This window comes from Gobio gobio, assembly GCF_949357685.1.
Source record: "Gobio gobio genome assembly, chromosome: 21".
NCBI classification, from domain to species: domain Eukaryota; kingdom Metazoa; phylum Chordata; class Actinopteri; order Cypriniformes; family Gobionidae; genus Gobio; species Gobio gobio.
This window is the reverse complement of record NC_137117.1, coordinates 15342023-15402970: the sequence shown is the minus strand read 5'-3', so window position 1 is coordinate 15402970 and position 60948 is coordinate 15342023. Positions and strand designations below refer to the sequence as shown.

The following is a 60948-nucleotide window of genomic DNA, read 5'->3' as shown; positions in this document are numbered from 1 at the left end:
GAGCAAATACACTGATCAGGCATAACATTATGATTATGTGTTGGTCCCCCTTTTGCTGCCAAAACAGCCCTGACCCGTCGAGGCATGGGCTCCACTAGACCCCTGAAGGTGTGCTGTGGTATCTGGTGCCAAGATTTTAGTAGTAGATCCTTTAAGTCCTGTAAGTTGTGAGGTGGAGCCTCCATGGGTCGGACTTGTTTGTTCAGCACATCCCACAGATGCTAGATTGGATTGAGATCTGGGGAATTTGGAGGCCAAGTCTACACCTCAAACTCGCTGTTGTGCTCCTCAAAACCATTCCTGAACCATTTTTGCTTTGAGGCAGGGGACATTATCTGCTGAAAGAGCCACAGCCACCAGGGAATACCGTTTCCATGAAAGGTGTACATGGTCTGCAACAATGCTTAGGTAGGGGGTACGTGTCAAAGTAACATCCACATGGATGGCAGGACCCAAGGTTTCCCAGCAGAACATTGCCCAAAGCATCACACTGCCTCCGCCGGCTTGCCTTTCTTCCCATAGTGCATCCTGTGCCATGTGTTCCCCAGGTAAGTGACACACACACACCCGGCCATCCACGTGATGTAAAAGAAAACGTGATTCATCAGACCAGGCCACCTTCTACCATTGCTCTGTGGTCCAGTTCTGATGCTCACGTGCCCAATGTTGGTGCTTTTGGTGGTGGACAGGGGTCAGCATGGGCATCCTGACTGGTCTGCGGCTATGCAGCCCCGTACACAACAAACTGCGTTGCACTGTGTATTCTGACACCTTTCTATCAGAACCAGAATTAACTTCTTGAGCTATTTGAGCTACAGTAGCTCGTCTGTTTGATCGGACCACACGGGCCAGCCTTTGCTCCCCACATGCATCAATGAGCCTTGGCCGCTCATGACCCTGTCGCTGGTTCACCACTGTTCCTTCCTTGGAGCACTTTTGATAGATCCTGACCACTGCAGACCGGGAACACCCCACAATAGCTGCAGTTTTGGAGATGCTTTCACCCAGTCGTCTAGCCATCACAATTTGGTCCTTGTCAAACTCGCTCAAATCCTTACACTTGCCCATTTTTCCTGCTTCTAACACATCAACTTTGAGGACAAAATGTTCACTTGCTGCCTAATATATTCCACCCACTAACAGGAGCTGTGATGAAGAGATAATCAGTGTTATTCACTTCACTTAAGTCATAATGTTATGCCTATTGTAAAATATGGTTTCAATCTTATCTAGCCTTTTTAGGGAAACATCACCTATCGCCCCCTCCTCTGCATGTGAGAAGCTGTACTGGACAGATCCACCATCATGCCAGGCCTGATCAACAAGAGCAAACGGAGCGCTCTGCCTCTCAGCATCTCTGACATCACTTCCTGTGTCAGGGGTTACACCCTGGCAATGACAGCCTCCTTGACCTATGAAAACATTGAAGACCACCCTGTTGAGGGTGAGTATGGTGTCTAACGGGTGCATTACTTCTGATATTTCTGAAATTATATCCATAGCTGCTCTTTCTAAGGCATTACTATTACATGCAACAAAATATATATTTTTACTACACGCTAATTTTAAGATTATAATCAAATTTTTATTACACAGTTTTAACATGGATAATGTGATTCATATTTGTCATATATACGTAACTGAAACTAATAGTAGCAATAAACTGAATGTGTTTTAAATGCACAATAACCAGGTTTATATATTTATCATCAATAAATCTCATTAATGAACTAATTGAATATTTTTATAGCTATTCATATTTGATACATATTCAATGTGAATACTTTTTAACTGAATAAACTTTTCACAACGAACAGATTTATACCGACTTGAATAAATGCATTTGGAAAATATCATTATTTAAATAAAATCAAATAGGTGCAAATAGTTAATAGCCGTGCAGAATACTTTTTCTGACTATGGGGGACCACAAGTATCACGGAGAGGCTAAAAGGTGAAGCTAAACGATTAAGAAAATCAAATAGCTACATAAAAAGGAAAAACAGAATGTTAATGCAAATGGAATTGCCCTTTTAATTGCCTGACTAAAACCTATATTTGTACTTCAATTTGTGAACCCAATTACTTATTTCCCTTTTTAAATTTATTAATGCCTATTTTATTGTACAATAAGTTATTAATTAATTAAATGCTTTACTGCTATGTCCGTGACACTTGTGGTCCTCCATATCTGGAAAATATATGTTAAACTTGTTTAAAACGTGTGTTTCTTAGACTTGTTAAAATTCTGTGATCCAAATGGATGGACATTTTATATGCAGTTTAATTACATAAATCTTAAATTCAAATATTTTTTTGAGTGTAGTGTTGCTCATACTAAAGGGATTTGAACCTATAAACTCTAGTATTACATTTTGCCATGTAACTCTTCACACAATGTCCCAGTTGATCCACCACTGATGACTAGATTAAATATAGATATAATCTCAAAAGATGCTACATCATCAGGCCCTGTACATACACTTCAAAAAAATTATGAAATTACAAATTCACACAACAGTTTTGCTGCTCACTTTAGTTATGACAACTTCAAGTGAAATTACGTTCAACCAACAAGCTACATTGAGATAGAGGAACTTAATTTTTTTTAGTAATCAACTTAAAAATTAGTTTATACTACAAATTATTAAATTGCTCCAACTACTTGAGTTGTAGCCCTAGAAATAATCTTATCTATTTCAGTTCAAATCCACAGCTATAGCACATATAACTTATTTGGCATGTATATTTAATGAACAAGTAAGATATTACTTGTTACTGGCATTATCTCAGGCATTGCTTATAGAGTCAATGTAGTGTTTACCTTCATGTTGTCTACTCTTCAGCACAATGGTAACCACAAAAATGTGGATGATTTCATTAAGTTACTACAACTTTATTTAAAAAAAGAAAAATCAATTAATGCAGAAATTTGAGTTTAAATTACACACACTATTAAGTTGATGTAATCATCAACATTATTATGTCAACAGAATTCAACAAAATAATGTTTGCAACCTAAAAGGTTTAATTAAAACAATATATTAGAATTTTTGCAACCATGCATTTATTCAAAGGGATAGTCCTCCCAACAATGAATATGCATCATAGTTATCATTTACTCACCCTCAAGTTGTTCCAAACCTTTATACATTTCTTTGTTCTGCTGAATTTTTGGGTGAACTATCCCTTTAAGTTGTTGTAACAGGTCGCCTGAATTACCTTTAGAGTGTATTTTTAGTAGATTTGTCATAAAATATAGGGGTTTTTTTTGTCCAAAAGCACTTGACTTTATCCACTTGTGATGCAAATCACCAATATAAGAATCAATAATTAATTTGTTATTCTTATCCTCAAAAGCACAAATTGGGACAAAATGCATTAAACTCTTATAACCATAGTAACACTTTTTCAAAATGCCCTGAAGGGAAGAGAAACACTTGTCTTTCCCTCCCAACCTCATCAGCTATTTGTGTGTGAAGTCTAGAAATGTCACCTGCACATAGCTGCTCTGCGGTCTCCAGTGTCTTATTGACTCCAACAGATTGGATTTTGCATTAGTCAATGCTGAAAGCACTAAAACGAAGGATTTAATTTCTGTCAAGTGCAAAATTAGCTTTGTGGAAAGATCGCCTTTGGCTATTGTGTAATAAACATTGCATTCTCCTGAATCACTTTTTCTAATCCTTTTCCTATGATTCATGCAGGAGTCTTTATATATCCACTGGATGAGTGCAGCGTGGTGGTCGGGTTCGAAGCGATGATTGGCAGCCAGATAATAACCGTGCAGGTCAAAGACAAAACGAAAATCGATGACTGTTACTTTGATTGCTGCAATGCCAATGGATCCCCGCACAGTGGAGGTGGTAAGATTGCATGCTCATTTATAACGCTCAAAGATCTAATCCCCAATTCAGAGCTCAAACGGAAGGCCTGTCACGGTGTCTGTTCAATCCAGTTAACACGCAAAATCCTATTAAGCTCCTGGATTGACGTTGACTGTACATTTCAGAGGCTTTACTGATGAATCATCTTGCTGCAGGACATATCGTTTTGGATGAGGATCAGGAGAGGTCAGTGCTGGTGGTCAGTCTGGGGGTCATTCCCCCTCTGGAGACCATTAATATACTGGTCAGCACGTCCTCCGAGCTCAGCACGCTCCCTAACGGTGGAATTCGGGTAACCTCACCGCCCGTCTGCTCTCCAAGAGTCCAACGTTCTGTCAAAGAGGAGCAGGCGTTTTCGCCCAGCACTGCTAGGAGGTATTTTATGGATTGTAATATTGACCTTGTTTGCCATGTTAATAGCCCTGATGCTAACATGGCGTTAAAAACGTAATAAACAAACAAACAATCTAAACCCCAAACCCTAGTGGAAGTATTAAACTTTGCAAATCTTTTTTTAAACTTTGTTCTTGCATTTATTTGCATACAGATTTTTTTCTCTATTTAGCTGCATTTAATTTATACAGAATCAAAACAACAACCCTAAAATGACCTAAAAAGGAAAATTCTAAAAAAAATAATAATCATGTACTCACCCTCATGTTGTTCCTATATCTATATGACTTTGTGTAGAATACAAAATAAAATATTTTCTATTTAAATATTTTGAAGAACTTTGGGAACCAAACTAGAGTTTAGATTCTCTGCCCGAGTCCGAGCCGAACCCAACCCGACCCGGGTTTTTTTTTAATCATCACTTTATTAGCCTAATTGGGTGGGCAGAAATCTGTGCCATGTATATATATATAAAATATATATATATATAACAAAGTTGTACAAGTCAGGATTAGTCTAAAAATACGTGTTAAACTCACAGCACATGCAGTGATGAAGCGCAAGTCATGAGCTGCTTGCGTGAACAGTGCGCTTTGCTCAACTATTTTTTTTTTCGTTTCGAATTGTTTCGTTTAAAAGTAGACATTTCAAGCTTTCTATACACATATTTCTCATGTCTGTGAGGCAAGTAGCCTGCTGAGTTTCGGTTTATTTATGAGACGTGCTCCAGTTCATGTGCAATGAAAGTGATCGCCCCGGCGCCTTCATGTCACGATTATTGTCTGCTATAATCTATTTGCTTCTTATTTATTAAATCCAGGCAATTGGCTGACGAAACCTTGATTAAAATTAAGATACAATTTATACAAAACGAAATTCACTTTAAAGAAAGGCTTTCGACAAAACAAAACTTAATGAAGAGGTCAAAATCATTTCTGACCCTCTCGCATCTTTGCACTTTTCATAATCAGATGAAATTTAAAAATAACATTATAATATTTAAACATAAATATTAAACAAAATACATTGTTTAATGGCTACAATAAGTATAGTAGACTACAGTACAGATAAATGTCATGTCTGAGCGGGATTTGAGTGAACGTCATTTTACCGGTGAGCGGATCATGAGTGGATTGAGCTGAGCTTCACACCGGTCCGCTTCGCTCATTACAAGCTCGTTCTCGTCAGAACGCCCACATATTAAAAATGGTCGGGCTCGGGCTCATAATTACAGTTAATGTGTTGGGCCGGGCCGGGCTCGGGCACAATGTGCACTGGCTCGGGTAGGGTCGGGCTTAATTTTTTAAGCCCGATCTAAGCTCTAAACCAAACATCTTTGGACCCCATTGACTTCCATTGCATGGGGAAAAAAACTATACAAAATATATTTTTATATGTTCTACAAAAGAAAGAAAGTTTGGAATGACAATTTTGCAATGACATGGGTAAAGACCCCGATATACTTCAAGTGAAACGAAGAACGAACTGATGTGGCGTCATTTTGAACAAAATGAGGCCAAAACTAAGTTTGTTTGCAGTTGCCAAAAGCGAACTTTCCAAAAAAAATTCCTTCAGGTAGGTGTACGCGGAGGCTCCGCCTTCTTTCACGTGAAAATGTGTTCTGGTTCATTTGGCCAGTTCACTCTGTCGAGGTCAGACGTCCGCGAGTAAAAACACACTGGAGAGCTGTTCTATAGTAAAAAATGAAGTTATACTTCTGATAAAAGGGGACACTGACACTGTTTTTCAATATGGTAAAGCTGCTTGATTTTAAGCAATCTATTGTATAAAGTGCTGTATAAATAAACGTGACATGACTGCTGGTGTGCCGCAGATCTCGTGCAAACATATTCACGTTGCTATGATCAGATACTTTTCTTATGCTTTATTAAAAAATGCTTCCTGTTTTCTCAATTGAGTTGTGTTTTTATTTTGTCATTGAGAGGAAAGCGTGCAGCACATATTTACATATTCATCTAACCGTCGCTCTCAGCAGAGTGGGCGGCGTCAGATGTTTGATAACAGTATATCGCTGCTCACTAATTTCGAACTTCGTCATACCCCTAAACAAAGAACAAAAAATTTAATTATGACAGAATTTTCATTTTTCGTAGAGAATTTCAAATCTAGTTGAGATGTCTGCTGCTCAACAGAACAAAAAAACTAAAACTCTAAGCCATTCCTCAAAATACAGATCTCAAAATCCCTTCGAAATACAGATAATCCTCAAAATATCTTATTTTTTTGCTATACAGAGGAAAGAAAGTTTTGTACAATTTTGGAACGGCTTGAGTGAAAAATGATGACAGACTTTTCAGTTTTTCGTAAACTATCCTTTTAAATCATTACTGCTGTTCTTTTACTGCCTTGTAAGCACTGCTTTTTCCTTCAAAAATTTAAAGAGTCATATTATTAGGATTTAATGAAACTGAACTGAAAGTGAAGTTTGAATGTGTACCTGCTGATTTGTCTCAGGAGGGATCAGCATCATTGTGCACAGGGAACACACGAGCAGACGGCCTCAGGTGTGTGTTTGGCTGCTCTGTTGGAGGAAGAGACCATCAACTCCATTGACTATGAGTTCAACTTCCATCTTGAGATCAGAGGCCCGTATTTACTCGCAGGTCAGTTCCTCCATCCTCATGCATGAGTCTTGAATTAAACATTGTACTCCTAATACCCCTGATCATGGGCTTGATTTCCAGAGAACACAAATACATTTAGTGCGGTCAAACGATTAATCGTGATTAATCGAATCCAAAATAAAAGTTTGTGTTTACATAATATATGTGTGTACTGTGTATAATTGTTATGTATATATAAATACACACACATGCATGTATATATTTAAGGAAAAATGTGTAAAAACTATATTATATATATATATATATATATATATATATATATATATATATATATATATATATATATATATATATATATATATATATATATATATACACATACACACACACACACAGTATATACATGCATATATTTCTTAAATATATACATGTATGTGTGTGTATTTATATATACATAATGTTATACAGTACATTCACATATATTACGTAAACACAAACTTTTATTTTGAATGCAATTAATCGCAATTAATCATTTTAGAGCCTTCGTATAAATACATGTGAAATGTAAAAAATCGTGAATGCACTGCAACTTTATTTGGATTAAATTGCCTGGCGAATGTATGGAAGTTTAGTTCTACCATAAAAAAAAAAAAATAAAAAAAAATAAAAAAAAAAAATAATAATAATTAGGTAATTGCGAGTCTCTTATAATTCTGACTTTATTCTCATAAGTGTGCAAAATTGCCAGCATACATTTTACATTTATGCATTTATGTAGAAGCTTATTTCTGCCATGGAATAAAAAAATAAAAAAGGTAATTTCAGAGTTCTCTTTTTTATGTGTACCAATTTAGACTTTTTTTCCTCCCAATTCTTAAAAAGAAAAGTCAGAATTGTGAGATGTAAGATTGCAATTGTGAGCAAAAAAAGTAAGAGTTGTGAGAAAATGTTGCAATTACCTTTTTAATTTTGTTGAGGAAACAAAAAATAAAACAGAATTGTGAGATGTAAACTTGCAATTACCAGTTTATAACTACCAGAGATAAAAGCAGAAATGCAAGAAAAAAAGGAGAATTGTGAAATTAAGTCACAATTACCTTTTTCATTTTTTAAATAAGCTTCAATAAGATAAGATTTAAATGCATAAATATAAAACATGTGCTGCCAGTTTTCTAGCCTGAATGATGTTCGATTTTGTTTTCATACTGATAACATTTATATCTTGAATACACATCCAGGTGCATCGGATAAAAGAGCCTGCCAAATTCATAAATGTAAAGTGCAACATATGTCATTTCAGCTGGGACTCAAGCCCAGATGACGTGTTGATTGCCTAGCTGTACTACATTATTTCATACCAGTTGTTTTGCAGTGTGCGTCTTCCTGCTGGAGTTGCAGAACGGTTTAGTCCTCGCATGTGGTCTAACGTCTGTTGCTCCTGCTTATTTTAGATGCTTTAGAAGTTTCTCTGTGCAGGTGTGGAGAGCCCCTCACATGCCATCAGGGCGGATGCGGACCCTTCGGCTCGTTCTGCCACCAGTATTGTGGTCACACTGGCAGACAAGTACACCTACGACTGCCCTGTGGAGATACTGATCTACCCCAGTGGTTTGTAGCACACATAAATACAATAATTGTATATCTTGATGATCTCAATCTACAGTACGAATCAAACATTGCTGAGCTAGTTCTTTTTACTGGATCAAAAGTATACAGCGCAATAGAATAAACTGTTCAGAAAAGTAAAAAAGTCATTGCAACCTGATGCACTCTCAACTATTGTCTTAAAGGGATAGTTCACCCGAAAATTAAAGTTTTGTCATTACTTACTGACCCTCAAACCTGTATGAGTTTCTTTCTTCTGTTGAACACAAAAGAAGATATTAAAAATGTTTTGGTAACCAGACAGTTGATGGACCCCATTGACTTCCATAGTAGGAAAAAAAACCTTTTGAGGGTGAGTAAATGATGACAGAATTTTCATTTTTTGGGTGAATCATCCCTTTAATAATTGTCCTAAGTAACACTACTTTGTTTTGTCCATTTGAATTTGATAATTCACTAAATGCAAAATGCCTTTTTCAGCCAATAAATTTGTCAAGGCCACTACTGATTTCTTGTTCAGGACATTCTCAGTTAGTAACACAATAAATTGATATATCATTTTCGATATATAGTCCTGTAGGACAAATAGGTTAAGTGAACTATGCTAACTTTGTTTGTCAAGGATCACTCATTCTACAAAGCAAAGATATCCAGGATAAAGTTTTGAAAGGTCATAGACCTCAGCACTGGACACACAAACCTCAAGAACAATCACAATCACTAACAATAATTACAAAATAACAACAAAGGTTTTAATAATGTCAGTAAATCAATAATCCTATAACCGGAACTGCACAATTTATTCATGCTGCAATGCATACTGGGAAATCACAAACCCTTAACATTTCAGCAATGTTGTTCAATATGAAGTTCTTTGTTCAGACAACAGTGTTTGATTAGTTGGGACAACATTTGGGGCAATTCTGGTGGTCTAACATGGGTTTTTATGTAGTTTCAAGCAGTCCCGTTGTTGGCCGTATTGCTGCCCTAAGCGTAATTACTTTATGGTGCCTGCGATGGCGGCATTCACGATTTTGTGGGGTTTGGGTCTTCTTTTGGTGCCCTACGCGCAGCGCATGTGGGAGCGGCGGCGCTGGTTTCAAGTAATTCACATTTCTGAATATTTGTGAATTGTCCGATTCTTGAACAAATGGCTCAGATTTGGTTCTTTTTAAGTGAACCGAAAATGCCAGTGTAACCAGTGTGGTCTGACTCCCGAACAAATGACTCATACAAACTGGTTCTTTGTAATGAATCAAACATTTACAAGACAAACAATGTGGTCCGACTCCCAAACGAATGACTCTTATGAGAAAACACGCATAATAATGATTTAAATAAATATGTATGTTTAATTTGTTTAGTTGATTATTGTTTATTATATAGTGAACACCAATTATTGGATTGCATTTGTGCCACATAAAAAGATTGTGAAAAGTGGTTAAAGTGTTTGCGTAACACTTTTTATTAGAATTGTTTTAAATGTAATTTACTGAAATTGTCTCATCATTTTGCAATGCAATTGCATTTCTTATTTCCATATATTTATTCCTAAAGGCTGATTTATACTTCTGCGTCGAACCTATGCTGTAGCTACGTCGTAGGCTGTGTGTAGCAAGCGTAGCCAATGGCGTTGCCTGATGTGCACCTCTCCATTAATTCTACGTGGACCGCAAGCGCTGTGATTGGTCTACTAGAACCCCTTGTTGTGGAAATAATTCTATTCGAAGAATGAGGAGGGAGGAATACAAATGCAAACCTTCGAAAAGTCAAAGTATCAAACATGATTTTATTTCTTGCAAGAAATAGGCAGTTCACATACAGAGAATGTCTGTCATGAGAAGGGCAAAGTTTGCTCTCCGGGGTTACATTATATACCCTTCATACATCCTGAGTAGGTTGCATCCAATCTTGTTTGCCTTAAAAGGAAACATCTTTATTCAAAACCCCTGTTCAGCATAAATTCTAACTAGACAACAGAATATTCATGTCTGCAGAAGTTCCTGTTCTTAAGCTATGTTATTTTCACGTATCCTGTCTATTCCTAGTCTAATCGCAGCCGCGCACATATTTGTCACACTTAAAGTACGACATGTCATCTTGACCTCTTGCACTACCCAGCTTCCTTGCAACTGAGCACTCTATCACTCAGAACAATATGTTCCCGCCAGCTAGTTTCCATTTATCACCCAGAACAACAGTTCCTGCACTTAACGTATGCATTTCTAAAAGCTTGGTTACATTTCTTTAATAATGATTAGTACAAATACATGTTCAATGTTAATAGTTCAATGTTAACAAGTGATACACATCTAGGAATAAAAGATTAAGGTTCACATCTAAGTAAAAACACCTCCAAGTAAAATGAACACTTAAGAGTTAAAACCACATCTAGATGAAATAAAAACACATCTAATAGTAAAACACATCTAAATGTAAAATTTCCTTCACACCCTCCCTCAGGTCAAAATCTGCGACAGCATCGCAATTCTTCATACGCATTTCTGCTTGCGGATTATAAATATCTGTTCTTCGATATTTAACAACAAGCTGCAACAAAAGTCGCTGTCTATTTGCTGCCATCACTGCTACTGCTTCTCCGACAACATACACAACAAGCGGTTACACCATCAACATGGACACTGCCTACTAGCATGTGTAGTGCACGTCAACGCGGACAAAGGCGCAGAACTATAAATGAAAACTGATGCGTAGCCTATGGCGTAGGTCTGACGCAGAAGTATAATTCAGTCTTTAAGAGTACTAAAAGAATCACTAAGGAATTAGAATTGTTCAACAGAATCATAATTCAATTCTTTATGAATCCCATACCTACAAATTCTTAAACAACTCTAAAAAACACTCTTTGTAACCTTTGTAACCATATACCTGTATCTCCTTAGCAAACACCTATAGTGGCGACAAACACCACACATTTTTAGTTCTTTTATGAAGCCGTTTTCCTTCTGGACCTTCCCAGCAATGTCATTTTTTGTCAGGACATTTGGTCCCCATGGACAGACAAACAAGATCACAGTAACGCTGACCTGTGTTAACTAGACAATAGAGTCCCCCTTTTGAGAGCAAGCCAGTGCTAATCTCTCCATGTGCCTGAAAGCTTGTCCAAACGAGAGGCTGTTTATTGAATCAGAGGCTATTGAAACATCATTCCCAGGCCCACAACCATATAACATAATGTCTTGCTCTATAAGCACTGTTTAGTTGAGCTCTATATTTCTTCAGCCACCCCCATCATGCATCTCGACCTCCATCGGTGTCTGGGAGGCTCACGATGCCTCATACGCTGGCTCATAAGATTGCCTCACTCTGCAGGTGACCTGAGGCCAGTATTGTGCAATTGAATTCATTAGAAAGTTGAGTCAAAGGGGCAAACGTTCAGCCATATTGATGGCCCACTAGGAGCCGACGCACTCCCTTCCCAATGTAGCTTCTGTTTTTAAGAAATACTGCCACCGTGGGAGCCCTTCATGTCTGGCAATAATGTAACTCATCGTCTGCTGTCATAATTCACTGTTGTGCTCCCACATAGAGAGCTGTACAGAGAGAGTAATTATTCCTTTCTATGTGTAGAGCCCCATCTGCCACACGTTCTCATTGAAGACGGAGACATGACGTCGGAGGAATACGATGAGCATCTGAAAGGACGGAGCGACTACATAAAGGCCACAAAGAAGGACTGCAGTAATGAAAAGACAGTGAGTGAAAGAGAGAATGAAGAATGAAATGAAACAGTTTAATGAATGAAAACAGAAACAGTTTGAGCGTGTTGTACAAGGGCGAAAAATAGCTAAACAAGCTTGATGCTCTGTAGAAGTAGTACAACACCATGACCCTAGGGACATATTTACTAACAGCTTGCACCTGCACAAACCCTTTTTTGGTGTTTAAAACAACTGTCAGGATTTGAAAAGGCTTGGACATTATTTTTTTGCACCTAACCTTATTTCTGTCAGGACCACTATCGTCAAAGATGATTGACAATTAGCATATAGTTTTGATTGGTGGTATGGTTTTGTTCTGGGCAAGAACTCCCTGCGCATCCATGCAGCCTAGCATGAATAAGAGCAGGGAGAGCAGCAATAACCCCCCTATAGGGTAAACAGAACATAACCAATAATGTATTATCAATATTAAAATGTACTACATAATTCAGGAATTTAGTCTGATTCGAGGGGAATCAGAATACCAAATCCTGACTGACGGGAGGAGGAGCTGGGGATGGAGAAGGGTAATTAGCTCCGGAGAAACGCGATTGCTGCCGATAGTACTGAAGAAGCTTATATATGCATGTTGTGATAGACATCATATTCCTATAGGTCAGGGGTCTCAAACTCGTGTGGCCCCCTTCTTGATATCAAAGTTTAGTGTTAGTGCGGCCCACGCGTTGCTCTGAAAAGCACCTTTTTGCTGAGTCGTTGGGTCTGCAGCGCTTGCTGCCTCCTTTGTGTGTGTGTGTGTGTGTGTGTGTGAGAGAGAGAGAGAGAGAGAGTTGGCTCGCCCCTCCCTCGTGCAGTATAATTGGTTGACACCGCGTGATTGACAGGAACAGACGAACGAAGCTGATCAGACAGTTGAAACGAATGTGGTCTAACACTCAGCACGTCAATCTATCGCTTAATGCCGTTGCTGAGAGAGACTCTATTCTTTCCGGTGAAATCACAAAACAAAATGCAAACGTGTCCATTAGGGGTGTGCATTGGGACTGCCCTCACGATTCGATTACGATTCACCAGGTAACGAATTGATTCAATTCGATTCTACGATGCATTGCGATGCATCAAAATTCTACTGCACACAACAAGGCAAATTTTTAATCAGTCATGAGGCAATACAAGCAGTCAGATATTGAACAACAGATTTTATTGGCTGCTATGTGTGTATTATCACTCTCCTGTATCTTTGACATAAATGTCATTAAATAAAATAAAATTGAATGGTACAGGGTATTGGATATGGCATTTTCAAACCTGAAAAAGAAAACATAAATCACTGCTTTCAGTGCTTTGAATGAGAAATGTTTCTCTTCTCTGCTTTAGAACCATTTGAAATTAAATAGAGCAATAATAACAGCCAACTTTTTCCAGCAGTGAACATAAGTGTTTTAATTAATCAGTAATCTCCCTCCGCCTCAGCCATCTTGATTGTTGTTGTTGTTATGACCCCGGAAGTAATTGAAACTTCACAACTTTATTGTCCAACTCAAGGCCAGAAAATAAACGATGACATAATCGATTATGGCACTTAGCCGCATCGATGCCGAATCGTGCATGCCCCACATTGCGATGCATTACCGAATCGATTATTGTTGACACTGACACCACTAGTGTCCATGGTCTTATTATACAATCATTGATGAACATCTTTGATTTTAATGAAGAAAAACTATATGAGAGCGGATTAGAACCCGGAACCTCTGACACGGTTGACAAAAATTCTAGTTAGTCTAGTTCTGTTCAGCTGTATCTTGTTAATTATCTTGTTTCTATTCACTATTTAAGTTCCTCCCTGTTCATTCACTCCTTGTCTGGTCACAGTTATGTTAAGACAGTTATGTAAAGTGTATATGTTCCTGTGTGTATTACTTTTATTGAGAAAACCTTCACCAGTAAATTTTGTTTGTATAACAGATTTACCTGTCCTTGCCTTCCTGCCTGAGCGACTCGTTACACAAAAGTGTTGCGTTTATAATTTTGTTCAGTGTAATATGTAAAGAAATCTAGAAAAGATAATTTCATTGTGGCAGCCAGGATCATAAACTACATATGAAGTGGTACTTATTTGAAATAATGCCCTCAAGTCTATTATTACTGTTATTGGGACTGACAGGTCCATTAGCAAATTAGCATGTAATATAACCGATTCAAATACTTTCAAGGAATGATTTTGGTCACAAAGAAGTACCTAACAGTATCATGGTACAATTATAGTTTTTTTGGACAAGGAAAACAGTTTTAAAATGTTTGATGTGTAAAAATGAAGAGAAGCATAAAACATGGCTGTTACTAGAATACATTTTTTTTAATTAATCTAATCATTTTCAACCAGTCAAATTCAGTAAATGTAATGTTAATAGTGATACATTTAATAATTAATTCAATTATTAATATACATAATAAAATGAATATACATTCTCCGGCCACATTATAAGGTACATTTATTAGGTTGGACCCCCTTTTGCCTTCAGAACTGCCTTAATTCTTTGTGGCACAAATTCATCAAGGTGCTGGAAACCTTCCTCAGATATTTTGGTCCATATTGACATGATAGAATCACGCAGTTGCTGCAGATTTGTCGGCTGCACATCCATGATGCGAATCTCCCATTCCACCACATCCCAAATATGCTCTATTGGATTGATCTGGTGACTGTCGAGGCCATTTGAGTTTAGTGAACTCACTGTCATGTTCAAGAAACCAGTTTGAGATGATTTGAGCTTTGTGGCATGGTGCGTTATCCTGCTGGAAGTAGACATCAGAAGATGATACACTGTGGTCATAAATGGATGGACATGGTCAGGTCATCTGTGGGGATTAAACGATGCTCAATTGGTACCAAGGGTCCCAAAGTGTGCCAAGAAAATATTTCCCACACCATTACACCACAACCAGCCTGTTGATAAAAGGTAGAATGGATTCATGCTTTCATGTTGTTTATGCCAAATTCTGACCCTACCCCTTGAAACGTTGAAATCGAAACTCATCAGATCAGGCAACATTTTTCCAATCTTCTATTGCCTGATTTGGTGAGCCTGTGTGAATTGTAGCCTCAGTTTTCTGCTCTTTTAGCTGACAGGAGAGGCACCTAGATTGGTCTTCTGCTGCTGTTGCACTTCTGCTTCAAGGTTTGACATGTTGTGCGTTCAGAGACACTCTTCTGCAGACCTCGGGTGTAACCAGTGGTTACTGTTGCCTTTCTATCAGCTCGAGCCAATTTGGCAATTCTCCTCATAAACAAGGTATTTTCACCGGAACTGCCGCTCACTGGATATTTTCTCTTTTTCAGACCATTCTCTGTAAACCCTAGAGATGGTCGCGCATGAAAATCCCAGTAGATCAGCAGTTTCTGAAATACTCAGACCAGCCCATCTGGCACCAACAATCATGCCACGTTAAGTCCCTTAAATCACTTTTCTTCCCCATTCTAATGCGAAATCGTGTACTGAGTAGGTACTACATTTGAATTTGAATGTACTTCGCGACCGTTAAAAAAGTATGTTCTATAGTATGATTATGGGTGGTTTTGATGAAATTCGGATGTACTATCTGCCATGTAGTACTGCCATTCACAAATCCTCTCCCGTGGCCTCATGGGATAGTAAAGTGTCCATCGAATGCACACTTCAGAATCTCGGCGGGAGTAGTAGGTCATTCGTGTATTTTTCACTACATAATATATTCAATATGTCTGAATATATTATGTATTCAGACATTCTACTCTTTTGGCGTACTGTTTTTCGCATACTGTATTTTAGGGAAGTACTGTATTCGATTTCAGACGCAGTGCATGTCTACTTGCCTAAATGCTTGAACAGGTGTACCTAACAAAGTCATTTTATTAATGCATATAATGTATGTAATATTTTATTAATTATTACATTTATAAATATTAATATTAAATAGAATGTGTATATATATATATATATATATATATATATATATATATATATATATATATATATATATATATATATATATATATATATATATATATATATATATATATATATATATATATATATATATATATATATATATATATATATATATATATATATATACACACATTCTATTTAATATTAATATTTATATATTTAATATTTAATAATTTATAAATTTATAAATATTTATATATACATAATATATATTTGTAATATATATTTGATCAAAAGTAAATTATGATTTCCTGCTCAAGAAACATTTTTGTATTATTATCAATGTTGAAAACAGATGTGCTGCTTAATATAACTTGATCCCAAAACTTTTGTAGGCTCCGGTCATTCTCCAAAATATTCAGGGGTTTTAACGTCAAGCTGTTCGATTTAGCCTAATGACTTACATACTCAAAATCCAGTATGAAATCAAATTTAGTTAAGTTATCCAATTAATGCAAAATCTCTTGCCAATTCTTGCTAATCATCGCTTCAGGAAGTAGTTACATTAAGTGAACATGTCGACACAGACCCATGTTTCTCAGCAGCGCAAAGCTTCAATTTCATCCTTAAGTGAGTGCTGTTCCTCAACAGGAGGGAAAGAACATTCAGCCCTAAAATGATCAGCAATGAATAGAGGTTTCTATGGAAACTGTCAAAGGTCTTCAGCTTCAGCTTCAGTCCATAGTGTTTCTACCCATTGCATAGCAAACTAAGAGTTAACTTCACCTCCTTCGGGACGTATGTATTTAAAGCATGAGAGGGGAATCCATGACCTGTAAAAGATTTTCAAAATTCTTGCTAACAGTTTCATTATTTGTCTCTATCAATCGTTTACTGAATAACATCAAAAAGATGAAAAAAATGAAAATTGAACACAACAGGAGAAATTTGGATGAATGCTCCGGTCCTTTTTTCCATTCGGTAATGACAGTAATAGTGCCTGAATCTGAACTTGCAAAATAGTCAGATGATTAGCAGCTAAAAAAGCATGGAAATGAAAATCTTTGTACACATCCAAGCAAGCTCAGTTTTATACAGGACACGTTTATGTACATAAAAGAAAGCTATTTCCTCCAAATTATCGTACAATGGACCAACCAATTGAAACGTGATGTAAAGTGGTTGAAGTGCTAATCTGAAGTACTTTATTCAGAGAAGTACACAATATGCTCATATCCTCCAAATGATCTTGAGCTCTGACACATGTAACGAACTCGAGAAATATATATATATATTTATAATTAAAAAACTTTTAAACGGTGCTGTGTATTTACTCTGTTTTAAACTTTTGCCTCAAACATTTTAAAGTCATGTTTCTCACTCTTGTCTATTAAATAAATGAAAGTCAGAATTATATTTATTTATATATATCTAAATAAGCCATACAAAAAGCCATATTGGGACTTGAGTGAGCATTTTATAATAATGAGATATGTATACTTTTTTTCCTCATACAATTAAGAAGATTTTTCCAGTTTTGAATATACATACATAAATTGCATGAGAATAATATACTGCACATAAATGATATATAAACAATCCCTTATACCAATCAAGGGATAGTTCACCCAAAAATGAAAATTCAGTTTTTTAATTTACTCACCCTCAGGTTTGAAACAACCAGTTGGGTAGCCATTGACTTCCATAGTATTTTTTTTCTTCTTACTATACTATGAAAGTCAATGGCTACCGACAACTCTCTGGTTAACAACATTCTTCAAAATATCTTCTTTTGTGTTCGACAGAAGAAAGAATCTCTTACAGGTTTGGAACAACTTGAGAATGAGTAAATGACAGAACTTTTGGTTGAACTATCCCTTCAATATTCCTAAAAATGAGCTTTAATTTTTCCTTTTAGTTCAGTTGTGTAATGTGTGACATGCTTTCATGAGATTCACAAGCTTTAACCGTTATCGCCTTCAGTAACGGCTCTGTCACTGGCTGTTGTGTAGGTGGACATCATTCGGAAGAGGCTTCATAAAGACATCCTCCACAACCCCGTGGTCATTCTCAACTTCTGCCCAGACCTCCGCTCGACGACCTCTGATCTACGGAGCATCCAGGGGGAATTCATCTTCCTCATTGACCGCAGTGGAAGCATGAGCGGGGTCAACATCAATCGAGTTAAGGTAGAAGACTTCTGTTTCTGCGTTAAGCTAACTGTCCCCCTCATTCCCAGCACTCATTAACTTTTGAAGACATCCTAATTTATTCAATGGTTTAAAACCCCAAAGTGCTTTAGTCTTGATAATGACGATTAATGGAACAGGGTATTTATATACACACGGCAGCAGTGCTTATTTACCGAAGACACCCATCTTCATAAGTCTCGCCCTCAGTCGAATCGCCCCCTTGTGTGCATAATTTTCGATCTTATTGGATGGTTTTATGTATATTACAGGAGTGAACAGATTTGATAAATTCCCAAAGTAATAACGTTTTGTTTACTGTTACATTTTGCAAAGTTTAGCATGAGAGTTTTTCATGAGGTTCATAATTACAAAGAGGGCAGGGCAATATATTTAATATTTACAAAATATAATGACTTTTTCTGGAGAACTTTAATGAAGCAGCATTAGGGGCTTTGAGTATATTTTCAGTATTTTTTCATAGTTTCCTAAACTACTTGGTGGAATACCCACTTTTTGGCTTCTTGCTCACACCGCACAAACTGGGAACGATTTTAAGTATAGTCTTTTTGGGGGACTAAATTAACTCCTACTTCAGAGTAGGCTCTAACCCAGCACAATAGGAACTACTGTAAGTGTTCGCTGATTGGCCGAACGCATGCCATACGAAACAAAGGCACCCGCAATTTTTAAAAAGCGGCATAAACACAGTTTAAATATACTTACTCCAAGTGTTGGGGAAAGTTACTTTTAAAAGATTAGATTACAATATTGTGTTACTCCCTAAAAAAAGTAACTAATTGCATTACTTAGTTACTTTTTATGGAAAGTAATGCGTTATGTTAGCCTGGATGCCAGCCGAACTTAGCCCCGTCCACAACATTTGTGTTTGGGAAGTTCGGTCTGGACTTGATCCATTGTGGAGCAACTATGCCCGAACAGAAGCTGTTCGGACCAATCAAATTGTCAGGGCAGGCTTTAGACGAAGATGGACAGATGATAAACAGTGACGTAATCATCCACGTCACCAAAGAGCGTTTGGGTTGAATTTGTTCTAATCCTAAACGGAGAACTTGTTCGTATATGCATTCACCTTCACTATTTCTCTCAAAAATGATGATCGTGTCGGTAAGTACTCTGTGTATCCTTAAATAATTTTTTACAACACCTGCAAACATCGTTTACACTCACTTCTTCCAGCAGATAGGGTTGCCAAGTTTTCACAACAAAACCCGCCCAATTGCTACTCAAAACTAGCCCAAAACAAGCCCAATAGCTTTCCGGGCGGGTTCTCCGGAAAAAATGGCATTTGGGGGGTAAAATATGTGTTTTTTTGGCAGGGTTGCCTGAGTTCCTGGGTCTAAATATCACATAATTGGGGTCGCTTCAACCCGCGGACATGGAAAAACAGCCCGCGGTTTGGCATTACTGTGTGTAGTTGAGTTCTGTTGACATTTGACAACTAACGTTATGCGTCGCTCCGTTGCTCTGATTGGTTGTAGGTCTATCCAATTGAGGTCTTTCCTGGTTCGGTTGAAACACGCCCCATAATCACAGCCCAACGGAGCAGTATCAGACTCATATTCTGACTAGAATTGAGTATGACAACGTCAGGCTAGCATTATGTTACTTTTGCGTTACTTTCTCACCTGGGCTGGATTTGGTCGTTCGTTTTTTTTATCCATCCATCCATCCATCCATCTTCTTCCGCTTATCCGGGGCCGGGTCGCGGGGGCAGCAGTCTAAGCAGAGATGCCCAGACTTCCCTCTCCCTAGACACTTCCTCTAGCTCTTCCGGGGGGACACCGAGGCGTTCCAAGGCCAGCCGGGAGACATAGTCCCTCCAGCGTGTCCTCGGTCTTCCCCGGGGTCTCCTCCCGGTTGGACATGCCCGAAACACCTTCCCGGGAAGGCGTTCAGGAGGCATCCGGAACAGATGCCCGAGCCACCTCAGCTGTCCCCTCTCGATGTGGAGGAGCAGCGGCTCTACTCCGAGTTCCTCCCGAGTGACTGAGCTTCTCACCCTATCTCTAAGGGAGCGCCCAGCCACCCTGCGAAGAAAGCTCATTTCGGCCGCCTGCATCCGGGATCTTGTCCTTTCGGTCATGACCCAAAGCTCATGACCATAGGTGAGAGTAGGAACGTAGATTGACCGGTAAATCGAGAGCTTCGCCTTACGGCTTAGCTCTTTCTTCACCACGACAGACCGGTACATCGACCGCATTACTGCAGAAGCTGCACCGATCCGTCTGTCAATCTCCCGTTCCATCCTCCCCTCACTCGTGAACAAGACCCCTAGATACTTGAACTCCTCCACTTGGGGCAGGAACTCTCCACCAACCTGAAGTGGGCAAGCCACCCTTTTCCGACTGAGGACCATGGCCTCGGATTTGGAGGTGCTGATCCCCATCCCAGCCGCTTCACACTCGGCTGCAAACCGTCCCAGTGCATGCTGAAGGTCCTGGTTAGAAGGGGCCAACACGACAACGTCATCCGCAAAGAGCAGAGACGAAACCGTGTGGTCCCCAAACCTGACACCCTCCGGCCCTTGGCTGCGCCTAGAAATTCTGTCCATAAAAATTATGAACAGAACCGGCGACAAAGGGCAGCCCTGCCGGAGTCCAACATGCACCGGGAACAAGTCTGACTTACTGCCGGCAATGCGGACCAAACTCCTGCTTTGGTCATACAGGGACCGGACAGCCCTCAGCAAAGGACCCCGGACCCCATATTCCCCCAGCACCCTCCACAGGACGCCGCGAGGGACACAGTCGAATGCCTTCTCCAAATCCACAAAACAAATGTGGACTGGTTGGGCAAACTCCCATGAACCCTCCAGCACCCTGTAGAGGGTATAGAGCTGGTCCAGTGTTCCACGACCAGGACGAAAACCACACTGTTCCTCCTGAATCCGAGGTTCCACTATCGGCCGAATTCTCCTCTCCAGTACCCTGGCATAGACTTTCCCGGGGAGGCTGAGAAGTGTGATCCCCCTATAGTTGGAACACACCCTCCGGTCCCCCTTCTTAAAAAGAGGGACCACCACCCCGGTCTGCCATACCAGAGGCACTGTCCCCGACCGCCACGCGATGCTGCAGAGGCGTGTCAGCCAAGACAGCCCCACAACATCCAGAGACTTGAGGTACTCAGGGCGGATCTCATCCACCCCCGGTGCCTTGCCACCGAGGAGTTTCTTGACCACCTCGGTGACTTCAGCTTGGGTGATGGACGAGTCCTCCTCTGAGCCCCCAGCCTCTGCTTCCCCAATGGAAGACGTGACGGCGGGATTGAGGAGATCCTCGAAGTATTCCTTCCACCGTCCGACAACATCCCCAGTTGAGGTCAACAGCCGCCCATCGCCACTGTAAACAGCGTTGGTAGGGCACTGCTTCCCCCTCCTGAGGCGCCGGACGGTTTGCCAGAATCTCTTCGAGGCCAGCCGATAGTCCTTTTCCATGGCCTCACCGAACTCCTCCCAGGCCCGAGTTTTTGCCTCCACAACCACCCGGGCTGCAGTCCGTTTAGCCTGTCGGTACCTGTCAGCTGCCTCAGGAGTCCCACAAGCCAGCCAGGCCCGATAGGACTCCTTCTTCAGCTTGACGGCATCCCTTACTTCCGGTGTCCACCACCGGGTTCGGGGATTACCGCCTCGACAGGCACCGGAGACCTTGCGTCCACAGCTCCGAGCGGCCGCTTTGACAATGGAGGTGGAGAACATGGTCCACTCGGACTCAATATCTCCAGCCTCCCTCGGGATCTGGTCGAAGCTCTGCCGGAGGCAGGAGTTGAAGATCTCTCTGACAGGAGACTCGGCCAAACGTTCCCAGCAGACCCTCACAGTACGTTTGGGTCTACCGAGTCTATCCAGCTTCCTCCCCCGCCATCGGATCCAACTCACCACCAGGTGGTGATCAGTTGACAGCTCCGCCCCTCTCTTCACCCGAGTGTCCAAGACATACGGCCGCAGGTCAGATGAAACGACCACAAAGTCGATCATTGACCTACGACCTAGGGTGTCCTGGTGCCATGTGCACTGATGGACACCCTTATGCTTGAACATGGTGTTTGTTATGGACAAACTGTAACTAGCACAGAAGTCCAATAACTGAACACCACTCGGGTTCAGATCAGGGGGGCCGTTCCTCCCAATCACGCCCCTCCAGGTTTCACTGTCATTGCCCACGTGGGCATTGAAGTCCCCCAGTAGAACGACGGAGTCCCCAGTCGGAGCACTCTCCAGCACCCCTCCCAGGGACACCAAGAAGGTCGGGTACTCTGCACTGCTGTTCGGCCCGTAGGCACACACAACAGTGAGAGACCTATCCCCGAGCCGAAGCCGCAGGGAAACGACCCTCTCGTTCACCGGGGTAAACTCCAACACATGGCGGCAGAGCTGGGGGGCTATAAGCAAACCCACACCAGCCCGCCGCCTCTCACCATGGGCAACTCCAGAGTGGTGAAGAGTCCATCCCCTCTCGAGGAGTGTGGTTCCAGAGCCCAAGCCGTGCGTGGAGGTGATTCCGACTATCTCTAGTCGGAACCTCTCAACCTCACGCACAATCTCAGGCTCTTTCCCCGCCAGCGAGGTGACATTCCATGTCCCAAGAGCCAGATTCTGTGTCCAGGGATCGGGTCGTCTAGGCCTCCGCCTTCGACTGCCGCCCGATTCGCTTCGCACCGGCCCCTTATGGTCCCTCCCGTGAGTGGTGGGCCCACGGGAAGGTGTCCCCACGTCGCTCCTTTGGGCTGAGCCCGGCCGGACCCCGTGGGGGAAGGCCCGGCCACCAGGCGCTCGCATACGAGCCCCAACCCCAGGCCTGGCTCCAGGGTGGGGCCCCGGCTGCGCCATACCGGGCGACGTCACGGTCCTCGTTTTATTTGTCATCATAAGGGTTTTTGAACTGCTCTTAGTCTGACCCGTCACCTAGGACCTGTTTGCCTTGGGAGACCCTACCAGGGGCATATAGCCCCGGACAACATAGCTCCTAGGGTCATTCGGGTACTCAAACCCCTCCACCACGTTAAGGTGGCAGTTCATGGAGGAGCGTTTTTTTTTATAACAAGAAAAATAAAAACAAAACAAAAGTTCTATTTTTGGCAAATGTAAAGGCCCTTTCACACCAAAAGTGAAATGACTCAGGAGAAGAAAGTTACTCACTCTTACTTCAGCAAAAAAATTCAACACAATTGTGATGTTTAACTAAAGTAATTTTTGCATATTAGGACGGTTGAATTGGATCGTTGAAGGTCAACAGCAAAGACATTGGTTAATAAAGTGAGATTAAATACATAAAGTATATTTGTGTTATTTAACATTTAATTATTGCAGTTTGCATTTCACTGTTTTTACTCAGTTACCCCTAACTTACTCCACGTACTAACTGCACAAACATGGAAAACAGCGATAGATGGACCTATGCCGAAGTCCAGACACTTCTCAACCTTTGTGCTATTGAGTTCTTTACGTTGTTGAAGTCGCTGGCTGCCGGCTTACATCCCTACTGGTGGTGCGGATGCAACCTGGAAAATGGCTGTAGGGGAATTTTGTTCTTGGAAAACCTCCCTGGTGCCTAGTTCCTCCTGAACCTGTGTGGAAGCCCCTATTATATATATTGCAGTACTTTTTAATCCATCAAGTGTTTTATCAAATATGATGTGAGTGTTAAGACCGAGAGAAGGGTCCCTGATTTAAACTTCTCTAAGTAAAAACATGGCGGTAGAGTGAAGTGAATCAGTTCAATTGGTTTCATTGAATCAGTTGAAAACTTAAGTGATTCCATTGTATCTTCTTTCTAAAATGTTCACTCTCTAGTTCAAGTCCCTATATGGCTTTCTTATGGTTCATGCATAGATAAATTTGAACAAATATAATTCTGCCTTGTGTTTATTTAGTGAAAAAGTGTGAGAAACATCACGTGATTTTTAACATTTGCATTTAAAACTTTATTTTAAATTAAAATATTTTTAAGTTTTAACATATCTTTCAAAGGTCTGGGGGTCAGGCTTCTGTTTTTTTGAAAGAAATTAATACTTTTAATACTTTAAGTGTTTTCAACATTGATAATAATAATACATGTTTCTTGAGCATCAAACCATCATATTAGAATGATTTCTGAAGGATCATGTGATGCTGAAGACTGGAGTAATGATGCTGAAAATCCAGCTTTGCATCACAGGAATAAATAATAAACAAAAAGCCATATTGGGATTTTTTAGAATGAGCGAACATTTTAGAATGAGATATATATTTCATTTTCCAAAAGGCTTTTTTACTGTTTTGGCTCTTATTGAAATAAAGCAGTTTTACTGAACATCATGTGGCTCTGTAGTTTGAGCAGCCTGTTGAAGGGGCTTTGTAATGAAATAACCAGCTTGTTGCATTGAATAGCTCAAGCAGCTACGATAATTGAACTTGGTAAGTCTCCATGCTGTGATGCTGTGATTGGATATTTTGTGTGCTGTGAATGAGTGTGTGCTCGTGTCCTCTGTTAGCGGGGCTCTGCAGCGTGACGCACGAGGCAGCGATGACTCACTGTGGTTTTGATTGAGGATGCTCCCCTTCTGACCACAGACACCAAACTGCTCTAATGCAAAGGTTCAGGTCACGCTAGTGGTAATATCCATCACAGAATATCCTTGACCCTGAAGAAGACTTACTCCATGCTGAAATGTCATATTTCCATTGTGGTAAGGTGCAGGAGGACAGCAGCAGAATTATCCAGTAAGCTGAATGGAAAATATTTTAAAAGACTAAAAAGTTTTTAATGTTGTTTATATGTCTATGTGGAGTTTTTAATATACTTTTAGACAAACTGTGTGCAAATCCATGAGTCAACACCATTGCTGCATTTTCACTTTAAAAGACGCAGTTTGAAATCGCCAGTCTCTTACGTCACAAACCTTGTAAATCACGTCAATGTGCCGACGGGCTTTAGCATATCATTAAAGGGATAGTTCACCCTGAAATTAAAATAAAGCCATCTTTTACTCACCCTGCTGTTGTTCCAGTGCCCTGTGTCCTTCTATCTTTTCCGGACCTCATAAGCAGAAATTTAAAAATAGTCCTGCACGTGCTCCTCCTTATAATGGCAGTGAATAGCGACCAGGCTAAAACATCACAAAATGATACAAAAGTATCACGCAATGATACAGTGAGATGCGTGCCATATATGGAAAGTGTTCAGGAGGTTTTGCGAGAAAGAAAGCATATTATTCAGCCAAAATACTGAGCTCGGACGTTAATCTGAGCGCGTTCCTATGAGTGCGTGCGAACTGTCAGCAAACATTACAAATTTTCTCATCAACTCATGAATGGAGACAGAGGCTTTCAAGCTTCAAAAAAGATGCAAAAACACCATAAAAATTATCATAAAAGTAAATACGAAGATGTGCTAAATTTCAATTCTTCTGAGTTCATACAATAGCTTTGTGTGAGGATCAAACTGAAAGTATGTCCTTATTTAGTGATTTGAACTCAAGAATTGAATCTCCAATTCATGAATTAATCATTCAGACCGGTTTTGTGAACTGGATATATAATGTGTATGTATATAATTATAATAATTTGATAATTCAATAAGATTTAAATAGACGTATTTTGCATATATATAAATATATATATATAATATTTTGAAAATATATACACATTTTTATAAGTAATGCAAAAAAAATCTATGTTATTGTTTATATCAATTGTTATATACATATATATATATATATATATATATATATATATATATATATATATATATATATATATATATATATATATATATATATATATATATATATATATATATATATATATATATATATATATATATATATTTTACCTGTCCTTTTCATTCCCATCCAATCTTCCTCCTGTTCCTCCTATCTGATCTCCATTTAATCTGCCTATCTTCCATCCTCATTCACGTTGACCTCCTCATGTTGTGTGTGTTCACAGGATGCAATGGTCGTGATTCTGAAAAGTCTTTTCCCAGCATGCTTATTCAACATAGTGGGCTTCGGATCCAAGTTCAAAACGCTGTTTGCCACCAGTCAGAGCTACAATGAGGTAGGTCACCCACAGGGACCCGCAGTCAGATTACTCATTGCCTCTATCACTGCCCTCATTAGATCTGCAGTTACACTGAGTTGCTCAAGATGATCAATGTTTGTGTTTTCTACCGGGATCCAGTGGCAAAGGTCTGGGTTTATATAATGCATTTCTATTCAACTTTCTTATTGGTTTCATAATGCATAAAAACACTGCTTATTCAGTAGTCTCTGTGGCACATAGTTGTTGTTTTCCTTTAATTTAATAAAAATGTACTGTGGATAATTGCAACAAATGTCAGTGTTGGGCAGAAGGTGCTCTCCATTCCTCTTCTTTCAAAGTATCTGACAGAAGTTGACACCATTATTACTAAAAGTTTGTTAAGATTTATTTCCTACTCAAGCAAGGTGGTATTTGACTGGTCAAGCTTATGCAATAGTAGCAGACTAGGAGTGGACAACAACATGCCCAGTGCATTATGGGTGTTATAAGTTTGGTAAAAGTGTTTTCTCTAGTCAGGTAGCAGAGATTAAATCACCTTTCTAGCACAGAGGCAGCCAAGTTTTATTGAAAGCCCATTTCGCCAGTGGCGAATTGCAAACCTCATTTATTTCACAGGAGAGCTTGGCGTTGGCTTACGAACACGTGAAGAAAATCCGGGCTGACATGGGCGGCACAAACATACTGGCTCCTCTCAACTGGATCCTACGGCAGCCCATGCAGAAAGGTCATCCTCGCCTGCTCTTCCTCCTGACCGACGGAGCCGTCAGTAACACGGGGAAGGTTATTGAGTTGCTCCGCAGCCACGCCAGGTTCACCAGGTCAGTGTTTGCTAGGGTTGCAAACTTTCCAGAAATTTTGGGGAAATTACATTATATTTAATATATAAGTTTATATTATATTGTAATATATTACTTGTGTATATTACATATAAGTAATATATTATATAACTTATATATACATTTTCAAAAAATTATGACAGTATTTCTTCTTGGCAACTAACCAACTTTTTTTTAAGTTTAAGTTTTTCATCTAATATTTATATTTTCTTTAAAATATTGCAATTTTTACTAATTTTAATTTTAGTTAAAAATAATTACACTGGTTCTGAACTTGTGTTATGAAGTGGGTTGAATATGGAAGGCGGTCTGGCTGAAGCTAGATATTTTACTTTATGTGTTAAATATGGATATTTTTCTTACAAAAACCCATCAATTCACTTCAGAAGGCCTTTATTAACCCCCCCGGAGCCGTATGGAGTACGTTTATTATGGATGAATACACTTTTTTGGTTTGCCATTTACTGCCATTATAAAGCTTGGATTAGCCAAGACATTTTTTAGTATAACTCTGATTGTATTCGTCTGAAAGAAGAATGTCATACACACCTAGGATGGCTTGAGGGTGAGTAAATCATGGGCTAATTTTCATTTTTGGGTGAACTAACCCTTTAATGAAAGTAAATGGGGTCCAATGTTGTTTGTGCAGGAAAATGAACGTCATACAGGTTTGGAACAACATGAGTGAATGATGACAGAATAATCATTTTTGGGTGAGCTAGCTTTGTATAGATCATAATAGATCATATTGAATAGCATATAGTATCATTACTTGGAATATAGTGCTCAGGTCATACAGACATTATATGGTGTGCTAACCATCCCCTGGTCACAATATGTTTTAATTTGTGGAAAAGATCAAATATCCTAAAGTACCCTATTTTATTTTCCACAGATGAAAGTTGTATGCTTTTGGAATGATTTGCTGATTAAATGACTGATGATTAAAATGTGTAATTTTTGGGTGAACTAATCCTTTAATATCATAGGTTCAAGGATACAGAGCTGCAGAACTATTCAGGTAATAAGATCATAATCAGATCAGCACAGACGCTAGCAATGTCTCTCTGTTTAATCCTTTTAAATCCGCACTAGCCGTAACACTGCTGGTATTCACAGGCTTTGTTTCCGCACTTCGTTGCTTCCTAGAGGCTTCCATCTCCCACCTCCAGTCAGCTTGTCACATGCCATGATGTTCACCTGAGACACACTTTTCTTTTCTTCCTCGTCCTCCTAGAGAAGATGCAAATATAGCTTTCTTTCAAAAGAATGGAAGAAACCGTAGGCTTTAACAGCCGTTCCTGCAGTACAATAGACACAAGCTGGGGTCGGACACAAAGACGATGGCTGGGAAATGACACTGCATTGTAATTTACTGCCTTCAACAGCTCTTGCCGTCCACTGACGATCGAGAACAATCGCAAATGTGTCTTACTGCACTCCATTTCTCTGCTGTGGGGACACGACTCAGCTTTCTTTGCTTGTTAGGGAAGAATGTTTCTCAGTAAACTGATCAGACGCTGCGAGCGCCAGTCCACACTTTAGCAATTGGACAGATGTGTTCCCTGTTAGTGCGTTGAGCAAACAGTGCATCTTGTATCTCGCACGCAGTGAGCCACAGATGTCGCTGCCTACGCTGAAGTCACTCATCTTCAAATATTACTGTTTGCCTTCAGATACTGTGCATTAGATCTGGTGGGTTTCACAGACCCCAGTGAGGCTGAAATCTAAAGATTAGAGGAATTTCAAATAGAACATACACCGATCAGGCGTAACATTATGACTAATACTGTGATGGTCCTGCTTTTTCTACCAAAACAGCCCTAACCCGTCGAGGCATGGACTCCACTAGACCTCTGAAGGTGTGCTGTGGTATCTGGCACCAAGATGTTAGCAGCAGATTCTTTAAGTCCTGTAAGTTGTGAGGTGGGGTGCCATGTGTTCCCCAGGTAAGCGACGCACACGCACCCGGCCGGCCATCTACTTGATTTAAAAGAAAACGTGATTCATCAGACCAGGCCACCTTCATCCATTGCTCCGTGGTTCAGTTCTGATGCTCACGTGCCCAATGTTGGCACTTTCAGTAGTGGACAGGGGTCAGCATGGGCACCCTGACTGGTATGCGGCTATGCAGCCCCATACACAACAAACTGTGATGCACTGTGTATTCTGACACCTTTCTATCAGAACCAGCATTAACTTCTTGAGCAATTTGAGCTACAGTAGCTCGTCTGTTTGATCGGACCACACGGGCTAGCCTTCCCTCCCTACGTGCATCAATGAGCCTCGGCCGCCCATGACCTTGTCACCGGTTCACCACTGTTCCTTCCTTGGACCACTTTTGATAAATACTGACCACTGTAGACCGCGAACACCCTACAAGGTGTTTGGCCCTTGTCAAACTCCCTCAAATCCTTATGCTTGCCCATTTTTTTCTGCTTCTAACACATCAACTTTGGGGACAAAATGTTCACCTAGACAGCATTTTAAAGGGATAGTTCACCCAAAAAAGAAAATTAGCCCATGATTTACTCACCCTCAAGTCATTCTAGGTGTATATGACTTTCTTCTTTCAGACAAATACAAGTTATATTAAAAATGTCTTGGCTAATCCAAGCTTTCTAATGGCAGTAAATGGCAGCCCAAAATTTGATTTTTATTATAAAGTAAAGTTCCAGCCGATCGCCTTCCGTGGAAAAGTGTTGAAAGTTGAAATTGAAACTCACGATGCGTACGGGACGTCATGACGAGCGTACCTGGTCGAGTTAGTCTTTCGATCGGCAGAGGACCTTTCAACACTTTTTCCTTAAATTGAACACGGAAGGCTATCGGCTGGAAGTTTTAAATATGGATATTTTTCTTACACAAACGCATCGGTTCGCTTCAGAAGGCCTTTATTAACACTCCAGAGCCGCGTGGAGCACGTTATTCGATGGACAGGTGCTTTTTTTATGGCCTTCAAAAACAGAGCAACTATTATTGCAGTTATAATGCTTGGATTAGCCTGGACTTTTGTAATATAACTCTGTGTTCGTCTGAAAGAAGAATGTCATATACACCTAGGATGACTTGAGGGAGGGAAAATCATGGGCTAATTTTCATTTTTGGGTGAACTATCCCTTTAAGGCATCCTAGTAACTGTAGAAGAACACAGCATATCTTCATGTCTGAAATTAGTATCAACACTGACATTGTTATGCACATTTCAGAACACAATGACATGTAATATCTTGTAATATCTAAAAAACTTGCTTAGAAGCATTTGGCCAAATTGTAAGGTAATCCCAGAATGCAATGGGACAGCATCACTGAGAAAAAAATCCAAGATGAGTGTATTTATGTATTTTATTTATGTATTCATTATATAGTTACTTATATACTTAACTTAGATATTTAAATTGATTTAAATAGATTTATTTCAACAAAGGGTCTAATGAAAAATGGACTGGTGTTCCTGTTGTTTAGTTATTTTATACTCAGAATATTGTGTTGTTAGCTTAGCAATATGCTAACATAATGAAACAGTATGGCAATTAGTTTCTCTTAATCATCTTGATCTCAGCTGGTTTGTTTGCAGGTTTTAGTGGGGTTTGGTCATTTTTTTTCAGGCTGGTCTCCCAACTTAAACCATGTAAGACCAGTTTAGGCTGGTTTAAACAGTTTGTCAGCATAGTTGTAAGCCTCTGTGTCTACTTGTATGCTATATGCAGATCAGTCACCTTCATTTATATAGCACTTTTTACAACACAGATTGCTTCAAATGCAGCTTTACAGTGATAATAGGACATTCATTTTGTTTTTGAAGAAAAGTGTTTGATTAATAGAAGGTAGCTGCCTATGTTTTGAGACAGAGAGTTGCTAAAGAAGATTTGATGCTGCTTACTATTCTAATAAACAATATGAAAAAGTTGCTTCCCTGCTTTCTGAGAGCACGCTTGCCAGTCCCAGAATTAATAAAGCAATAAAGTTCAGAGAACTAGATGTATTTTGTCACCAAGTTGAAATGCAGTTTCTTCATTATGTTATGCTCTTCTGATGTTTTCATACACTCACCGCACCTGTCCTGTCTCTGTGTGTGTGTGTGTTTGCATCACGGCAGGTGTTACACGTTCGGCATAGGTCAGGGTGCGTGCAGGCGGCTGGTTTTAGGACTGTCCGCCGTTTCCAGAGGCACAGCTGAGTTCCTGGCAGAAGGGGAACGGCTGCAGCCCAAGGTCCTCATTTCCTCTGACATGTTTATCTTCCACCGCGATGCAGCCTGTTATTTTGAATGTCACTGCGAAGCAATTTCAGCAGCCACGTAAATTGTGGAGTGTCCGAATGTATTTGGCAATTATCAATTTGTTTTGTTTAGTCAAACATAAATTAGGATAATAATCAAAGCTGACAGCACATTTAATGTTTGTTCCTTCTCTCCCTGGCGTTTAAGACTAGCGTCTATATATTTAACTGTTTTATTCATATAGAGTACATTTATAGACCGTGCCCCCTTGATTAAGTTCATTAGGTGGTTTTTGACCTGGCCGCTATTTGTGTCATTGGCAGATGATTAAGTCGCTGAAGAAGTCCATGACATCAGTACTGACTGACATCTCCATTGAGTGGCTGTATCCAGAGACAAAGGAGATCCTGCTCTCTCCAGTGGGGGCGACCTGTCTGTTCCCTGGTGACCGGCTGATTGGATACAGTGTAGTCTGTGATACCTCACGATATCACTCCAACCCCAAATCAGTAAGTCGTCTGTCGTCTGTCCGTAATTATTATAGTATATTTGAATATTACTATTTAGATTATATTGTTATTTTAAAATATACTTGATCATAATACTGTATTTTGATTATAAATTATAATACACACAAAATATACACAAACCACACAAATTCCACAACAACAACAATAATAATAATAGTTATTATTATTAAGATAGATAATATTGTTATTTGAAACTCAAATTTTGATATATTATAATAACAAATATACAATAAAAAACACATCAATGGTTAATCTGTTTTAATCTGGTTAATATCTTTATACTACTCTTATTAATAATAAAATAATTATTATTTTGATAATATTGTTATTATTTTAGAATATACTCTCTTTTGATGTATCGATTATACACAAAACCAATTATTATAATGATTTAGATAGATAATATTGTTATTATTTTAAATGTACTCAAGTTTGATATGTTAAAATAACAAATATATACTAAAAACACTACAACGGTTAATCTGTAATAATTATACTATATTTTTATACTACTATTAATAATAATAATTATTATTTATATTATTTTGATAATTTTGTTATTATTTTAAAATATACTGTATTTTGATATAACATTGAATATACACAAAACAGATTATTATTATTATCATTTAGATAGATCATATTGTTAATATTAAAATATACTACATTTTGATATTATAATATCAAATATACACTAAAAACACAACAACGGTCAATCTGTAATTATTATACTATATTGTTATATTACTATTAATAATAATAATATTATTATAATATCAAATATACACTAAAAACAGTAACGGTTAATCTAATTAATATACTAAATACTAAAATATACAGTATTTTGATATAATATTGAATATACACAGATTATTATTAATATTTAGATATATTATCTTGTTATTAATTTAAATTACACTGTATGTTGATATAATATTGAATATAAACCAAAGAGATTATTATTATTTAGATAGATGGTATTGATATTACTTTAAAGTAAGTTTAGTTTAGTTAATGAACATATAGAGTTTTTTTTTTTTTACATATAATTATAATAGATTTGAGCATATAATGTTTGTCAATGCAAATATAGATTTTAGGCCGAAACAAAAAGCTCCCACCTTCTAAAACATCTTTTCTCTGCTGTAACAGGACAAACGGAAACGTTACAGCATGATGCGTTCTAATGAGTCGGCCAGTTCCGTGTTCTATCACTCTCAAGAGGAGGATGCTGGGAAAGTTTACTGTGACGCTCAGGGGCCACCCAGGGACAATCAAGTCGGCTCGTTGTTTGACGGTTGCCAGGAGACCATGTCTGAGAGCAGTCCTATTGCCACAGAGCAGGACATTATGGGTAAAGTACAGCAATATATCAATTAAACGTGTTCCATACATACGTGGTCCATGTTACAGAATTAAAATTTTTGGCTGAACTATTCTTTAAAGTATCCAGATGAAAGAATAAAAGAGTTTTCTTCATGAAGTCAACAAACTACTATATAAGAGAGGAAATGAAAGAGTAAAGTTTTTTTTTTGCCCAGGAACTGACACAAGCACCTCTCCTAGAAGACGTGCTTATAGCACCAATCAGATCGTAGATTACAACCCCTTGAAGAAAGCCTTCACCCCCAGTGACCCCAGCTCAGTGGTGGGGAAAAACCCTCTTAGACGAGCAAAAGTCCAGGAGCTCATCGGTCAGACTCATCCTGACTACGGAGCTCAGTGGAAAATGGACTACCAGGTAGGTGAATGCTACAGCATAAGGCCAGAAACATGTGCTATGCAAATATGTGAACGCAAATGCTTCTTGCTATGCGAGTTTGCTTTTGTGTGCCATTGCAATGAAAAATGAATAGCAGTAGCACTGGGGAAGCTATTTTAAAAAGTAATTTATAATTTTAACATAAAGTAGTAAAACTACAGTATACTACAAGCTACAAACAATTCAATTCACATTTATTTGTATAGCGCTTTTCAAAATACATATAATTTCAAAGCAGCTTCACAGAAAATGCATGCTTCTACATTACAAATTAAAGTGATTTGTTATCAGAGGAGACTTGTGTCCAAGTTATGTATTTCAGAAATGTACATATACAAAGCTCACAGTTAGCTAACAATGTATTATTAATCAATATAAACAAATTAATTAAGGCACAGACAATGGGCTTAGTGAAATAAGAATACAATGATTAGGGTGTATAGAAGTAATAATAAGCTGCTATGTACACTTAAGATACATTGGTTACTTAAAAATATAATCCAATTCAATCAGTGCTGATTTTTAAAATGAGGTTTGTATTAATTAACTCCCATAAATTTATACTAGGTACAACCATAGTACAGGGACTTGAATTGGTGAATACATTTTGTGAATCTCTTCATTAAAATTACTCATCCACATGAGAGAGGGCCGATTAGTAAGCTTGGGTATTGTCTGAATTTTTGCGTTTATGCTTATCGATTCTCAGTTGTGATTCCAGTAAGGTAAAAACATTTAGTCAAACACTTATATCAAATATATTTATTCTGTGTCTTTTGGCAAAACGTTTTTTTTTGCAGCTGATTTCCATGAACAAAAAAAGAATCAACAGCCTAAAGAACACTAATATTTTCCTATGTTTTTAACAAAAAATACCATATGCAGCAAAAACAACTGGACTAACTAATATACATTTCAAAAAAATATAAATAAACAAATCAGCAATAGCACAAATAAATCAGAAATTGTAATCAAATGTAAAATAACAGTGTTCTTTTTATAAATTAAATATAGATCAATCCTTATTAAAGCTACACAAGTTATTCAGTCAAGAGTAGCGAGTGATTTTCTTATTGTTTGTTGTTTGATTAACATTAATGACAGACTGCAGCAGGTTTATTAGGCTGCTGTCACTTTAAGAGCAGCACGGATCCAATATACTGTTACACCTGTGTTTTCTTTCTCAACTGTTTACGTTCATTTAAGACAAAACCAACTGTGTATACGTGCTCATACGGTGTTTATATGTTGACATCATTTTGTGTGCATTCAAGCGCAAGAAGACGCATAACTCACTTCGGTATCATGTACTATTTAGGGCAGCGACTCTGTGTGCAAGTGTCGAATTGAGTTCACTTTCATGCCTGAAAATGGTTTGAAATCATATTTTAAAATGCTCACACAGGAATCGAAATTTTATTACAAGTATCTGATTCCTGGCCTTAAGTATCCAATTTTTGATTCCCAACCCTACCTAGTTTAGGACAAACTGATTTACCGTCTTTCTGACTTTCCAATTCCATATATTAGAGAAAGCACTGTTTAAGATTAACTGAGTCACTAGAATGACATACACGCGCTATATATGAGAGAGAGGACCATTTAGGACGAAACTATTCACTAGAATGAATCAGATTTCCCAACAGTACATATGAAAGAGAGAGAACTGTTCAGGATGAACTGATTCACTAGAATAAATGAGACTTTCCAATGCTACACATGAGACAAAAAAACATTTAGGATGAACTGATTCACTAGAATTAATCATATTTTTCAATACCATGTATAAGAAGAGTATAATGAATATATATAATGAATCCAAATTTGGTATAGCAGTGTGTTGGCCAAGAATTAATGTCAGCATTTGCATATTTGGTAAATATGATAAGGGCACTATAAGTCGCTTTGGATAAAAGTGTCTGCCAAATGCATAAATATAAATTTATTGGACTATTCGTGATATATAAACATACTTTGTCTATTTTTATGAGTTATCATATTTTATAATTAGTGTTGGGGAAAGTTACTTTTAAAAGTAATACTTTACAATATTGCTTACTCCCTAAAAAAGAAACTAATTGTGTACCTTAGTTACTTTTTATGGAAAGTAATGTTGTTACTTTTGTGTTACTTTTTCTCACCTGGGCTGGGCTGGCTTGCTTGTTTTTGAATAACAACAACAAAAGTTCTATTTATGGCAAATATAAAGGTCCTTTCACGCCAAAAGTGAAATGAATAAGCCATAGGCTGAAGGAAATGTAAATTCACACCTGTACAGTAGAGGGCGCAACTCAAATAAACCTTTCAGCTGTGCTGCCATTCTGGATCACAGAAAAATAGGATACACGAGGAGAAACTCTTACTTCAGCAATAAAAAGTGTTAAAAAAAAGTCAAATGAAGTGAAGTCATTTTTGCTTGCTCCTGTTTTCTCTCAACGTGGGGACAGAAGAGCGGTCATTCAATAAATGGGAAAACAAAAGTAACTTGCGTTACTTTTTTGAAAAGGTAACTTTTTATTGTAACGGATGGGTGAACCAGGAACAGGCTGAAGACTCAGATGATCACAATCAAACATAAACTTTAATCTAAACTTCACAGGAACATCCAGACAGGCAACGGAAACACAACCTAACATAACAGTGACTAGACAAAGACTGAGGCGTGTGGACGGGGCCTGAGTAAACAAGAGGAACTTAAATAGCAGACATAAATGAGATAATTAACTAAACACAGCTGAACCAAATGAACTTATAATGACGGTGACCATGGAAACAAAGAGCGGCGGGAAACTGAACAAAGTAATTCATCAAAATACAAACTGAAAGTCCAAAACACAGACAGAACCATGACAGTTATACCTACATTTAAAAGTAATGTGTTACTTTACTAGTTACTTGAAAAAAGTAATCTGATTACATAATTTACGTTACTTGTAATGCATTACCCCCAACACTGCTTATAATACATGAGTATGCAATAAACATTAATACTTTGAAATGATCAGAAAGCATCTGCAATCTTCTTTGTAATCTCTCTTGTGTGTTTTGACACGAAGCAGACGGCTTCTATTTAGGAAGCAGTTGTTTTCTTTAGAAGAAATATCTGTAAGCAGCCTTCGCCATGCCATCTGCTATAGCCGAAGCATCTGCTATGATACGAGATGAGCTCCATGGATTCATCTGTCCGTTCTGAAGGGTTATTTGAACTCATTTCTGAGCTCGTGATGAGAATGTAATTCATAATTCAATGTTCTTTCCGCCACATCCAGACAAATAGAATTTAGATGGCACAGCCAGTGGAAGACGAATTACATATCCCTGGATATATAAGCAACGGAAGAATGTGCAAAAAGGAAAGATGTTTTCTAAAAAAAGTGAGTTTCAGGTGGACACTTTTGTGATGTGCACCCACACACTGAAATATAAATGCACCTTTGAAGTGCAGTAAGGAAAAAAAGGTTGTGTTTGACAACAAAAGACGTGCCAGTGTTTGAACAGGGCTGAAATAATGAGGCCAAAAATATCTTTGACCTAGAGACAAATTAGTATCTAATCAAGACCATAATGGAGAGGTGTGCATCCTTTGTGACTCATAATGATGGCTGTACTCATTTCATGCACAATAGTTGAGCTGAATGGACAAGGAAAACCCTTTCGATTCACTGCAGGCCTTCTGAGAAGACTTAAAGATGCCTGTATGCGTCAACTTTCCTAATAGACTACAGTGCTTTTCTTGCTCTTCGTTTAATAATTGAACCATTGCTTAACATTTTGGATACCCTGTAACATTTTTGTCAGGTTACCTACATTTGTGCTTTAAGTTAAACTGTCTTTATTCAAGTCAAAAATACGATTTATTATCTAAATAGTATTATTCATAATTTCATATTATTGACATTTAAATAATATAAATAAATATTTTTAAATAGTCATTAATAAGCAATATTTTTCTGGTAATTTCGGGTAATTGCATTCCTCAACATTTTTAGTTCCCTGGCACTTTTGTCAGGTTACATAAAACGTGCTATATAAATATTTAGATTTATTCAAGCCAGTTATAATATTATTTATTATTTGACTATTCCCATATTTAAATAATATAAACAATAAAATATTTATTAGTTAAATATTATTTAACAAGCATTATGGTTCAATGATTTTGAGTTAAACTGGGTTTATTAAAGTAAAAAAAATTTGTGTTAATGTTTCAATAGTATTACTTAAATATTAGTTTATTTAATAATATAAAAATAAATATGTATTATTTAAATATTATTTAAAGGTGCACTATGTAAAAAATAAAAAAATCAGTAAAATATCCAAAAACCACTAGGCCACTGTTATATATTTTGTTCAGATGAGAACTTACAATATCCCAAATGTTTCCAACTATGTGTAAACTAAAAATTGCTATTTTAACCAAGGAATATCTGCGTTCCCCTCGGTTTCCGGTTTTATTTTGCAGAAACGCTTTACTCTCACTGCAGTGTGCAACAAGTGTCATAGTAGCCGCCAAGCGAACGCACAGAGTAACGTCATAACATAATTTTCAACACACTCAGATGTATCTAATATGATAAACAGAGCTGCGTTACCTCATACTCATGACCGGAAAAGCGGAAGTGGCTTCGGCGACTGTGTCATAATAAAAATCCCGCTGCTTGCAAGGCGTGTGTTGCGTTCATCTTATTAACAATCGCTCCAACGGTCTTGCTCAGCTCCCACAACACTTGGTCCTGCTCTGCTTCATACTACAGTAACGTTAATAATCACATCCATGAACATGATTTCTGCCCGAGAGTCCTATCCCTATTCTTTTCCACCGGAAATATAATATCCGGAATAGGCGACCTCTGAATCTGCGACCTCTAGCGGACGGAAAAGTTACATAGTGCACCTTTTTAATAATACATTTTTCTATTTAGCAATTACTCATTTCCCAACATGCTTCACTCTCAGAAAAAAAGGTACAAAAGCTGTCACTGGGATGGTACTCTTTAAAAAAAGCCATTTATGTACTAATATGCACTCTTGAATGTACCTTTTAAAGGATACCGCCCCAGCTTTTGTACCCTTTGTCCCATTGAGGGTATTGCTGAGAAAATAATGATGCATCCTGTATTTACTTCATGACATTGTGTTTCATATTCAGTGAGTCCAGTGATACTCCCGCATTTCCAACAGTCTGCCAAGAGACCTATCGAACATCCAGCCACTTATGTTCATCTTCCAGGGTACAATTAGTTCTGACAACTGTGACAAAACCCTTGAGGGCCATGATAAAATTTCCAATGTCACACTCTCTGAATGGGGAAAAGATATCAATAGTCTAGGGCGACACTTTGCACTGGAAGCAATTGGCCATGGACATTTTATCAAAAAGGGAGCGAGTGATATTACAGATTAGATACGGCAATAACAAGAGTCCTTGATTTCCCCTCAATGGACATAATAATGACTTTAATGGTCCTTATTAAACATTAAGCTGGCATACATTTATCATGGTCCAAATTGCCATTTGACCCATGAACAGAGCCACGGCTATAGGAGCTGGCATGGTTGTTTTCATCTCAAAGAATCATTGTGTTCATAAACTCCCTTTACACAAGGTAGAATAAATAGGATTTCCTTTTGCCATGCTGCCTTCAGAGCGCTCTAACCCCTAGAGCGCAAAAAATTACGGACTGCAGCTTTAAATATATTGTTAACATATTTAAATAATAATACTTACATTTTAATTATGTAAATTATGTTTTATTTTTAAAAATGAATAGGCCTATTTTTATTATTTAATATACCTATATTTATAATTAAGTTATGACTGATAAATGTTTGATATTATAAATGTATATTCTATTTGTGTGTGTGGTTCTCACATTTCAGAGGAACATTTCAAAGTTTCCCAAGAAATTAACGCTAACACCTTACTTAAAGCCTTGATATATAATGCATTATAAAAGCATTTTTAATGCATTAATTATGCCTTGTAATGCACCTTTATAATGCATTCTATGGTCTCATTAATGATTGTAATTGTAAAATACTAATATTATAATGCATTTTTAACTTTGGTTACCATTATTTATGAAATGATATAATGCATATAATGGGGGATATAATGAATGAATGAATGAGGCATTTATATAGCCACAGTACAATGGCGCCAGTGCGCTCACCATACACCAGCTATTGGTGGAGAGGAGAGAGGGTGATAGAGCCAATTCAATGGATGGGGATTATTAGGAGGCCATGATTGTTAAGGGCCAATGGAGGGAATTTGTCCAGGACACCGAGGTTACACCCCTACTCTTTTTCGAGAAGTGCCATGGGATTTTTAATGACCACCGAAGGACGGTGCTTGTTACAGTATAGCGTCCCCATCACTATACTGGGGTGTTAGGACCCACACAGACCACAGGGTGAGCGCCCCCTGCTGGCCTCACTAACACCTCTTCCAGCAGCAACCTAGTTTTCCCAGGAGGTCTCCCATCCAGGTACTGACCAGGCTCAGCCCTGCTTAGCTTCAGTGTCTTGGGCTACAGGGTGATATGGCTGCTAGCAATAATGTACATTATGAATACCTTTATAATGCATTATACATAAAGGCTTTGTGGTTTTAGTGTTACCAAATTAACATTTGTGCACAAATGCACACAGCTCTGCTAACATGACATGCACTCCTTTTCCACCAGAATGAACCGAGTGCTAGTTCAGAGCCAGTGCCAGTTCAGAGTTGGTTCGACTGACGAGCCTTCTAAGAACCGGTTTGCCTTTCCTTGGGCTAGAGAGCCACCACAGAGCCAGGTCCTACGTCACTGTATACGTCTCATCTTTCTCAGCAACTCTAACGAAGCAGCGCGAAACACAAACACACCAGGCTTGTTCGAGATGCATCGGCGCTGCGCAGATTGTTCAGCGTATGATATCAAAATACTGCATGAGCGATTCAAAAGCATAAGGAGTCGTATACGCTCACTGTACTTTGATGTCATACGCCGATCGGTGCGGCGATCGGTCTGCACAGAGCCGATGCATCTCGAACAAGCCTTCCATCAACAATGGCGAACGTTGCGTTACTGTTTCTGCACTTGGCTTTGCGATCCTACATCAGCATCAAAACACAGCAAATCCAACGCATTCGTGCAGCTCGCCGTAATTTGTATAGACAGAGATTACAATCGAGCAGCTATTAGGTCGATTAGCTGCTATTTCAAAAATGGCGGTCACAAGTTTGTGTTCGTCTTGTTGGTCACGGTTATCTTGCCCCCAGCCCCTAACGCAAGAGGTTCTTACTTCTAGACCAGCAATGCTTTGGTGCTACATAAGAACCACTTTTCCTGGTTCGGAGCTGGTGCTTTGGGTGTGGAAAGACAAAGAACCGATTTGAAACTAGGCTCTGGCACCGAACCAGCACCAGCACTGCCTTGGTGGAAAAGGGGTATATGGGCTTTCGAAAGGGAGGGGTGAGCGGTGGGCGGTTGCAATCCTAAAATTTACACAGTGCACCTTTTAAAGGGAAATCACTCTTCAAGAGACATTTGAGTGCTCTTGAAGGGTTAAATATTTCCCATAATCTTACACTTTGACTTGGAGTTATTGCTATCTAAATCTTAAAAAACAATTAAATACAGGTAAATATAGGTAACAGCGGATGGCCGTCTTGTACTTCAGTAATGGTTTTAGACATTTTAGTTCCATTCAAGTACAGTGGCCTTGCAAAGATGATTGCAGAGTGAACAAAATGACTAATGAATTGTTGCTCATTTCTCCAAAAGCCACAGTTGGCCAGCCTGTGTGCCACGTCCTCAAGAGGACGTCCCATACCTGCTAACAAACCTCCAGTGCAGCAACAAGAGGGTCTCCAAGGGGAGTCTAAGGCGGATCAGACCCACTCTGGCCCCTCTGCACAGGGCCCCGTAGTGGAAGACGGCTCCAGGTCTTCAACGGACAGCCCTTCTCTAGGCAGCACCGGCGATGCAGGTTAGACCTTCACTACACTGCTCAGTGCAAGAACAAAGACGTCAATTTCTAATGCATATTAATCTTGGCGCTGCTTGTTCTCCGGGTTAAGCTGGCTTTTAACACTGTAATTTAAATACCCCTAATCAGCTGCACAGTGTGGGGGTGTAGAGGCATTTAACATATACGGTGAGTGCAGACTGAAAAACTACTCATAAATCAGTTAATGAGTTATAGTTGTAAAATTTGTTCTCTCTCTCTCTTGTTCTGCCAAAAAAACAATCTATAGTGAATTTTTCAGATTTTGTACTGCTTTAACAGTCTTTGTGAAGAGTAAAAACTTGCCCATAAGCCGGTGGTGATAATTATCAGTCTGTCCATTGAAGGTCATAATGTGGACGGCTGTACACGCTACTCCAAGGATTCAAACCTGGCACATGCATGGAGTTCATTCTATAAACATTATTTTTATTAAACCAATCTTCTTTGTTGTATCAACTCAAATTTTTCATTTCAATTAACTCAATTTTATGGCAACCAGGGAACTTACTTTTTTAAGTTAAACCAACAATAATTATTTTTTACCACTAGCGCATTCTAATGACCTATTATTCTTCAATACTAACTTGCGTCGTTGCCTACGATTCAATAGGTGTCATCATCATACAGTCTACATGCATGCCGTACCCAAGTTTATTACATACATGTCATACAGTGTGATTTGTAATGATCTTATTGGATCTGTGGCAGGCATAACCCTGATCAAACACAACTGATCCAGCTAATTAAGATCTTTAATCAAGATGAATTTGATCATTACAGACAGATGTGTTGGATCAGGGTTGGATCTGATTGGGCACCCCTGGTTTAGGCCTGGGACACACTAGACGATTTTCAAATCTTAACCACAGAAATAATTTTTAAAAGCTAATTTAAAAAAAATGTAAACTAATTTTTAGCATTATAATCCTCTGAATGGACATACTAGAAGACCGCGAGACGACACACCTGTCGATTGTAGTAACATTTTCACTGTGAGACTCACAAGATCATATGTGACTTAAAAGAACACGCCGACTTTTTGGGACTTTAGCTTATTCACCGTATCCCCCAGAGTTAGATAAGTCCATACCAGAGGTGGGTAGAGTAGCCAAAATCTGTACTCAAGTAAAAGTACAAGTACTTACGGAAATATTTACTCAAGTAAAAGTAAAAGTAACAATCGTAATATTTACTTGAGTAAGAGTAAAAAAGTATTCGATGAGAAAACTACTCAAGTAGTTAGTTACTAGTTACTTTCGTTCTGATTGATAAGAAGCGAAAACCCTGAATTTCAGGCTACTTGGAGAGCTTTCACACACCTCTCTGTAACACTTTACAATAAGGTTGTATTAGTTAACATTAGTTAATGTATTAGTTAACATGAACTAACCATGAACAACACCTCTGTTCAGCATTAGTTAATCTTTGTCAACGTTAGTTCATAAAAATCCAGCTGTTCATGGTTTATTCATGTTAGTTCACAGTGCATTGACTAATGTTAACAATATTTGAATAATGCATTAGTAAATGTTTAAATTAACATAAAGATAAATAAGTGCTTTATAAGTGCTGTTCATTATTAGTTCATGTTAACTAATGTAAGCTAATGAACCATATATGTGTGTGTGTGTATGTGTGTGTGTGTGTGTGTGTGTGTGTGTGTGTGCGTGCGTGCGTGCGTGCGTGCGTGCGTGCGTGCGTGCGTGTGCGTGTGTGTGTGTGTGTGTGTGTGTGTGTGTGTGTGATTAATGGTTAAACAGTGTAAATTAATGGTGTGCTGGGCTAACTAGAGCTCTTCTTAAAACATACTTTGTTCTTATATTTTTATAAGTATATAGGCTATTCTTTAGGTAGGAATAAAATACAATACCGTTTTTATCTGTATGTATTTTCTACACTTCAGACAGGTGTCTATCTGGATTTGTGTATAAATGCAAGACGTCACATTAGGCTATTCAATTTGTTTCGTTTTGTGAAGAAAAGGATATGTAAATGTGAAGATGTGAACGTTTGTTCGTGGACGTGTGTTGTTTGGATTTGTCATTGCTTGCACAAGAGTGCATATGAGGAAAACACTCGGACAGTGTGTGAAATAGTATTATAATAAGGGAAAATTTCCCATAGTTACCAAATGACCGTTAATAGTGTTCAAATATAGGCATCATTGTGACACTTACCGCTACATGTTCTTTTCAGGGTAGAATTCTTGAATGCAGAGATGTCAGTTCGTTTTGGTGCACAGCATGCATCGCATTATGAAACTATTCTTTTTGACATCTTGGAGTGAAAACATAGACTGAACTTGAGGCCACGGGCAATCTGCCTCCCGTAGCTCACACACATCTTCCTCTGCTTCGGCCATCATCTTCCGACTAAACGCGCGCTAATTATAAGCGGGTGATGCATAGCCACCTCTCGCGAAGCAGCCTCTCCAACGTTTCGCGAGACTTGCGAAAGTCATATTAACTTATTACCATTTGACAGTAACGGAGGAACGCCACCGAATGTAACTAAGTAAAAGTACAGTTTTTTCACAAGAAATTTACTTGAGTAAGAGTAAAAGTACCCATCTTTAAATCTACTCTAAAAGTACAAGTTACACACAAAATTTACTCAAGTAAATGTAACGAAGTAAATGTAATTCGTTACTACCCACCTCTGGTCCATATACCATTCTCATCTCTATGCGTGCCATAACTCTGTCTGACGCACCCACCGCTGGCTAGCCTAGCTTAGCACAAAGACTGGAAGTAAATGGCTCCAGCTAGCCTACTGCTCAATAAGTGACAAAATAACACCAACATTTTCCTATTTTACATCTTTTACATTTAATCTTACAGTGTAAGATTTTTTCCTATGTATATCGTGTACTAAGACTGGCGGAAAATGAAAAGTTGCAATTTTCTAGACCAATATGGCTAGCAACTATACTCTCATTCCTGTGTAATAATCATGGAACTGTGTGCCGTACCGTGGGTGCAGCGGCGCAATGATATTACACAGTATCTGAAAATAGTCCCCATCAAGCTCTCTGTGCAAGCAGGTTGTCACGTTGGTTATGTTGACGGAAGTTAGCCTATTTTCAGGTGCTGCCTTAAGTATGTATGGACTTATCTAACTCTGGGGGATACGGTGTATCGCAGGTATATCGCGTCAGAGGCAGCCCAATCAAGAGTCAATCAACAGTCAAAATGTTCAATATTTTTAGGATTCGGGATTGTGTGTGCTCCGACACAATTGGAAGCAGTTAAATTAATCGTAATAACACCAAACAGTTGAGGATTTTTTAGACATAAAGTTGATTGCGAGCAGGGCTTGACATTAACACCCGCCAACCCACCATTTGCGGGTGGATTTCGGCTGTGGTGTGTAACACAGTCACTCGCACTAGCCACTTTGGCGGGTCTTTTCAAAAGGCATCTGTTATAATCGCAATGCGCATTATAACCAATCACAATTCTGTTGCGTGTGATTGGATTGGTTTATACAATTCTGTATAAATGCAATGTCATAGAGTTCCCAACATAGGAGTTTTGTTCAGAGCGCGCTCTCACTCACTGAAATCTGCACTCAAAGCAGAGATGTGTGTGCGATGTACCTAGGAGATTAATTACTCCTACGTATTGTGAGATTGACTGTTTTTGTTCTATTTCAGCAGCGAAAATAGTTTCAAACAATTATCACAACAGAACCATAGTGCACCTGATGTGACTGGCATAAAGCTGGCTTGACGTTGGATTTTCGATATTCGCAAATTTAGGGACCGTCTCTAAAGTTACAAACGACATTGGTACACACATTTCTAACTTCAATAGCATTTGAAGAGAATGACTTACAGTCATAACTGTAAAGTGTTCATCTAGGTGTTAGGTATTATGCACACCTTTTAGATTTTTTATATTTAATAAAATAAACTGTCAAATCACATACAAATATGGATATTTATTTCACTAGGCTACTGTATGCGCTCATACACAAAATATGATAGATTTAAATATGTCATAGCTGATAAAAATAAAAATCTTTTTTTTTTCAGACAAACAGCTGTTGATGACCTGTCATGTTATACATTTCATGTAGACTTGATTTGGATGTCTACAGTGGTAATTTACATATAGCCAACAACAAATTTCCTAACAACAAAATTGTGGCCAGTGAAAATGCTGAGTGGCTAGTAACTTTGGAAAACCACTAGCCACAGTGGCTGGTGAGCAAAAAAGTTAAAGGGTTAGTTCACCCAAAAATGAAAATTCTGTCATTAATTACTCACCCTCATGTCGTTGGACACCCGTAAGACCTCCGTTCATATTCGGAACACAAATGAAGATATTTTAGTTGAAAGCTGATGGCTGAGAAAGGCTTCACACAGGCCTCCATTGGCATTCAGTACATTGACACTTCCAAGATCCATGAAAGGCACTTAAAACGTCGTTACAAAGTCTATCTCACCACAGTGGCTCTACAATAATCATACAATGCGACGACAATAGTTTTTGTGCGCAAAAAAAAATCAAAATAACACCTTTATCCAACTTGTTCTCGACTTCCGTGTATGCCTCCACGACGCATGCGCGAGAATATGACGCAGATCCGGCGTTCGGACATATGACCCAGAAGCGATTTGTTTACGAGCAGAGGAAGACGCGCGTGTCTAAGCTGTTGGATTCTACATTGATCGTGCTTTAGGTCTCGGCGTAGTGCTCAAAATGGGGCTTAAGTGTGTATTTCATCGATTCCCGAACACCGGCGCTACGTCATTTTCTCGCGCATGCGTCGTGGAGGCACACACGGAAGTCGAGAACAAGTTGGATAAAGGTGTTATTTTGATTTTTTTTTGCGCACAAAAACTATTGTCGTCGCATTGTATGATTATTGTAGAGCCACTGTGGTGAGATAGACTTTGTAACGACGTTTTAAGTGCCTTTCATGGATCTTGGAAGTGTCAATGTACTGAATGCCAATGGAGGCCTGTGTGAAGCCTTTCTCAGCCATCAGCTTTCAACTAAAATATCTTCATTTGTGTTCCGAATATGAAGGTCTTACGGGTGTCCAACGACATGAGGGTGAGTAATTAATGACAGAATTTTCATTTTTGGGTGAACTAACCCTTTAATGTCAAGCCCTGGTTGCGAGAAGCCTCGAATCGGGCCAAACCCCCCCAGATCATTAAAGGTTGCAAACCGAGCCCAAAATCTAGCTTAAAATCTTCAAGTGTGTGGCCAGCCTTACACAAACCATTGATTTTGAGAATATCCATTGAAAACAACCACTAGCCAGACCTAGCATTAAAGCAGCGTTTCCCAACCCTGTTCCTGGAGGCACACCAACACTACACATTTTTGAACTCTTCCTAATCAAGCACACCTGATTCAACACATAAGCTCATTAGTAGAGACTCCAAGACCAAAAATATATATGTCACATAAGGGAGACATCCAAAATGTGCACTGTTGGTGTGCCTCTAAGGACTGGGTTGGGAAACGCTGCATTAAAGTGCTGAAAAGCACAACAAGCAATGCTCATTTAAGTCCTTTAAGCTGTTTATGAGCTCAACCAACTGGTTTATGATATTTTTCATCAGGGGATGACTCTGTTAATACTCTGAATATTATGTTTAATATCGAACAGATGGCTACGTGCATCAGCTTTGCGAAGTCGAAACGCCCCAAGATCCTCACGCACCAGAGTTCAAGGCCAGTCACGGAAAGGGAGATTGCAAAGCGGTCGTGTCAGGACTGCTGTGTGGGAAACCCATGAAATGGGAGGTGATCTTTGACATTCAACCTAACCTAAAAGGTCGAGAGCGGGAGGAAAAAGTTCACGAGGACCTGTGGAACGAAACCTTTCATCACCTGGCGGGACGTTCCATTATTAAAGACTTCGAACACATGGTGGACAAAGAGTGTGAGATTGAGCATGGTGAGGAACTGGACTCCTAATTACCAGTCATTTAGCTGATGACCTCTTATCGTTTAAGGGATTTGACTGTCCAATGTTCAAAAAATGACTTGCATATCTGACTAAATCCCTAAAATATGCCATTTCTTGTAGGCTCTGGGAGAAGATACCAGCTTTACGCCATCCACACGAGCAAAGCCTGCAACATCTTGAGCAAATACACAGCGTTTGTCCCTTTCGATCTGGACAGCAATGAATATTTACCCACCCGCGTTGAGTACAGCCACCCTGGTAAGTCATTCTTCTAATTCATCTGAGCTCACACGGCCTGGCAGTTGCAATCATTCCGTCGAAGGTACTGTTCTCAGGAAGAAGATAACAAAGGAGAGCTCAGGGAAATGGGAAAGCAGTCGCTCCTGGCTTTAGCACACAATTAGATTATGGTAATTAGTGACTCTTTGTATATTTGTTTATCTCCAGGGGAGGATCATAAACGAAGTTCGCACTGCAGTTCTCGTTCCGGCAGCAGGAAGACCCGTGGCTACTCTGTAGGTCTGGGTCGGTCACAATCAGGAGGTTTGTCTGGGCAAGATGACGCAGCACTCTCCTACAGTAAGATTGAAGACAAAATACTGACTATTGGGCTCATTTACAAGTGAGGAATTTGATAGGTTATAAAAAAAAGGTTATAAAAAAAGGTTATAAAAGACGCATTATCAATTCATTTTCTATTCCATGGTTTGATCCTCTGGGATCAAACCATGGAATAGAAAATATAAATAAATACATTTTAAAAAGTTATTAAAATTTGGCACACCCATACTTTTATCATACCCAATTTAGGGCCTCTATTTTAAACTCTCTAGTGCAACCAACAGGTCAAAGTTCACATATATTTTGTCTTATAACTTAACCAGTCATTAGACTTTGGGTCTTGAAAATATGTTGGCATAGTGATGAAAAGACTTCAAACTGCCAAACAAACAGGAAGTAGTTTTCTTGTGCTTTGGTCTATTGAAATGAAATGTAATAATTGTCATTGCTACCATTGTACCAGTTTTTTGACAGTGCTACTGGTCAATTTTTTAAATGTTTAAAAATACTTTGGGATAACTTGGCCTAAAGTCATATGTATGTCACATTTGAATGTCTACCATATGCTTTTGGAGAGTTTTGAACAGATTCACATACTATATATTTTTTGTACAGTCCTCACTAACACCCTGTCAAATCTTCACCAAAGATCCAGTAGCCTCATAAAACGGACCAAAAACACCCACAAAGTTGTTGTGTGTAGGCAACACTTTTGCATAATGGCACAGAACTATGTATGTATGCATGTATGTGCCATGGTTCTGATAGTACAATATCAATTTGGTGAAAGTTTGATCAAAATATACACTATAGAATTCAAAAGTCTGGGGCCAATAAAGAAATTAATTATTTTATTCAGCAAGGACACATTGAATTGGTAAAAAGTGACAGTAAAGACATTTATAATGTTATTAGATTCCCATTTCAAATAAATTATTTTCTTTTGTACTTTTTATTCATCAAAGAATCCTAAAAAAAGTATCACGGTTTAAAATGTTTAGCACATCATATTAGAATGATTTCTGAAGAATCATGTGACTGAAGACTGGAGTAATGATGCTGAAAATTCAGCTTTGATCACAGGAATACATTACATAAAAAAAATCGAATGAAAAAGTTATTTTAAAGGTTTGTTTGTTGAAACTGTGGTGTAGCCAGAATTTTATTTTACTTTCGGCTTTTTTCCCTGACGACAACTGAATATACGTGAAACATATTTCACTTAACCCTTGTGCGGTCTTCGTTTGGGAATTAAACTCAGGGTCTTTGGGGTCTCCACAGAGCAACAAAATTTAATTTTGTAACAAAACAATCAGGTTTTTTTAGAACACATGTAATTTTACTCTGTTTATTAATGTTTTTCTAAACATCTGTGCAGTTTTTGGAGTATTTATAATAATTTTTAAATTTATATAAATAAATGTAAAAAATATTTTTTTAATGGATTTTCACACAAAATCAGTTTTTTTTATGTGAAATTCACTTTATAAAAGACCCAAATTTCTAACTTTCATTCGTGGGGATAACATGGATAATTTGACATGGTTTAGTGTAAGATATTTGACCATCTTTATAGTTACTTAATAGAAAATACAGTTAAAAAAAAAACAATTTAGATTCATATCTAAATGTTATGAAATCACAATTATAACAATTAAAATGAATTAATTTTGTCAAAGTTCAGCATTTTTTTTTGTACTGAATAAAACTTTTTTTCAAAGATGTTACATTATGATTAGAATCAAACCTGAACTAGAGAAAAGTTGGAGTCTTTAGAGTTTATCATTTATTTCAAACATCTGATTTTCTAATAATTCTACAAATTTAATCTACACTTCAGTTACTAACTGTAACAGAACAGAAATTAACAGTTATATTACATATTGAATAAGAAATACACAACATGAACATGAAAATGCAATGAACTGAACAGCAATAACAAGCAATAACAAATGTATTCATGTGTGTGTGTGTGTGTGTGTGTGTGTGTGTGTGTGTGTGTGTGAGCATGATCATTTTGCATTGTGGATGTTTTATGCATTGTTGGAAGTGTGCCACTTCATTTCTGTATGCGTGTTCTGTGTTGTTTCTGTTTTTGAGGATGAATTTTGTCCATTTTCTACCCTGAGTGTGACACTTTTTGTGACACGAACATAAAAACAGATATCAATCCAATTAATTTTTTTATTTGTAGATCTAGAGAGTGTTGACAACCGTACAAAGTCTCATGCCATTTGGACAAAGGGACTTTTTTATTTTATTTGAGCAAACATCCTTTGGGGTCAGAAAAGACCCCGAAGACCGGAGAAGGGTTTTAAATTCAGATTATGAAAAAAAACAAAAAGAAAGAAAAAAAACTGTGAGACAAGTATTAGCCTATACGCTGATTTTGACGTGCTCCACAAACTTCACAGAAAGGAAGCCAAAACAGCAGAAAGTGTCATTCTGTTGGTTTTCTTTACTTTACAAAGGCACGTTTTGTTCTTTGTCCCTTTACGGTTTCGAATGATGTCTTGCTCTTATCTGAATGACCATAAATGACTGAGTGTGATGAGTATTTTAAGTTGTTTTACGCTGTTATGAGATAAAATCATCTGGGGGGTGGGGGGCTGCACTGCAGTTGTTAACTGTACTAAAGCCTGCATGAATCATCTTTAGCTCAAACCCGTTTACAAATGCACTTAGATGTGGTTCCTTAGTGCATATTCAGAAAACAGCTTTCAATCTGAACTCTTGACGTCAAAAGGACTCATGTCTGCACCCTAAAACTCTTCTTTGATCTACAGATATAGACGATGGATCCCAATCCCCCTGCAAAACGCCCTCCTCCTCCAGTTGGGAACGATGTAGCTCTTCTGAAGGTACTTTTCTCTAGCTGGCTGTATTCAGGTGGTTACTTCAGTTATTACAGTCTCGCAGGTGTCCAAGCATGTCAAGCAAACACAGCAGCATTAATTACTCAAGCTTGTAGCTGCTGAATTCATTAATTAGATTTGACCTGGAGGAGCATGGGCGAGTTTGAGTGCTCTTTGCCTTGGAGTGCGGTGTATTTGTTTGTGTGTGTGTGTGTTGGGCAATAAAAATGATCAGAATACCAACCTGCTCTCTCTTTCAGCCTCTCAAAGGAGTCCGTCTGTGACCTCCGACCACTCGCAGAGATCAGTTGAGAGCCTTTTCTCTGCCAGGTGGGTGTAGATAGAGGGAACGAATTGGGGGAAAGAGCAAACCACATCCACAAATCAAGTTTTACAATTACAAACACTGTAATTCACAGAACACAAATGAATAATTCAGAAGTCTGCATCAGACCTGCGCCATTGTTTTAAATCATGAGTCGAATTTGCATTTTGATTGCTTTTGGTATTCTGTTGGGTGCATGTAATGAGTTCAACTCTCACAGAAGATAGACATTCATTAGTTATTTAAAAAATTAAAGACAGGAGATGCGTCTGACAAAAAGTTCTGTGCCGTTTTTTTTTACGAATAATTTCGCCATTATGGTTTGATGTAAAGTGCTTTCTTACAATTAAATGAGTCCGCGTGACAGTTATCTTTAGGCAATGAGTGTTAGTTCTATTGACGTCAAAAGGTTTCGCTAATAGCACTTTCCTTGAAAAAAATGTGCCTACTTGAGTTTAAGTGAATGTATGAAGTGAAAGATACTCTAGCTCGAAGAAGTGTGAAAATTAGAGGATGTTAGTCACACACTCCTTTTCAGTTTTAATTAGTGCTTGGCATTAAGAAACGTTGACATCATAGGCAGAGGGTGAATAAGCTGTGGGGTGGGGCTCTGGTTGTGATGTCACAACATACTGTAGGCTTACCTCATGAATATTAATTAGGACGTGCAAGAAACGTTACAGTGAGTGGCTGAAATGAAAGGAGATTTTAATATAAGAATCAAAACAATAAACAGGAGAATTACTCGAAGAAAGAAACCTGAAGTAAAACAAACAATGCAAGATGAAGACCTAAGTGAGACTTATATACAAGGTCAAACAAAAGAGCTGACGAGATTACTAAACACACACCTAAACCAGAATACTCTAATCAAATCCGTAACTATGGAGACAAACATGCAGGGAACGTGGCTGACTGAACTAATTAAATAAGGTGAGAAGCAACTAGAAACAACACAATGAAAACTGCATGAAAACAGAACATACATGTGACAAGATAGTAGAGTTGTAGTACTCGACTGCATTTCTCCTCGGTCTTGTCTTGGTCTCTGACTTAGAGGACTCAGGATTTTATCTCAAGACCAGTCAAGACCACAACTGCAAGGATATTACTAAATTGCCGGTGCATTGTCTGATTTAACATCATTAATGTGATTTGATGTAAAACTCACAGCTTAAAATGCAATCAATAACTTCTTTGAAATATGATTTCTTTTGTTTCTGTTCAAAATCAATGCAGCATTGTCTGAAAAATGCCCAAAATTAATATAAAAGCCCACAAAATTCTGAGATTTAGTTTTTTTAATATAAAATAGAATATAATTAAGCAATATTGCAAGTGCGCTGTTTTCATGAATATAACCGGGATTGCAAATGATATTGATTTATACAAACGTTCAATAAACAAGAAGTTCATATTAAATGACATTTTAAACTGTCTTTGCTCATTTGCAGCGTTTCATTATTAAATTAATCAGCTGCTTTGAACAAATCGCTTGAATAAAGGATTCCATGACTGTTCAATAATGTTAATGTTTTAATGTTAAATTAATCAGAACATTATGTATGCAGGTGTAATTGTACTAGTTCAGATGCAACTTCTGTGCCATGAATTGTATTGTTAGTGATTTGATTGGTAACAGCGCTATAGTGTCTTACTATTCTAATTGTATTTAATTTAATTAAATATAAGTAATTTCTCAGACAGTAGATATGGATCTTTTGGATGAATTTAAGGAGTGCTGGTCTGGTCTTGGTCTTGACTCGGTCTCGCCCTGTCTTGGTCTTGTCTTGGTCTCAACCCCACAAAGTCTTGGTCTTGTCTTGGTCTCGGCACATGCTAGTCTTGGTCTTGACTTGGTTTCAGTTTAGGTGGTCTTGACTACAACACTACAAGATAGATAAATAGTTTATATAATGTATTAATATTTGATCATTTTATTGTATGCGGCCTGGATCGTATCCTAATTCAATTCAAATTCTCAATATTTAAGACTAAAGATAGATGGTCCTCTAGACACCAAAATGAACACTTCCCTTTTGTGTCTGGAATCTCTTTCCCAGTTTTACCTCTCGCTGTCACTTGAAATGTCAGCCGAACTAATGACCAAAACGTGAGGAGCGGCGCTATCAGGGATGTGTACACGCTTCGCAAATTAATGAATGTGAAAGGGGCACATTTCACCAAGAAAAAGCACTTCGGACGTGTCTGTGCATTTAATGATGATAGTGAGGCACCGGAGTAAAAGGTGTTGTTTCTTTTTGCCTCTAGCAAGCTGAGTCTGAGCAGGACGCGTCTGCTGACGATGGCGGCCAGGGGCTTCATGAGCCGGTCACAGAGCAAGATCAGCAACTCAGTGGGAGAGAGCGATAATGACAACAAGGACTACATCCCTCTGGTTTCTATCGCCATATTCTCTCTTACATTTAAAGTCAACATTAAATTGCCTCTACAGGTGCTGGTCATATAATTAGAATATCGTCAAAAAGTTTAATTATTTCACTAATTCCATTCAAAAAGTGAAACTTGTATATTATATTCATTCATTACACACAGACTGATATATTTCAAATGTTTATTTCTTTTAATTTTGATGATTATAACTGACAACTAAGGAAAATCCCAAATTCAGTATCTCAGAAAATTAGAATATTGTGAAAAGGTTAAACATTGAAGACACCTGGTGCCACACTTTAATCAGCTAATTAACTCAAAACACCTGCAAAGGCCTTTAAATGGTCTCTCAGTCTAGTTCTGTAGGCTACACAATCATGGGGAAGACTGCTGACTTGACAGTTGTCCAAAAGACGACCATTGACACCTTGCACAAGGAGGGCAAGACACAAAAGGTCCTTGCAAAAGAGGCTGCCTTTTCACAGAGCTCTGTGTCCAAGCACATTAATTGAGAGGCGAAGGGAAGGAAAAGATGTGGTAGAAAAAAGTGTACAAGCAATAGGGATAACCGCACCTTGGAGAGGATTGTGAAACAAAACCCATTCAAAAATGTGGGGGAGATTCACAAAGAATGGACTGCAGCTGGAGTCAGTGCTTCAAGAACCACTACGCACAGACGTATGCAAGACATGGGTTTCAGCTGTCGCATTCCTTGTGTCAATCCACTCTTGAACATCAGACAGCGTCAGAAGCGTCTCACCTGTGCTAAAGACATAAAGGACTGGACTGCTGCTGAGTGGTCCAAAGTTATGTTCTCTGATGAAAGTAAATTTTGCATTTCCTTTGGAAATCAGGGTCCCAGAGTCTGGAGGAAGAGAGGAGAGGCACACGATCCACGTTGCTTGAGGTCCAGTGTAAAGTTTCCACAGTCAGTGATGGTTTGGGGTGCCATGTCATCTGCTGGTGTTGGTCCACTGTGTTTTCTGAGGTCCAAGATCAACGCAGTTGTATACCAGGAAGTTTTAGAGCACTTCATGCTTCCTGCTGCTGACCAACTTTATAGAGATGCAGATTTCATTTTCCAACTGGACTTGGCACCTGCACACAGTGCCAAACCAACCAGTACCTGGTTTAAGGACCATGGTATCCCTGTTCTTAATTGGCCAGCAAACTCGCCTGACCTTAACCCCATGGAAAATCTATGGGGTATTGTTAAGAGGAAGATGCGATATGCCAGACCCAACAATACAGAAGAGCTGAAGGCCACTATCAGAGCAACCTGGGCTCTCATAACACCTGAACAGTGCCACAGACTGATCGACTCCATGCCACGCCGCATTGCTGCAGTAATTCAGGCAAAAGGAGCCCAAACTAAGTATTGAGTGCTGTACATGCTCATACTTTTCATGTTCATACTTTTCAGTTGGCCAAGATTTCTAAAAATCCTTTCTTTGTCTTGGTTTTAAGTAATATTCTAATTTTCTGAGATACTGAATTTGGGATTTTCCTTAGTTGTCAGTTATAATCATCAAAATTAAAAGAAATAAACGTTTGAAATATATCAGGCTGTGTGTAATGAATGAATATAATATACAAGTTTCACTTTTTGAATGGAATTAGTGAAATAAATCAACTTTTTGATGATATTCTAATTATATGACCAGCACCTGTATTTACCCTTTTTAATGGATGATTTTATATTATATAACAATTCAACAACAATTCATGACACGCTTGTTAAAAAAAAGCCTGACATGTCATTGAGTGTATTGCGTCCACTTGCCTCTATAAATAGCTGGTCAATACTCACCTTGCAAGCAAAGGCAGGAGTCTTTACGTATAGTGAGTAATAGATCTGGTGACATTTAACAAGCGGCGATCAATATCTCATGATTGCTTGGTGTGGTTAAATGAGATGTTCTATTTGATTAGAATATATATGGGTCATGGGAATTACTTGAAGTAAACAGTGATGAGGCGTAACAAAATCAGTAGAGCGTATTTTTGAGGCTAATGTAATTGACAATGCTTAAAGGCCTAAAACAGATCCATGAAGTTCCGTCTCTGAGCTTGTTTATATGTTTAACCACTGATTAAATAGACAAAGCATTTCTACTTCCTGTTGCAGGTGTCATTGCAGCTGTCCTGCGGGGCGTTCATGTTGGACAGTGTCTTGTGTGACGCCATCAACGTGCCCATGGACAAGCTGAAGTGGACGTCGCCTTTCACAAGCCACAGAATCAGCCTTACCCACGTGTCCCACTCCGGCTCCCGGCGTTCCGAGAGCCTGGAGGTCCACCGTGGCTCCTCGCCTCCCCCAAGAGACTCGGACTTGAACTCTGAATGTGAGGAGCTCATTTCCCGCACGTCCTCATCCTCCTTCCAGGCCCGAAGCCCTCGGATGGAGGGCGAGCCCTCACTGCTGGCCAGCTTCTCGTCGATGTCGACCGAAGCCCCGCTGTCGCCCATCAACTCATTGTGCGACAGCGGGCGGGGGTCCGAGTCCGAAATTGCAGGGACGCCCCCGTCTGGCTCGCCTGGGAGCCTGCGAAGGGGCATGCAAGACCCCGAGGGGATGGTGTGGGCCACTGCGGTAGCTCTGGCCTGGCTGGAACACAGTTCAGCCAGTTATTTCATCGAGTGGGAGCTGATCGCAGCCAAAGCAAGCATGTGGCTGGATGAACAGATCATCCCAGAGGGCCGAGACCTGGCGTCGGTCAAAGCTGCAGCCAATCAACTCTTCATCATCCTCAGACACTGGGACGAAAACCTGCAGCTCAACATGCTCTGCTACAACCCCAACAGCATGTAAGTCCTTATAGGGTCGGGACTAAACTTCAAACTATGCTAAACAAGGATTTTACTCTCCTTGATTTGTTCTAACGTTTATTGTGTGGGTTTTGTTTTAGTTGTATGAATAGAAATCGTATTTCATTACCATCCAAGGCCAGAAACATACTTTGCACAGATATGTAGACGCCAATGAACGTAACTTGCGTTCTTACTGTGGCAGTAACAAACCTGTAAAAGACCGTATCCACCTCGGCTCATAGCGACAGAGCAAAATTATCCCATTCATATCAATGGAGAGCTCGCAATTTCCGGCAACACGGTCGATAGTGACCGTTGGCGACAGGATGTATGCGTGTCCAGCGACACGACAATGTTGAGATACAATATGTTTAACTTTATGCCAATAAAGAGTGACTTTCAAGAGCGACAACCAATAGGAGTTAAGTGATCCGTGATCCGCCACTACATCATATAGTGTAGTGTCGGCAGCAAGATGGAGAAGTTCATTTTAGCAGCCAGCAACTTCCTTATAATTTATAATACAGGGACACATTCCCCAAAAAATTATGTGTCTATCTCAGATTGCGCGGTGCTTACGCCTTCACAGCAGATAAATAGCTACAATGGTAAAGAGCACTTGCTGTTTCTCGTTCATCTTTGTTATTAAAGGGGACCTATTATGCCCCCTTTTACAAGATGTAATATAAGTCTCAGGTGTCCCCAGAATGTGTCTATGAAGTGTCAGCTCAAAATACTCCACAGATCATTAATTACACCATGTTGTAAATGTCAATTTTTGAGTTGAAGCAAAGACGTGCAGTGTTCGTGCATGTCAATTTTAAATCTTTAAATGCAAATGAGCTGCTGCTCCCCGCCCCCTATCCAGAAGAGGGCGGAGCCTTTACAGCTTGTGATACCAAAAACGATACCAAAAACCAATCTGTTTGGTTTTGATTATAATCTCACGCTCACGTGACATTGCAGATCTTCATCATCATGTGTTTTTAAAGCCATATCCGTCTAAACTTCTGGTATAGACGGTTTCAACAGCAACAACATAAACAAACGTTACTGCGCATGCGCGCTTTTGTGGCCCAAACTTAACTTCCGGTAGATGTCCGCAAAGAATCAATAACAACAGAGGCTGCGTTATCTTTCTTATGCGCTATCATCTTTCATTTTAATTGGGCAGCATTATCTTAATTTAAATGTTTTTATAGCATGTTTATTATAAATAATCTCCCATTTCTGTCTGCAATATAGAGTGGGGGAAACGCCCCCCTTAAAGGGTTAGTTCACCCAAAAATGTAAATTCATACATTAATTACTCACCCTCATGTCGACCCCAACCCGTAAGGCCGTAGAGAAGAAGAAAAATATCTTAAGTTGTGTTCCGAAGATGAACGAAGGTCTTATAGGGTTGGAACGACTTGAAGGAGTGTAATAATGACATAATTAAAATGTTTGGGTGAACTAACCCTTTAAGGACCGTGTAATGCCGTTTTCTGTACAGTATCTTGTGCTTGCACACTCGGCTTCAATCATGCAATGCATCGGAATAACATGTTTCTTTGTTTCATAACATAAGATTAATGTTGGGAAAGTTAACTTGTAGATAAAGTACCCTATTTGAGATTGATTTTATATGAATGCATCACAAAAAATCCCGTGCTTTTGCACTCCGTGATAAAGGCACATTTAAATATTTTGCGGGAAACATAAATCCGATAATTTATCCAGATGGCGACCACTTGATGTGAATAAATGTAAACTCGCCGTGTCCTGATTGAATTTGCCAAGTGTAAACGCAGCCAGAATAAGTTGCCTCTAGAGAAGATTATTTCTGATAACAAGCAGCATAAATAAGTAAATTACATTAGACATACAGTCTAAATTACATTAGACGCTGCTCTCGTATGACTGGATATTTATGAAACATTTAAGGCTTTTTGGTGAGGCACACACTATTTTTGAGCTGGTGTCATATTCTCTCTGCTTGATCGTTAATATTTGTATCATGTTATCCAAGAATAGTACGTCAAAAATGTGTTTCTACTGAGTAGTGCGCCATACTATCCCCTTGCCAGACCAATAAACAAACACAGACCGGAAGTCAACTTTGGGCCAGGCTCGTAACCGTGGCAACACGCGTGCGTCCGATGAAACCGTCTATATGGTTTTCTGAGCGCACACACCTGAAGGGCACACACAGAAAGCTGGCTGTCCGACGGCATGTCCTGTGAGTATTAAACAGACGCTGCATCCGAAATCGCGTACTATGTGAGTAGGTACTACATTTGAATTTGAACGAACTTCACGACCGTTAAAAAAGTATGTTCTATATAGTATGAATGAATGTAGTATGAATGTACTACATCCGCCATGTTATCATTATCATGTGACCTACCAGCGTCAGTTGCGTCCCATCACCTCCATTCATAAATCCTCTCCCGTGGCCTCAGGTCATCCGAGTACTTTTTGCCTACTGTTTTTCGAATACTTTGAATTCGGACATACTACTCTGTTGGCGTACTGTTTTTCGCATATTATATAGTAGAGAAGTATTCAATTTCGGACGCAGCTTAAGTTCTCTTTCACGTCTTATTGCGCTTAAACTGTCAAATACACACAAGGTTATGTCAAAAACACACAAAGTTCACATAAACACAGTCGGTTATGTCTGTGAACGTAAACAGCAGGGAAAAAAATCGCATGCTTGTATTAGATCTGTGTATTAAAAATAGAGCAGCATAATATACAGTACCTACAGCTATATCTGCTGTTAATATGAATCAAACGACAAAATAAAAACAGAAAATACCTCACTGCTCTTGATTGAATAACTGTAGTAGCTTACATTTCTTACTTGAACGCTGCTGTTAAATGTTCGGGCGAGGAGATAAAGGGGAGGAGCTAAGCTAATCGGTCAGAGTCCGTGGCGGTCGTGGGCGGGGCCTGTTCCGATGTGACGTCACAATGGAAGCACATTCCTAACGGCTCATTTTGAGACACTGATTCACACACTGCGAACACATAATTATGTTCAAAATCAATATAAAAGTGAATTTTGCATAATAGGTCCTCTTTAAGCGTTTTGTGTACTGATTCCATTTATATTTAGCCTTTTCCCTCCAAAATGTTTGTTTTTAGTGGCAACTGATTTGTTCAACACGGAATAACATCCGTTCATCTGTAATTCAATCGCATTACTATCGAAAGGGAATAGTAAATAGCTGCTATGGCAATGTTGGCAATTTCAAAACTGTGAAATCCAGTTTGCGTACTGTAGTTAAAAGTGTTTGCGCACACATATTTGCGTAGAGTATATTTCGGGCCTGCACCACCCAAAAATATTTGCATGTCTCCGCATTTTTGTCCGTAAAACGGAGAGATTGGTTGTACTTTTAAGCTTGTCTCTGAAATAATAATGTGCATTTGGTTTGATGAACTGTCTGGTTGCTGCTTTGGAAGATTTTCTACCATAAACATTTAATCGTACAAAGCCTTATAGTGACTTAGGTTCATTCGTTGATGTGGTTGACTGCTACTGTATATGTGGCATTTCAGGCTGTTTTAGCTTTCTGAGTGACTTCGGTCCATCGGTATAAGATGCAGTTACATGTATAACAACATACAGTATACATTAGTTTGCCTTTACGATCATTAAAGATGTCAAATCGTGGCTGGAACGACACTTTTTTTATTGCTGTAAGCGCTCTCCAGTCTTAAGTGCCTAACCCTGGACTGTTTCTGGACTGTTGACCTGAACGTTGTACTGTTACTGCAGTGCGTAAGCTAATTGATTATTTTTCAAATTGTTGTTACTTTGCTGATTATATTTATTGCTGTGTATGTATTATTATAGTATTTTTTTGACGTCAGTTGAAAGTTGTACTGAAAAAAAATATAATTGTGGCTGTAAATATATGTTAAAAAGTAAGAAAATACAAAAGCTAACATTCTCTTGTAATATCGCACCGGTTTATTTTGTTATTATATGTATTACTCCTCAGGTATTGCTCTTACTGTCGTCTATGTAGATGCATAAGTGGTTTGTGGAAAGATCTTTCGTCTCAAGGTTCTTTACTGATTTAAACCTCTCCTATGCGCTTGTGACGGTGGCAGCTCGTTTGTGAAAAGTGCATCACGTCAAGCAAGTGTACTTTGTACTTAAGTGTGGAATTCTGTTCGAGTCGTGCGTAAATTCTAGTGCAAATCTGGATTGTGTAATTGCATGTAATAAAGTTTATTGGATGAAAAAGTGGGTCTAGTTTTGCCATCACTATTTTTACTCAAAAACATAATATTGCATGATTTCTGGCTGCGTTAACTCAGACAGCACGAGGGCCCATTTATGCCACATATGAAAAAATAATCATGCTTTTTTAAATCATAACATGTCATAATTTAAAGTTTTTATGTC

General features: G+C 38.8%; 1 protein-coding gene across 1 annotated transcript; it reads left to right on the top strand.

The window, feature by feature from the left end:
• Nucleotides 1–1305: 1305 nt before the first annotated feature.
• On the top strand, nucleotides 1306–56544 carry vwa5b1 (von Willebrand factor A domain containing 5B1; the record flags this gene model as incomplete). Its single annotated transcript, XM_079802025.1, has 21 exons — nucleotides 1306–1444; nucleotides 3708–3866; nucleotides 4043–4262; nucleotides 6756–6904; nucleotides 8342–8473; nucleotides 12062–12186; nucleotides 18095–18271; nucleotides 26220–26330; nucleotides 26931–27133; nucleotides 31251–31365; nucleotides 31697–31882; nucleotides 33056–33257; nucleotides 33445–33644; nucleotides 41441–41645; nucleotides 47295–47585; nucleotides 47718–47855; nucleotides 48045–48176; nucleotides 50945–51019; nucleotides 51274–51343; nucleotides 53610–53736; nucleotides 55861–56544. The coding sequence occupies 21 exons, from the start codon at nucleotides 1306–1308 to the stop codon at nucleotides 56542–56544; spliced, it is 3840 nt and encodes a 1279-aa protein (XP_079658151.1).
• Nucleotides 56545–60948: the final 4404 nt, after the last annotated feature.